Raw genomic sequence first — 70,713 nt, 5'->3', positions numbered from 1 at the left:
CCACGTGGGCAATGCATGGCACAGAGGGAGCAGCTCAAATCTATGTCTGGGGGGACACTGAGCTGCTTCTGTCAAGCTGCAAGATGGCATTAATCCTTTGGAAGGGACAAGTGGCATAAACAAGCCTTGTACCTGTGGATAAACGTTCTGATTTTTAGCCAACACCTTTCTTCGCAAAAATCAAACTCCCATTTGCAGCTCCAGGTCCTTTTCTCATGCAAAGTTCTGGCAGTGCTGCTCCCTGCACTGCTTTCTGCTTCCTGAAGGGCCAGGGAATGGCATGGATAACTGTGCAGCTCCTGCATGTCCTCCAGCAGGATTTCTTACGGGGGTATCTCGCAGCACAGAGCAGTGCGTATCTTCACTTCACTTGCAGATTTAACAATTTATTTTTCTTAACATCCTTCAATCAATTCACTTAGGCAAATTCCTAAGCAGATGTAAGAATACATTTCAGTCGCATTTCAGGGGATACTTATTGCATGTTAAATACCACTAGGCAATTATTTAATGAGGTTTAACAAGTATGTAATAGATAGATTACTTATGACCTAGATGTGAAACCTCAATGAATATGTTTAATCAATTGGCATTCAATTAACATACATTAGGCTTTTCGGTGCTTTATTTTAACTGCCTGGCTAACAGACCACGCTCGCAGATTTGTTAACTCCTTCCTGCCCATAATTTGAGGTCCAATATTACACCTGTAGTAGATAAATACATTTTAATTGTAAACCCACTCTTAATGAGTTTACTGGCCTGCAGTTATCCATTTAGAAGTGGAGGTCTCGTTTGGTGCAGCAGTATACTCAGTTATCTTCTCTGCTTCACAAAGGCACAGGGCTCCCTATGCCCCCAGACAGTTGCACCGTGCCTGTTTCTGATTCAGCCAGGAAACCAGCCAGTGCCTTCCTCTGAATGTCAAGATTTTCACCGGCTAGTAAAAGGTAATATGGGATTAAAGTGGAATATAAATGCGTGCTGCTGATGGATGTCCTGGGCTGGAATTACTCTCTTGAAAAATCACAAACAACCCAGAAACTGCACCGCATCTCCCCAGTGCTGCTGCTTCATTAAAGCCTGGGAGGGGAAGATGGATCTGCAAGAGACTCTGCCCAGCTGCATTTGTTAATTGAAGTGTAACTTTTACTTTTTGTTCTCATCGTCAGTAGAAATGTTTCCTCTCTCTGAAAACTGTCAGAAACACATAAAGCACCATCAAACAGCACTGAAAGCGAGCCGTGCCAGGAGAAGCATCCAGAAAGGAATTAATTTTCAGTGCTGCTCTCAAAGTGCTACAGAGGCTGCGCAGCACCTGGTGTCTCAGGAAGGATGCGGGAATGCCCTCGTCCTACCTGCGAACAGCAAAACCATTGCTTGAAAAGAGACAAGGGATTAAACAAACACAGGGAACACTGAATGGTGTTTTCTGTAAACTTTATCAGTTCTGCTCTGGAGTCCTTCATTTACACCTCATTTCCCTCCAGCTGCTATGCGTTGCACCGCAGTACAGTTCCTAAACCCTGTCCTCTGATCCCTGTCTGATTCCCCACCTGATGTATCTGGCTCCACATCAGCACGTGCTGCTCAAGGAATGATGCAGAATTTTTGGAAGAGGGAAAAGCATTTCACAAAGAAGCCACAGTGGGAGAAGTGAGGAAAAAAACCAAAAAACCAATCTTGGAATGCTGCTCACCAGGCGAAGAACACACAGAGCAGCTATTTTGGTTTGACCCCCCCTTCAGAGAACAGAAGGAGCCCCACCAGTGTTGATGGCAGAGTTGGAGCAGAGGTTAAAATACAGCAGAATCCTAGCACCTGCTCTGTGCACAGAAATGGAGAGTGACCACCTGCCAGCTGAACAGCCGTGTCCAACTTGAATTCCTGCCTTCATTTTCGAGCAGGTTTCCTTTTGAAATTCTCGGGCTTATTTGCCACGTTCACTGATAGGAACTGCTTTCCAGCACCGAACCTCATCGTTCCGGGCAGACTCTGGTGTCAAGAACTGAAGGGCCAAAAGGCAAAGAGATACGTTTTGTTCTTTTCTTCTGCAGAAAGGACACCCTGCAAGATGAAAGTAACTGGATTTTGATCAGCATTTCCCATTTGCACTGGGCTCTTTACGAATTGAAATGTAAAAGGTCAAAGCTCCAAAAGCATTTTTCATTTCTAAAGAGGTTTGTTCACTACTGTAATTTAATAGCCATGCCAAAGCTGATAAGATTTTGGAATCTGTCCATGGCGTGTATTGATGTCACAGGTCAAAAATAAAGGCTTCAATGTAATTTATTTCTCCAAGCACAGTGAAGATAATAACTCAAGCACAGAGCAATATGTTAAAACTAAATTATATTCAATAAAGATGACTTATGCCAGTCTTCTAAAAACTAAATACACTTGGCTCAATTCAAATGTGCTCATCCCTGTGGTATGGAGGCCTCCAAAAGGTTCCTGGGCACTGTGCAGCAGCCAGCATGTGGTTCTGTGGGAGCACTGCGAGCATCCTTCCTCCTGTGTCCCAAACCCAGCTCATGGGAGCATTTTCTTGCACTGATGGCTCCTTGTGTTTTGCTTTCCTCTGCCTGGAATGATGCACAAGAGCAAAAATTCTCTCCTGCTATAAATAGGGTCTGTGTATGTGATGTAAGGGGGAGGAGAGCAGATTCCTCAGTGGCACATGAAGCTGGAGATGAGGAAGGAGCCACTCCCAGATCACCAGGAGAGAGAACTACCAGCAGGATTATAGCAGGGGCAGGCAGGTAGGGCCTTCCCTCCCCCACCCACACAGCAAACTTCAAGGCTGAGCTGGCCTGCTCTTAGCCTTCCAGGCAGTGCCCTGAAGCAGGAGCTGACAGTGACACTCCTCTCATGTGGATATCCAGAGGATGCAGGGAATCCATCCTGGTACTGAAGACAGACCTTAAACTACAAAACTAAAAAAGTTAAACACTGTCAGTGTTGAACTTCCCCTAGCAAACTTCAGAGCCTACCCTGACCCACTTGCTTAGCTTTCACCCTTTCTAGCAAATGTTTCAGCACACTGCTTCTCTTCTCAGCACTTCTTCACATGACAGTTTCCTTACATGCCTTTCATTTGAGGTAAATGAGATTTGATGCATGATACTTGCTTCTGACCACATGCAATGGGTTATTTTAGGAAGGAACTCTCCCCGAGAATATGAAACATCATTAAAACGCCGTGTTTGATTTCAAGCACAGTCCTAGAGGAGACATATCCAGGGAGAGGCAGCAGCCCTATGACCGCAGTGTGCAGGCAAACACCAAGGACATTACACTGGATAAATGCAGAGAAGATATGATGAGCCCTGTGATCCAAAGAACAGAATGTCTGCTGGTGTGCTCCTCAGGAGCTGCCCTCACTTCTACCTACAGAGTGCTGCTGAGAGCAGGAATGCTTCTGCACAAGTTTGCACTGAGTCTGAAATCCTCAGGTTACACGGATGATTCTGGTTTTAATACGATGTCTACACAACTAATAATTTCCAGTAATTTGAAGGTTAGAAGTACTGCTTGTAATCTGGGAGCCAGTTAGCTGGTTGTAATTTATCTAATAGGCATCCACAGAAAGCAGCAGGGATGAGAGTTAGGGTCAGGGCTTCGGTTGTCTCCAGACTGATGAAAATCAGGCACAACTTCCACTAAAAAAATGGGAAATTTCAGACATGAATAGTCGAGCAGTGTGGGAGAACAGGAATCAAGTAGCAATTTGGACTATGAAAATAAAAATGGTGACAGGCTGGTGGCATTTACACCCAGAATGACCACTGGAATGGACTAAATGAGGTTACAAATTAGCAGAGTTTGCATCAAAAAGTTTAGGATTAAATTTAAAACCAAGTAGAATTAACAAACTCAGAGGTGAACAGCTGTAAATAAGCACAGAATCGATGTCAGCTTGAACCAGACAGGTCACACACCTTGCAGGATGCCATCAGCCAGCAATAACTGCTGCCTGCCTACAGGCAGGACAACCTCCAGTCAGGAAGGACATCTAGAATACATGTGAAGCTGGAACAGCCACAGCAGCTTCTCCAAAACATTTCTCAAAGTTGAATTTCATCAGTGTTATTGAAATGGTGAATATTTGCTGGAGCACAGAGGAAAAAGAAAAAAACAAAAAAGATTGCTGTGGAAAAAACAGGGCCAGCAGAGCTCTGCAAGGAAAGAAGAAATGTCTGTGGTCAAAACAGGAAAGAATGTCTGGTAGATTGGGAATGGCTTCTGCAGTGCCACTCTCAGCAAAGTGGGAGAGTTGGTCACAGTAAGACCTGTGCGAGGAGGATTGTCTTTTGATTCAGAAGACCATATGTTTACCCTAAGAACAAATCAAAACAGCACTGATAATAAGCAAAAACAGAACAATAATCAAGACAGCTGGCCCTAGGAGCTCAGGAAAGCATCCACGTTTCACTTCTGAATTGAGAAAAGCATTCAACGTGGTCCAGTGCAAGTATCTGGGATGTCTGGAGGTGCAGTGCAAGACAACCGAAGATGTGTCCTCTGCTTGTGTGCCTGATGCTACAGCAATGATGAAGGCAACAGTGGGTTTTCCCATACCCACTACTTGCCCTCAGCCTCACAGCAATAAAATAACAAACTGGTTTCCTGATGAAAAATATGATCTGCTTTCAAGATAGCAATATGAAAAAAAAAAAAAGATTTAATATTGAAAGCATCATTCTTGCAAGTGACAGCTTAGCCAATACTGAACTGAGGACCAGAAGAATGTGTTTCATGTGGTAAATACTGACAATTACTCAGACTGAAAACAAGACCTGTAGGAGTTTCAAACCCAAGAACAGCTTTGGAAGGTAGGGATGACAATCACTAAACTTCTTTGCATATTCTGTCAGAATGGTACAGGGTGAGGGAGAATGGAGAAAGGAAATAATGTTATGAGTCAGAAGGTGGTCATTGCTTCTACTGCTTTGAAGAGAGATTTGGCTATTGAAACCCTAGAAACCTATTGAACCTACTGAAAACCTACAACTAGGATCAAATAGGGCATTTTTGCTTTTTTCCATTTTCATCTTATCAAATGGATGCAAAAGTCTGGAAATCCATAGCAGATACAGGCAGATATGACACACCTTTAAAAGCAAACGCTCAGGAAGCTTATGATACTAAATGACTGAAAAACTTGGAAATTCATAAAAACTTGGCAATCGTGCTCCCAGAAGCTAACCCAGATGGCCTGACAGAGATGCATCTGCTAAGGAGAAGGTCAGCACGCCTGTCCACAGCTGGGCAGTGGGAGGAACACACCTGGTGTACGCAGGGGGGCACTTGTGGCTTCCTGGCATGGCCAGACCCTGCGGCACAGCCATCCCTCATGCTTTTTCCCCAAGGTAAGGAGGAAGCAGAGTGTTAGACAACATTCCTATTATTAATGCCCTTAAGGCATTTTGGATGACTTCCTAGCTCCCAAGCAGATGATTACAAGGAAAGAAACAAACAAAAAAACCAAGCCATGAGTTTTCCTGGTTTGCCCATCTGTATTCCAAGCCCGTTTGGCTCTCCCCAGTGACCTCACTGCTCTTTTGCTGGACAGCCTTGGAGCAGCCCCAGCTGCAGGTCAGTGGGATCTGTCTATCAACTCAGCCTATTCCTAATGAAAAAAAGAAACAGTGGCACTACTGGGGCAGAGCAATTGTCCATCTGGCCCAGTTTGCTACAGAGAGGTTTAAAGAGGCTAATTGGTGGAGTTGCTTCTATTGGTATGAGGTGAATGGCGGTGGGTGAACACATTCAGTTAAATTTCATAGGTTTCAAGCTGTTTGCTGGAGGGCAAAACACATTTCTGCTACCTATTATGCTCGGCAGCAGGTTCAGGACTATTCAGTGACTTATCTGTCAGATCAATACTAGTGAAGGTTATTAAAAGTTTTTTTGCTTTTTGTTGTTTTTTTGTTTGTTTATTTAAATTGAATTCTGTTGTTTGCTGGTCAACCAGCCCCTGGATGAATGCTTGCATTATATGGCAAGCAAACAGAAAAAGCCAGGACCAACCCCAACAGAGCTCAGGGATGATGAGGAGGATGACTCAATTGGGGATCCATAAGGCTGAGTTTGTCTTAGGCAGCACAAATTCTAACATGGAGTTGGGGTCTCCTACCCCTGTTTCTCTATGTGCAGTTCATTATCCACTGTAGAGCTGTGGAATTAATTAGAAGTTCTTGGTGACCATAGACTATGCTCATAACGAGGAATGGACATTAGCAAGACAAATACAAACACAGTGATGAGTACCTGCAGAGCACCCTCCAGCCCAGAAAACAGCCTGCTTTCACACACGCAGCACGCTCGAGTGCCTCTTCCTTTGATCTCTGCAATATAGAATATAGCAGGCTTGTGGACAGAGAAAGCTTTCAAATCCCCTTTCCATCCCAACAAATTGCAATTTATGTCTGCTCAGCCAGTGCTTCCATAGCCCCCAGAGGACCTCAGGATTTTGTCTTTTGGCGAGCACTGCCGCTGCTTCTCAAAACAAAGCACCAGAAATCCGTGTGGCAGCTGCAGGGAGACCAAAGGGCACGAGCTTCCCCACATCCCCAGTGCTGGGGAGGAAGGGGCTGGGGGAGATGGCACTGGGCACAGCCAAGAGGGCACTGCCAGCAGCTCTGCAAGGCTCTGACCCACAGGGTCCGAGCTCATTTCTGTAGCTGGTGGAACGAGTGGTTTACATATAAATTATCTGATGAATGTAGCCTTGTTTTCTGTTCATGAATCATTCATGGCCTAAGCCCAGTTTTGGCAAATGTGTGTACTTTCTTCACGTACCCTCTGAGTCCTTTGAAGAGTGCTGAGCTGATGGCAGAACCCAGGTTGCCCCTCCGGGTTTCTGCTAACCATGGCCTGTGGTCAGGCAGGTGAATGCCAAGGTCTGATTTGGCCGCCTTCATTGCATGACTGAACTGTTTAAAACCAGGTGCAAATTGATAATGCTACACTAGATGATGTTTTCCTTGGCCTGACACCAGCTCCTGCTGCCAGCTCCGTCAGGTCAACACTGCCACGCACCATTCACCAGCACGACCCAAAGAAGGGTCTGTCCTCACTTCTCACTATAGAGATTTTCCTCTAATTTCAAGTCTAGATTAATTTCTGGTTTATCTAAACTATTTGTCCTCCCCATTCTTCTCACGACCAGTCTTCTCCTAAGCCAGCACGGTGCTCTTTTCCCCTCACAGATGAACGGTGCTTGTGTTCCTCTGACTGTTCCAAAATCCTTCCCCACACCACCTGCAGTCCCCTGAATTTGTTGCTCTCACATCTGGGAGAACTGTGCACACAATTTTATAAAACCAAATTAGTGCTCCTCAGGATTTCCAGCTTTAGCTGGATATATCCACTTGGGCACATGCGATCATTTTATTCTCAGACCACAGCACTGATCATTAATGGTTAACCTGTGACATCCAGGTACACTCGGATTCTTCTCATCCTCCGTCATTTCTAACAAACACCTGAATTTTTTGCTGCTGTCCCATAAATACTTCTCCATACATTACATATTATCACATTTTATCCCATTTCTATCACTTCAGATTTCAAGGTCAGTTGTCAGCTATAGCCCCGTCCCGGCGCACACTGACGATGCTCCCCACGTCGCAGGAGCTATAAATGACACTGGCACACTCCAAGGTCAGCACGGAAATGAAATATGTTCAGTCCCACTCTCGGTCCTGGGGGATGCTCACAGGTAACCTCACTCCAGAGCGATGATTCCCCTTTCAGTGCTGCCTGTCACTGGCTTCCCTTCAGCCAGCGCTGTACCCACTTTACAGCTCTTGTCTAAATTTGCAGTGCTTTCAGTCGCACTGATAATTTCCCATGTGGCACTATATCAAATGATTTCTTTGGTCCAGATAGATGAGATACCCTGCATTTCCTTTGTCTAGAAAAATCATTTATCTTATCAATTTTATCACTAGCAGACACAGCTCGCCCAGCAGAGCTCCACTGCCAGCAGGACAATCGTGACCGCAGCGGGAAATGGGGTTGTGCCCTGCAGCTATGCTGGACCTTTCAGATGGAGCCCTAATTTCAGAGACAAAATCTCCTACAGTGCTGCCCCTGGAAATGACCCAATTTGCCACCGAGGCTGTGAATAGATGGCAACTCTCATTCCCGGCACGGAGCTTGAAGTCAATGCCAGCAATGTATTTTCTTACAGCAGGCAGCTTCAGCCCGGCACACCGAGGAGAGAAACCAAGGCATTTACCTGCTTTATTTCCCCTGCTGTTATATATCTATTTGTTTATTACAGAGGAAAAGGTGCGCGTTTTTTACCCAAAACTGATAAGTTTAGTGCTTTCATTTTATGTTTTGAGCAGTTAAGCCATTCAGTGCTTTAAGGGTAGCACCAGTTCTTTATAACTCAGCGCCGACAACAAGAGTGGAAGATAATGGAGCCTAAAGAGAGAGATTTCTTCACTCTCACATTGTTTCTGAAATATGAAGCGATCAAATGCACTCAGTAGAAGGTTTCTATCAGTAAATCTTCAGTGAAAGTGCCTTTAAAAGTGAGACAGAAAAATTGGGGAAGGGTGAAACAAAGGCTTGCAGTTTCAGTGAAATCTCAAACAAGTTTAGTGATGATTCCTTGCAGGCACTGCAGCAGGTTTCCTCCAACATGTCCTGAAGGAAAGGCCTTCAGCCCCTCCGGACCTCAGCACTCACACGAAGAAGGAATACCCAAGAAGGTTTTTTTTAGCATTTCCCTCCACAGCACTTGCGTGGAATAGGGAAGGGTTACTCTGAGCACACAAGGTGGGATCTGGAAAGCTGCCTCTGCTGTGGCTGTCCCGAGCCCCCATCCAGAACTGCTCTCCGTTTCTCAGGTGCACTGCCTTTCCAAAATCCTGCTGCTGTTCCCAGACCGCTGGGAAGTCCTCATCCCTCCTGGGTGTCTGGTTTTAAATTCCTGCTTGGGCACATTTCCTAAGTGAATAGAAATGTAGGACCTAGCTGCACACACAATCAATAGGATCTTCTGCAAAAACTGCCCATGGGCAATTATGCATGAAAAAGGCAATTACGCTCAGAAACCCAATTTGCATACTGAAACCAGATCATTGCCAAGAATTGCATGTACAATTTTTGCACAGCGTTCAGTAAATTGGGCCCCAAAGACGGAAATCTTTTCTTCTGATATCAGATCGCTTTTTGCTTCTGCAATCAGAAATGGAATAAAGGAGTCACGTTAGAAAGTCCTTAATATCAGAAAGTGAGCGTGGCCATAAGGAGTGAGGCCACAGGGGCTGGGCAGGGGTGAGCAACATGTCTTAGGCTCACCCCACATCTTCTGCCAGCACTTCATGGAGCAGTGACTTCTGCAGTCTAAGATTTCAGTATTCAATAGCCTGGATTATTCACTAATAAATGGGTTATTCTTGCAGATAAAAATTCAAATCGAGGATAAACCAATTCCATTTGCTCACATATGTCCATATCAATCGAGCGTCTGATGTATAAATATGCTGCAGCAAGCAGATTCCCTTCCTTGTCTTTGCACAGTTGCAAACATAAGAGATCAGAGCTGTGTTTGGTGCTGCATGCCCACAAGTGCTCTGCCAGGACCACAAGGGTGCTTGGGCTGGCACCTGGGCTGCTCCCAGGCACTGCTGGCTGTGGCCATCATGAGGAGAGGAGGCAGAAATCTGCAGCTTCTTTGCACCATCACCAAGGCTTGGCCTGTGAGCCCTGGGCTGGGAAACATTCCCCTGCAGCCAGCTCATTCTGATATCCCCGCTTCCTGCTGTCACAGGTATTCAGATTGGAAAAATAAAGCCACCTTTTATGAAGGTACATTTAATGAGCACTTAATGTTCACACAGTAAATCTGCAAGCAGCTGGATGTGTTTTTAAGTTTCCTTGACGTCTTTTATTTGTTTAATACATGGGTCTATAAAAGTCATTTCTCTGAGCCAGCTAATGAGCAGTGGGGGACTCACAGTGATTTAAAACCTGGAATGAGGGATGAAGAATGAGGCAAAGGCTGCAGAGTGCACAGCTCCAGATGTGACAGCAGTGCTTCATGGGGCAGAAGATGGAGCACCAGGTGCGTGGCTGTGGTATTACAAGCAGTACAGGCTCTGTGACACAGAGCTGTGTTTGCCATCAAGCTGAACATGAACTGATGAAACTGCATCCTCTGGGTGCTATCGAGCTCACCCTAACGGGAGCCTGGGCATGGAAGGCTTAAGGAGGGGGGTGGGAAGTGATGGGACTCCTCTGTGGAAGGCCCTGGTGACTGGAAGTTGATTTCTACAGCAGTGGCTGGACTCCAAAACACCACCACTGTGAGTTCTCTGTGAGTAAATGCAGAGTGCACTCGGTGACCCAGTGCCACCTCCTCACCACTCAGCAACAGCCATGAGAAAGCAGTGCCTGCCTGCAGCCCCTGCAATGCACGAAGCAAAGGAAGTGTGGCAGAGCCCCCAGAAGCAGCTGGAGCTGGGGAAGACTTTCTTTGAAACACCTTTCGTCAGAAAGACAAAGATCAAAATTGAAAGTATACATTTTGGTTTGAGAAATTGTTCCAAAAATAGAAATCCTTAGGAAAATAATTTAAAAGAAGGCAATTTTTCTTCCTGTCTTTAAACAAAGCCTTTTAAGCGATATAACAGCAGGCCATTGATTTTTCTTTAAAAGAATTAAAAGGTAGACAAGGAAACTCTTTCATTTCAAGAGAAATGTTTTTTACTTCAAATTCACAAGAAGAAATTTATGAATTGCTTCAGGTTGACAGGAAATGATTTTCTTTTACATTTCCCGATTCGGGTTGTGCGACAGAGAGAAAAATCAGCTCTTCGCATGGCTTTACTCTTGAATATATAGAATTCCTCTGTGAAGATGGAAAGGAAGGTAATCCTGGCAAACTGAGTAATTCAGATGAATAGTGGCTTCAGAGTCAATTACCACTGCGCAGAGCTGCTTCTCACTTCTGCTCATCCGGATTCTCCAGCTCAATTTTTGCTCCCCCCAGAACTTTCCGAAACGTTTTGGGATTTTTTTCAGTCAATCCAGCCTGGGATCCCTCTGATGTGCACATGGATTAACTGCAGCAAAGAACTTAAAGCAAGTCCCGAATCCCAGAACTGCTGTACTGTGTTATAAAACACCCTGCCAACACAGCTGCTTGCTCTGGTCCATATGGCACCTTCACCAGGTGAGTTATGAGAGCCCCAAGCCCAGCTGGTGTGGACTCAGCAATGGGGCAGAAGTTTGCCTTTTCCCACAAGCAGACAGCCAAAATCCTGTCCAGCCCTGAGCCACTGTGGGGACCTGTGGGGTCACAGCAGGTTTCTTCTTGCAGGGAACACCAATTTAAGGGAAAAGACCACTAAATGCATTCGTATAATGACTATCACATGCACTGCAACAGAAGACACAAAAAAGACAGCTAGAGTCTTTTTGGAAGTGCACAGCAATGGGGTGAGAGGTGGTGGACACAAGAGTTGGATATATTAGGGTTGGATTTTTGGAAAAATTTCCTCTCCAAAAGAATGGTGTGGCACTGGAACGGGTGGTGGCCAAGAACGTGGCTGAGTCACCATCCCTGAAGTTGCACAAGAAACATTTAGATGTCGTACTAACAGACATGGCATAGTGGGGAAATATCGATGGTAGATGGACGGTTGCACTAGATGATCTTGGATGTCTTTTCCAACCTAGGTGATTCAATGATCACTGTTCATGACAGATGAGCATTTCACTTTCTTGCACGCCTGTTGGTTTAACCAGCAGAGCTGTCTCTGCTGGCCCAAGCTCCCCCTGGGTAAGCAGAGCCATGAATTTAAAGCACTTTGCTCGCTGCAACTGTCCACCATGCCCATAGAAACACTATATCACCTCCTCCCAGTGTTGCTGCCCATTACATGCCTTCCTGTTTGACCTGGCAACATGCCAGTGTGCTTCCTATTCTCTATTGCTAGAGAGATAATAAATAAGGCCAATTATTCTTATCGGGGTTGCATTAGGAACCACTACTTCCTGCAGTGCAATGTAAATGCCACTTTCCATTCTTATTTTTATGATTCTTAGCCAGTTATGGATCCATGTTGCTGTCCTTATATCAAAGGCAATTTTAATTTATTTCAAGATTAAAATTTTATGAGAGATTGCATCAGATGCTTTTCTAAAATTCAAATAGACTGCACCCACCACATTCCCTTCAGCTAGTAACTGTAACTCTATTTTAATAAGATATTGAATTTGTCTGCATGATTATTATTGTTTTGTATACAAACTCACCCTCAAAGAAGTATTTTTCTCCTCTTTTCTTTCTGACTTAGAAATCCAATGTACAGTAGCTGACTGTCAGTCCTGACTTTCTGATGAGTAGGACAGTATTTACATTTCTCCCTTTCTGCTGGTGCTCCTACAACTTCTCAGAAATAAGTCAAGACAAATACGTGACTCCACCTGGTAGTCCCTTTATCATCTCAGGATGCATAACACTTCAGATAGTTGGTTTCCATGTGCCTTACATTTTTCCAAGAGTTTGATTCAATTGCCTCATCTCATTTTTTTTAATTGCTTTCAGTTCATTTATATATAGAACAGCACCAATATGAACCTGGTTGCACTGGTTAGATGTACATGTCATATTCTACCATGTAACCCTGAACGAGTCTGTTTTGTTCAGTGAAATGGATGTCCCTAGAGCTGTGCAATCTGCAAGGCTGGTTTTCATGCACTGGCAGGGATATCTCCATCTCTATCTATCTCAATCTCCATCTTATCTCTATTTCCATCTTCATCTCCATTCTCAGCTCCATCTTCATCTCCACCCCCACCTCCATCTCAATCTCCATTTCCCCATCTCTCAGAAGGATGCACATCAGGGATCTGGGTCTCACTCCATTGCAGCCTCTCACTGGGTTCACTTCAGCTCTAACATACAGCTCGATGAAAGATGTACACACCTGGTAGTTTCAAGAATTTCCTCTGCAGAAGATCCACCTCTTTCCAAGAGATTGAATATTCACAAGTGGGAAAGGACGTCCATAGCCCAGCCTGTGGCCACCATGTATCCAGTTCCCCGTGGCCTTGATTGCAGCATCATCTTAGTGTACTCTCATCTCAGATGGATGACTTGCTTTTGTCAATAATAAAAATAAGTAGCAGAACGTTCAATGTATTATTGATTGGAAAATAAATATTTCAGTGTTTTTCAATAATTCAACATTTTCTTAAAAAAATAAATAAATAAATAAACAACACCCTAAACTCCATGAACAATGGAGAAAATTTCTCGAGTCCTGAGAGGGCTTTTGGGAAAAGCCATAAAAAGGGTAAAATCTGTGTTAAAAGCAGATATGCCTTTCCCTTTTCTTTTTTTTAGTATTTCCAGGTTCGATGTAATAGCAGAGGGTTTGATGCGCTTAATGATTTGCCTGAGTTGGTTGGGAGGGTAAAATATCTTCCATATCTCAATAATTTATCAGAAATAATGTTACAGTGCAAAGTATACAAAGGGTTGCACCCTGGTGGAGTAAAGCAGAGTATCTACTGCAATACCAAGTTTGCAAGTGACTATTTTTATGCACTACCTCTTTCTGTCCTCAAATAAACTGTCAGCTCCTTCTTCCTGCACAATAGCTTGTGCCAGGTTTACTTTATTTTTACTCCTAGGTAAAAAAAACCAAACAAAAACCAAACAAAAAACCCACTTTCTTCTACTTTCTGTTGCAATGGACTGTAAATGCATACCCTTGGTGATAACGGGATGAACACTAAATGCTTGTACCATGCTTCCCATGTTTCTGTATTCTGAATTTACTGAAAGAGCTGTCATGCAAGCAGTGTACCTACTCAGAACTATAAAGATGCTGGAAATACATTTCCACTTTTGAAAAGTGACTTTGTGAAAATGGCACCACGGAATTTGGTCACTGCTATCTTTTATCATATTTGTCCTGCTTACAGCTCCAGAGGGATAGTTTCCCCGGTGCTTAGTGCTGAATATGGTCATTAGGTTTCCTTGGCTCCAAACCAGTAACCAGTCAAAACATCAGCACTGACTGCGCTTAAATGATGCCCTATTTCTGTATAAAGGTTATGAGGTGGCTACTTCCCATAAAACAAGAAAAAAATACATCACACTGGAGACTGAGTGCTAACAAAATGGCATCACTGAGCAAAGGAGGGGAGATTCACCAGGATCTCTGTCCTCCCCCAGCCTCTTAGCCCTTACCCCTCTTCCCATGCTCTTCTTCCAATGGAATGCTTGAGTAGCTCCAAGCAGAACCTTCATGGCCCAGCTTGGCTCAAGACAATTCATGGAGAGTGCAAGCCAAGAAGCAGTGGCAGCACTGACACCTCCTGTGACCTCTGCTGTTCACACTGCTGGTATGAGCCCACGCTGAGCACTCACACTAACACTCACACTACTAGCTCTAGGCTGCTTTCATTAACTATTACTATGATTTTAAGCTAGAACAAAATTACCTTTGCTCTGCCCAGCCATTCTTAGAAAATGAGAAGCTATTTGATTTTATTCTACATGCAGACTTTCAGTTTATTAACAATTATGTGAGCTAGGGCGGCGTGCACTAGACCTAATTCACAAGAATGGCAAGTTCATTGAGAAAAATGGCCTGGCTGGGGGGTGAATCATCCTTTCTGCTTCAGAGCAGTGAGGCTGGGACAAAACAGGCTACAGACGACGATTCTCTCTTCACTGAGTTCCAGTTCCTAATGGAGATCAAAGATCCCATTAGATAGATTTTATGAAGACACAGTCTGTCATTACAGGGACTTTTGTTCAGCTTTTTCAAAGCTGAACAAAAAACATTTAAAAAACAGGATCTGGCTCTTCCTCTGGCAGGTATGCACCCATCTCAAACATCCCAAGTAAAGACATTACAAGCTCATTTCCAGAATTTGTAGGAGTTCTAATGAGTCCAGCTCTCAGACACAAGAGGAAGGGACGTAGAAATATTTCATTAGTTTAAATTAAAAAACAAACAAATAAGTGGGGAGGGAAAAGCTCTGGAAAAGAGCCACCAAAGCAGTAAGGCTGTGCATGTAATTTAAATAACTGTCTTCTGTGGGACAGAAGTGAGAAGAGGGGCAATGCACTAACTTGGGATTTGGTGTGCTTGGGTGTTTTGGCTGCACACGTGGAGATGGGCTGTGCTCTTCCTGCTGACTTCCAGGGGCAGGGCACACTCCTGACGAACCTGAAGCAGTGTTGGACAGCAGTGGATGTTCATTAGTGCCCAGTACTTGGGGTAATCCTGTTGCCTGACTTGCAGAGCTGTCACATCACCACTGGAATTTGTAACACCATCCAAGCAGTCACGTCTACTGTGTGCAGGTTTGGGTGCCACAATATAAGGACACAAAGATATTAGAGAGCATCCAAAGGAGTGCTATGGAGATGTGGAAGGGTTTCCCTCTGGGTCCCTTCCAACTTGGGATATTCTGATTTTAAGTCATCCTTCTAGCAGCAGTAGTGTGGTTTGTAGTACCTTTAAAGGCCCTCTACCACTCAAACATAGAACCTCTGGAACTTTCCCTCTCCTTTCTTAGCCACCACATAAATACATACAGTTACACTACCACAATGTGAAGTCCCATAATGCTAGAATCCCATAATATTGGATTAATTTATGCCATAAACCTGACCACATAATAAACAGGATTAGTGTTTCCATGAAAAATACATCTCCATCGTTGATGCTGCATTGCAACTCTCTCCACCTCCATCCCGTTTAGTCAGTACTCCCCCCCAAGAAAAAGAAAAGCATTTTTAAGCCCACTTACAACATACAATCTCTGGTCTTCACCAACAGAAGTTTGGTGGTGTTCTGGCCATGTGCTGCCTTCATCTCTTCTTGATAAGTGGAGATGTCTTTCCCTGGAGGTAAAGTCATCACCATTTCCAGCTCCTGCTGCTACGCTCCTTGTAAAGTATGAGAAGAGAGAAAATGAGTACAAGAAGCCTCCAACTTGTTCCCCATGTGCAGCTCTGTTGCTGCAGCCTCAATGAGCTGCACACTTTACTTAATTGGCAACAAATTGGAAGATATGAGCTGATTGCAATAAATATTTTATTAATTTTAAGAAACAAAAGGTTGCATCCCCTCTAGCCCAGTTTGATTGTGCACAGTTGCACATATTAATATGTAATTGCCACATCAATTGGCAATCGTAGGCTCAGAAGGAGCTCATTAGGAAAAATACTTATGCATGTATCCTCAGTAGGTGTCAATCAGCATCGTGCCATTGAGATCAATGGAGCTAGGCTTATTTATAGAGTTTAAGCTCTGAAATTTCACCTGGAAAATAAACCCTACAGTATGATCTCATATTTAAGCTGGGCAGAGGAAGAACTATTCTTTCTCCACAGTTTTTATCTACATAAAAACACTTTTTTTTTCTATATCTATATCTCATCCGTGCTTAGAAACCAGTTATTGACTTTTTGTGCCAAACACCATAACTACAACAAATATCCAAAACCAATAATGGCACAGTTCTCCACTTCCCATGTTTGCCTTCTCGGTTCCAAACCACCAGCACAGTGCAGGGAGCAGCTCAGCCTGGGGGGTGGGAAAACATCTCACGCTTTCTGTCTCCAGTTTTGAGGTTTTTAAGATAAAATCAAATGCAGGCTATGGCAGAAACATGTGTGGCAAAGCAACGACAAGAAGTGGTTGAATTATTCATGGTGAATAAATTAGCGAGGAGCACAGCCCCTTCCCAGAGCAGGAAGCCTCTGTGCAGGTCCATAGCAGCTCCAGTTCACTCAGCAGACTTACTGGGGAAACTGGTGCCAGGATCAGGCCCATGCCTTGCAACAAGGCACTTGGGCTGTCACTTCAGCGATGTTTCATTAGCAAACGTGGTATTCATTTTCCTTCAAGTGTTGCATAGGAAACCACTGATTTCCACAACATTCCTGATGGTAAAAAGTCAAAATAAAAGCACTTCTCTCTCATTTTGATAGGAAAAAAAAAAAAAAAACACCACATCACTGACTTAACTGGCTTGATCCCATTCCTTTTTACTTTTCTGTGTAATTCTGATGTTGTCATATTTCAGAAAGAAAGGAAGCACAGTTATATCCAACGAACACTATTCGTAACATTTTCATTCTTTTGAAAAGGTGAACAATTTTTCTCCTCTTTTTTAAACTTTTTTAATTTGAGGATTTTCTGTTAAACAGAAATCTTTTTTTTTTTTTTTCCGAGCAATTTGCCATGTGGATGAGATGAACAATTTTTCTGTCTGTCTTCTCTTCCAAAGCTGTTTACTCTGACTACTTACTAGTCATTCTGTGGGATATCTGAGCTGTCACTGAAGTCATTTCGGTTTTCCTTCTGCTCCTGGAACAGAGGACAAACTGATTAAACAGAAAAACAACAAACGATGAGCAGCAACTAAAGAAATGTAAATAATTCATAAATACTTGTTTCTGCACATCCTGGCATTGGTTGCATGGTGCAGCCGTTCCCCAGCAGCTATGCAAACAGAAATCTGTTTGTGCAAAGATGCTCAAACCCCTTTCCCGTCACTGTTCCCAAGCAGCAGCCTGGAAGCAGAGCAGAGAGTTGCAATGGGTTGTACTGAAAGGGAGAAGATAAGGCACAGTGACAGATGTTTTCCCATCACAAGGAAGTGTGATCTGTCTGGTTTCGTTAGTATTTTAGAGGATATAAAGGTTCATACTTCTGGGAATGCTCAGGGCTGGTGAGTTGGAGATGTGCCTGTTGAAGAGTTGAAGGTAATGTCACGTGGCTAAATCTGTTAGTTTTCTTAAAAGTTGGGGTTTGGTGGTTTTTCTTCCCAGCTCTGCTGATGGGAGATGCAGAGCTGTTCCTGTGGGACTGGGAGGAGTGCCCAAGATGCCAAGCAAGGGCAACCCAACCCCACTTATCACATCCCCAACACGGCATCTCTGGGCCATTAAGGCAGCAGCACCTCTAATCATCTTGCATATACACATCTCCATCTTAACTTCCAAAAGCCAAGGAATAGTGCCAGACACTCCTCAGCATCTTCTTCACCTTTACAACCGATGTGAGCTCCCAGGACCTCACACCCTACTGCACAGACCCAGCCCAAAGCACGACCTGCTGGTGGTGTGCTCGTGGTCCACCGCAAAATGTCAAAATATACCACCAGAAAACATGTGCAGGGCACTCAACCTTCCATCCAAAGATGTAGGTCAGTAAATAATTAATGAAGAGTAAATTTAGATTTTCCAGTTTGGCATGGGGACTAAGGGTTTCTCCCACCATACTGCATGCAACCTCCGTGTTGCCAGCTCAAAACAATAACGACAGCAGTAGCTAGACATGAGTGGGTAAATGCAGGGTGAGATTCCCAAGTGACAACAGATTCATCCTTCACCTCCAAGAAAGATGAGTTTAGTACTGGGTCCCTAATGACCATTACCTCCCTTGGTTCCACCAGCACAGCCAGTCGCTATCCTCTTCCTCTGGCAAAGTGAGTGATGGTTACTCGTATGAGGAGGAACAAGAGTGGGGAGGGAATGGCTGCAAGACCATCCGTGTGTTCCCACCCCACGGTCTCATTCTCTACAGTGCTCCATGGGAGGACGAAACAAATCCCAAGCACAGGCACACACCTTCTCCAGTCCTTTTCCCAAGTGGGGAGAGTGAGTTTTCCCAGCTGCCATCCCCCTGCTCTGACATCCCTCCTTGTGCTTAACCCAACCTAATTAAGTTGCTTAATTCCATTTTGCGGATACACTGTGGGAGCAGAGCTCTGTTCCAGCAAAGCTAACGAGCCTCAGCGAGAAGTTAAAGCACCCACTAATGAGTTTAAATGAGTTTGAATGAGTTCTCCCTCGGAGCTCTGCGACCACCTGGGAGACACCCAGCAGTGCACAGGGCAGGGCCAGCCCCAGGTCAGGGCCCCTTGTTCCACACCACTGTCCCAGATCAATCAGCCCAAGGACCCATGCACCACTTGAGCTTTTCCCTTTGAAATAAGTCAAGCAACACCATTGTTTGTTTGTTTTGATTTCTTAAATCAGTTATTGAAACTCTTCAGCATGGGGAGAAAGGAAGAAGACATGGGCTGACCCCTCCCATCCTGCCATAAAGCCCCCAGCAGTTCCTTCCCATCGGGATCAGCTCTGCAGAGGTAATGGATGGCTCCATCACCAAGCCCTTCTTCCCACACCAAATACACATCCCTGTAGCAGGCATTAGCACAGTCAGGTGAACTCTTTGCAATCAGTGGCCGTGGGTGAGGAAGTTTCCCTGAGAAAAAGGTGGTGGCAGCAGACTGGGAGGTCTGCTGCCGGGCACAGCAGCAGCTGGAAGCATGGCTTCTCCAGGCCTGTTTTATTCCTGCACTTTTTTGTGTATTTTGCATAATAATGCAATAGAGCTGACAAAAGATTTATTCCTGGCGCCTATAAAATGACACAATACAATGAGTTTTAAACGGAGAGGAGAAAAAAAAAGAAAACATCATGAGAAAAGGTAATTATGCAGGCTCCTCTTAAAGTCTGTAAACGCTATGGACAGAAATTCAATGAGTGCAGAGAAAACTGCAGAAGCATTCATTTTCTTCTTTCTTTTTTTGTAAGCCTTTTAATGTCCAGGCAACAGGGAGGATTTAAAACACCCTGCTTGCGCCTCTGCACGCAGCAGCCACATCACCACACACACCTGCATGTGTACGGCCACCACTGCTCTCCTTTATGTCCTCACACAGCTACTCCCCTTCCTGTTGGGGCACTGCCTCTGAAGCAGAAATAGCCTTGTGTAGATTCATAGACAGCCTTAAACCAGTGGTGATAAACCAAAAAAGTTGAGTGCACGTAGGTCAGTCCCTCCCAGAACACATTCGGCTGTGGAGCACATTTGGACTGAAGAGATGATAGAATCACAGAATTATGGATCTGTCTGAGTTGGAAGGGACCTTTAAAGGCCATCTGGTTCAAACCTCCTGCAACGAATGGGGACACCCACAGCTCCATCAGTGCTCAGAGCCCCGAGCAGCCTGACCTTGGCTGTCTGCAGGGACGGGGCACCCACAGCTGTCCATCAGCCTGTGCCAGTGCCTCACCACCGTTAGCATAAAGAACTTTTTTCTAATACCCAACCCAATAACCCCTGGTTTAGTTTTAAACCATTTCCCCTTGCTTTTTCCAGCACATTTGGTTTTTCAGAGCCTTGTCCAACAACCTCACTCAAACTTTCCCAGCTTCATCCCAAAGCCAACTCGTGTACCACTTCTTACAGAGGGGGCTTCAAAAAGAAAGCAGGCTGCCACGCAGGGTCACACCACACGTGGGACACTGTGCCACGATGCTCGGGGTGCTTTGTGGAGGTTCCAACTTTCTTTTGCAGAAGGACCTTTCCAGGACACGGTGCTCTCTGGGGATGCACTTCACACAATTTAACATCAGCACCTCCCTGAAGGACATGCTGGCAGGCTGCCTATGTGGCATTTGGGGGCTGCAGCACTGAGAGGCTTAGCACAGCTCATCAGTGCTTGGCATCTCCAGCTCTGCTTCCTGGAGGTCTCTCGCTAGGGCCAGGCTGATGTGCAGCATCTCCCACTGCTGCAGGCAGCTCACACAAAGCACGAGCACCATCTGCTGCTGCACTCACCAGGCTCTGAGCAGCGTGCCGGGCTCGGGAAGGGGCTGTCACCATGGTCAGATTTCTTGACTCCTGCACTGAACGCTGTTTGAGAGCTTATTAGAGTCTGCTAATAAGGAAAGCTCACGGAAGAATGGATTTTTCTATTCAGCACTTAATGCATGTGCAAAACACAGTGTTTGCAGCAAGCCTTCCTAATCACACGTGTTGCAATACCACAGTAAAGTCATTTTCCGAGGTATGATGCTATGCATTATGGGCTGCACAGCCCATTAAAAGTCCCATAAAACAAAACGCTGGCACGCATTTTTCTGTGGAAGTAACTTGTTTGAAGAGCAAGCAGCAGTGCTGTCTGGGGCACTGATTTCAGCTCTGTATAAAAGAACCTATAATAAAGCAGCACATGAATTGTATGTCTCGACCCAGCAATGAGAGTTGGCACTCCCTGCTCATCCCTGAGCCTTTCTCCCAAAACATGGACTCATTCCACTCCTGGCCATCACAGCCCATGCCTGCATCCCATGCTGGGACACCCACTGTGGGACACAGGGGAGCCAGGGGGAGGCACTGCTGTTGGTGGCAGTGCTGCTATTCTGCTTCTGAGAGCTTTGTTCCACTTTGATTTTGTGGAATAAACAACCGAGGCACACATCAACTGACCTCATTTTCACAGAGAGACTTTTAAAGCCCCCCTCACCACCACCAGATCAAGAAATGCATCGTTTTCAGTCACAGTTATTTAGCATAGACTTGTTTTGATGCAGGCTGTCACGGAGGAGGTGGAGGCTCAGTCCCAAACTCCTTTGTTTCATTTTCTGCCTTTCTCTTCGCTTTGGCCCCCTGCAAACAGCACGTTTCAGCAGTTCAGAAGCCAACATCGAGCACTGGGCTTCCCTCCCAGCCCCATACATCTCCCCAGCAGGTTTTCACCCAGCATGATCTCACAGCCCTGGGTTGCCTCTACACCCCCTTATGGACCTGGGGAACCGCTGGGGTCCATCATGGGGACAGGGGCCATCCATTCCACAGACCTGTGGCTCACACCTGCGCACTGTGCGGCACTTCACAAGGCATTAAGTTCTCTTCTTATGTGTTCTTAGGAAACAATTACCAGCAGGAGTGATGAATGCACCTCTAATTACACCCTCAGTCTCAACTACTTCTAGCTGTGAACTTCTTTATAAGAAATCAGCATTCAGGGAAAAAAATAAAAATGGTTTCATTCAGGGATGATGAACCAGAATTGAAGGCTTTGTCACCAGGTTTGCTCTGTGGGGATGTCCAGGGTGATGCTGAAAGGGACTGAGACCCCCAAATGCCTGTGTGTGCTCTGGGTGTGGCTGTGGCCCTGCTCTGTGTGTCACTGTCATGCACAGATGGCATTTGGGTCATACAGCAATGGGATTGCTTTCCTTTCCCAAAGTTGCTCCTTGCTCAAGCAGGGACATGTGGCATGTGAGAGAGCTGAGACAAAACAGCACAAACTTCTAAATCAAATTGTCTCAGCTATGCTGGGTTTTCATTGCACCCTTAAGAGAAGAGTGAAAAGCATCTTCCAGATACTATTTTTTCAGCTAAAGAATCATTCAGTGAGGACTTGGGAGCCACATCCCAGGCTCACCCATCCCTCTGGGTCTGTCAGTCAGCTCTGGGCAGCTGCAGCTCAGCACAGTGCTCAGAGCAGCTCGGCAGCACCTGTCCCAGCCACCAGTCCAATGCCAGCATCCCTGCTTTCCTTCCAAACTCCCACAAAGACTTGCACCCATCTCATTTTAACTGCCCCTTGCTCTAGCTTTCATTTCTCTTCTTCCATCTCATCGCTGCTTCTAAATGGGTCGTGCTGCACTCAGGCTGCCTCCCAGAGTGCTCCTATTGGATCAGCTTCACATGGTCTCAAAGGACTCTTTCCTCCTCCCTTCCCAAAGTCTTTGAGATGTATAATACCCTCTTGAAAACATCTCACCATGGATGCAGCACCCAAGGACCTGTTTCTAACAGATTCACACTGCATGAGCATTATCCCTGATAGAATTTTTCATGCATTAGATTGAAGGCAAGCATTGATCAATGAGAGTTAAAATAACACTAAGCTGCACAAATACAGAGCTCTGGTTTGTAATTATTTGCAATACTTGACTATGAGCTGGAAAATAACATTGCTTGTCTCATCAAGTGCATGTGACAAGCCCTGAGCAGGTGCTCCATGGGGCTCTGGACTTCCCTAGAGAGAAAGCACAGCACTGGGTGCTGGAAAACATCCCATTGCTAACCTGGGATCACAGCACAAAGGGAGGCAGCAGTGAACTAACAGGTTACCCCAACCTTTAAGAGACACAGGTGCTCAAAACAAATTTAAAACAGGTTTATACCGCCAGCCTGCTAAATGCCAGCAAATAAACAAGAGATTATTCTCAGCTTTGGTAAAGGGCACAGAGTGAGGCACGGTGGGATGTGAGCAGGGGTCCCTGCACAGGGCTGGGGGTGCACCAGCAAACAGAACGGGGACACCATCGCTCGCACCTCTGCCCAAACCCGCTGGTGGTGGCACTGGGATGGCCAAGCCTCACCCCAGCTGACCTGGCCCCATCCAGGCTGACAGGGTAATCTTAAATTTATTCTCTAAAATATGCAGCACAGTGCCCTTTGTATTATCATCCAGCTTTTTTTTTTTCCCCCCTCTGTGGGTTTATTTTCCTCTTCAGTCAGCTCTAGGCAATCAGATGGATCTCTCCATCTTCCCAGGAAAGCTTCCAGTTCATCAGAAGTCTTTTTTTTGTAATTACCATGAGTCACAGAGTGGTTTCCCTGTGGGACGGCACTGATCCCAGCTCTGTTGGGTGAGCAGCCAGGGTGCTGAGCACACACAGCACAGGGCAGGGGGAAGGCTGCAGGTGAGCAGGGATCACACATGTCCACAGCCAGGAGCACCCAGAAAGATAATAACGTGGAAGGTCATTTTTCAATTAAAAGAAAGTAATAGCAAGTTTAGAAAGATTGCTCCTAGAAATGTCAGGCTCTGATTCTCTGCCCTCCATCCTTAGCTTTTTTTTTTCCCTTGTTTAATTGATGTGGAATGAGGAAAGGACATCTTGTGGGAGCTTTGTACCACCCTCACTGCAGTACGACACGACTGCTAGCACCTCAAAAGGCTCCAGAAAGAGCAAATAGAGCAGAAAGGGGCTCTCTGCTTGCTAAATGATTTATTGCAAGCAGGGAGCACACAGATCTGGAGCTGTAATAGCTCCTAATTATTTTGCAAGGGTAATTCAGATTAGTTTGACTCTTATTTATGGGTGTGACTTCTATTTCTTTGTATTGCAGCTGCTCCTGAATGCCTGAACACAGGATCAATACTGCTTTGCAGTGAGTAGACCTGCACACAGTGCTGCTCCCCATGAGCACTCGTTCAGCAGCCAGGACACTTTGCTTCACCCCTGCCAGCAGGGGAACAGAGAACCAGACCCAGCAAGAAGGAGTTTGCTTTCCTGCACAGCTACAGAACCTGGGGCCTTTTACAATGATGGGGGCCAAGAGAAGAGTGAGGGGATATGGGGCTGCTGGGTGCATCAGCACCGCAGGACAAGGAGGAGTTGAAGGTCTCATCAGGATAATCTCACTGTTATACACACCTTGCAAAACTGTGTGTGCTGCAAACCCTTTCTTTCCATGTAGACACCCCTTCCTGTTTCAATAACCCTGTCCAGTAGGAGAAGCCAGCCAAGCTGCAGGTTCCTGGTGCTCCCCAGATCTCCCCAGCAGCACCACAGCAGGTACACACACTGCTCTGCAAACTGCATCCAGTGGTTTGAGGAGTTCAAGCATTTGAATCACTTTCTGTAGCCACAAATGGGTGAGTTTAGTAAAACAAATTATTGCTGTCTTCAGCAGAGGCTGAGGAAACCGTAAGTGATGGCTCTGGGATAAAAGCCTGAAACCAGCCTGACATTATGGTCAGAGGGGCACATATACATCACGCATTGGTGCAGATGAGCACTGAGAGGACTCCAGGAGGATCAGGGCTGAACTTGATTTTGCAGCAGCCCCTCTATCCAAGGCCTTTTCTACTGGTGAGAACTTGTAAACATGCTCAGTGCTATGCAGAACCCAGGCAAGATCAATGAGCACACACACTAGGGTGTAAGCAGCACGGCACGAGCAGCTCCAGTGCAAGATGAGCTTGTGCTGCTGCTGGTTCTGGCAGCAGGCAAGCAACAAGCCCAAATGCCAGGCAGGACAGTCTGGAAGAACAGAGGGAACAGGTTAAGGCAGGGGTAACCTTTGTAAAAAGAAGAAATTAAAGTGACATGGCATTGCTCTGGTGTACCTACAGGTGACCAGTTTTTACAGCACAGAATATATACAAACTCTGAGACCCAGATTATTAACCCTGCTCTGCCCCAGGGCTCATCTGCAAGAACCAAGCTGTTCTTTTGAAACCTTGGGCAGATGCATCAAATGAGGGGAGGTGAAAGTAGTGCTTTGGTTTGATCTGACTTCGACAGATGAAAATCAGAGCAGGCCCAGCCAGGCCAGAGCACTGAAGTCAGACAGGCAGCCCAGAGAACAGCAGGACCAGAAAGATTGCTGCCAGCCATTCCACAGCCCCGTCCCCCTCCCCAGCCTCGAATCCTGCAATAATGCCCTGTTCTGGTATGTGAGATCCAAGTGAGCGTGGTCTGTTAGCACTGATGATCTTAATGCTCTCATTCCAAGGCCTCAACAATGCACCTTGGAGACGAACAACTTGCTGATAAGAGACGAGCAAGATACAGCAATACTGTAACTTCACATGTTGAAATCTTTCAGAAGTCCACACTCCTGGAGAGGGTGGCAGGAGCTGCCAGAGGCAATTTGGCACTGTAACATGTCTGCACCCCTGTTCCACTGGCTGCAGCTCTTCATCAGGAAACTTTCTCTGAATTCATGAGCAGCTGCAGTAAGGAGCTGCTCGCAGGGATGCATGGCTGAGCCTCAGGTCTGAGGATGCAAACTTCACGCAGGCTCTCTCCTTTCCCATTTAATTGCAGGGCACACACAGCGGAGGCCACTCGCTGTCAAGATGAAAAACCTTTTAGCAAATCTTCCTCAGCATTGCTGCTAAAGCACCTCAGGCATGTTGGGCTGTGGCTATTTCAGAAGGAGCTGCTGTGGCTGCTGCTGGAGTCCTTGGGCATAAAGCAGGGCTGCTGCAAAGGAAGCAGGCCTTCCAGGAAACAGTTCTGAAAGCATCACCTTCATTTTCAAAGCCTGCGTGGTATTTGTCTGTAAAAGTGGCCTGCAAAGGAGCTCAGCTGAGAATTTGCTGCTTTACAAACACAGATGGCTTCGCAGCTCCAAGTAAGTAAGTTGTAAGGGACAGGCGATGAGAAAAAGCCCTGCTTTGTGACTTGTGCCTGCAGGGAGGGGGACGAGGGGGTGGAGGGAAGTTACGGTCCCATTAACCAATCTGCCAAAACCACTTCTATTATAGCTACTTTTGAACCTCTCACCTACTCAACGTGCAGCACTACTGGAGCGTGACTGATGGGAGCTCTTGTCTCACCAGCCTGTCTTGATAATAGACAACCTTGACACCCTACAAGCAATTCTTAAATCTGCTTAGAGTCAAGACTGGTTATTGTTTCTTTTTATTTGTAGGTTATCCATTTAAAAGAAAACAACTGTGAATTTGCTGTGTTCTCCAGCAAAGAAAGCTGTCTATTCCCAAGGCTAGATTTCTGAGAACTTCACTCCAGCTACTGCACAATGATGTTTTCAATAAGAAACAGGCACTTCAAAGCCTGAGACAGAGCCGCTGTTGGAGGTAAAGCCCAGCAGCACGCACTGCTGGGAGGGTTTAATCCCATCCACCTCCTGAGGGAATTGTTTCGTCCATCCCAACAGCATATTAAGAAATCTGCATTGCACGCCCATCTGCACCCTACCTGAAGCTGTCAGTACTATACTCCCATTTATTTAATGCATGTCTAAAGGCTGGCCTCAAGACAGAAGCCATGCACAAAGCCTCAGTTCTCCCTGGGTTGCAGGGATGAGCTGGCACCTACTGCTGCCTAAAAGCAACATAAAAATTTTGCAAATACAATCTCCTATTAGACAAACACCAGTACAAACAAACCAGAAACATGCAAACTGCAAATAAAAAGCTCTGTGTGCAAGCCATTTGTGCCCCTTTCCAGAAAACATGAGGAAACAAATAGATTCACATTCTGCTTCATTCCAACACAGCCATTCCCTTAGCCCTACAAATCATCTGCCAGGCTCACTTACCACGGGGTGCTTTAGCCTGCTGCTTGCTCCTAGCAGAGCTGGGGTGTTTGGGACTTGCACTGTAAAGTATTAATGTTGCTCTCAGATATGCTGATGGGGCTGCAAAGGAAAGCATGCTGGTGAAGGCTAACTGTGCTCTGCTCTGAATTTAAACACAGGAATCGCATGCCTGGGAGATGCACCAGCATAGGAGCTGCAGGCAAACCTTTGAGGTCTTCCACCAAACATGCTGGGCACATTTTTCCACTTGGCCTTGAAAAAGTCAGGCTCGTTCCAAGGCACCCACGTGAAGCTAAGTTGTTGATCAGCATCCAGAGCAGACCTGCCTGATCAAGGCTGCGGAAGAAAAATGGCTTTATTAGAGCCTGTCAATGCACAACCCTGACCCCATGCAGAAGGCACTGCTTCGCTGTCCGCGATAAAGAACCTCTGAGCAAGGATAGCTTCAGCCCCAGCAGTGAGATAAATAGCAGAGCCTGGCTGGGTGCGTCACAAGGACCTGCAGGATCCATCCACGATGCAACCAGGAGCTACATCTCAGAGTAACTCAGGCCACGTATGCCAGGAACAACTCTGATAAGGGAAAACATGTCCACGAAACCCCAGGGTATGCTGTTGCTCAGAGCCCTGCAGAACACAAGCTGCCCTTCCCAGAACAGCTGCTCTTCACCTCCCTATAAATTCCCCTCTTGAGCAGCCTTCCAACAGTCAGATGAAAAAACTACAACCATTTCTGCCATGTTTCTGACTCCTCAGGAAGAGGAAATGATAGAAGCACAAGCCTAGAGAAGAGAGAAGTGCAACTACAGTCTAAGCATGGTCTTGCTCCGGCTTGCCACCATGATGGGTGATGCAAGGCTGTACCACTGCTGGCATGGCTGGTGCCTGAGGCAGTGGGCACCTTGGAGCCATGCTCTTCACAGTGGTGATCTTAGCAGAGCAGTGACAGACAGAAATATAGCTCAGACTGTCCTCTGTGCATCCACTAAACAGAGACACAGGGAAGTTCTGCTCAGCCTCGGGAGCGTCCAGCAAACAAACGACAAGATGTGCTTCTACTGAACCCAAACTCGTCTCAAAACCAGGTCACAGAGACAGCCACATGCTACGTCCTACACAGGAGGAATTGTGCAGCCAGGTACATCAGCACGGCCAGACACAGGCAGCTGCTGCTATCGCCTCTTTCCTGCAAAGCAGACAGACGTGCAGCAGCTCTAGGCCAGACAGCCCTGCTAGCCACGTTAGCGTGGCACGCAGCCCAAGGTAATACACCAAGCCTCTCAATTCAGTCAGACATTGTTTATGTGTGTGTTTATAATCTTGCTATCATAACTCTCCCCCCTGTTAAAAGATGTCTAACAGATGCAACAATAAACTGAAATTCGAGACAAACAGATTGAGGCAGTGCAGGAAATAGCACTGGTGAATCACAAATGCTGAAATGAAATAAATGAATCACTCCTAAATAGTCTAATTAATAAAGGTTAATTTATTTATCATCCTGGCTAGCCTGATATCTCAGAATCCATCCAAATCAATGCAAAAGGAACAAAACACACAAAGGGCAGCAGTAATTGGAAAACCTCGGGAGGTACATCTTCTAGAAGCTTCTTCTACTCTCTATAAAGCATTGTGGGATCATTAGTGCATCAGTGAGGCCAAGGTGCACAGAGATGCTCACTCACATCCTGATTGGCATCAGCATAATTAAAAGGATGCTCACAGATTAACTCGGAGTTAGGGACAGGTCTTTCCTCCTCCTTTTACTGCAGGGCAGAGATGCCCACAGCCCAGCTGCAATGGCACAGCTCCATCGACCAAAGCAGACATGCAAATCCTTACTTAACACTTCAACAGCATAAAGAAAACCTAAGCGCTGTCCTTTCTATTGCATAATTAAGGAATTATTGTGTTAGGCAAACCCAAGGTTTCCACAAAGCACTCTTTGATCCGGGGGCTCCATTAAGCTGTTCTCACTCATTTTGACACCTATGAGTTCTGAGACTGATTTCTAATGTATTTAAAAAATGCTTGGAAGGTCTACAAAGACTGCCCCACTGTGCCGATTTCTGGGTTTCTTAGGCAAGTCCTGAGACCAACTTTTTGATCCCCTTTGGAGCTGAATGCGCTGTCCTATCCTCCAGCTTCCCCAGGAGATGCTTACAGCAGGACTGCAGCCATAACACTGCCATGTTTTGAAGGGGCACCCTGGGTTGCTAAGTCCTCTGCACTGCAGGTGGCTGCTGCACTTCTGAAGTCACAAATGACTGTCATCCAACAGCCAACCTTGGGAGGTGCCAGGAGGGCACGTGTCAGTGTCCAATCTAAGATGGACAAGTATATTTTTCATTGCTTCTCCTCAACAGTTCCCCAGACATGAAGGAATTCTGCCCTCTCTCAGAACACTGAGGACCATTTTATTTTAATCAAAGCACAGGTTCTGGAAGTGAATACAGCTCCCCGCTCTGTCTCAGCAGACCTGAAAGCTTCAATGTGTCACTGGCAAAAACAGCAGAGCAATTCTGGGAGGTTTTAAAGGTCACGGCTTAGACGAACTGTAATTGACTTTCAAGCATTGATCCAGTATTATTAGTGCTTGCTTAGAAATCAAAGCTTATTTGATTTTAAGATATTTTGCTACTCACTTTGGCTGCACTAAGTTTTACTATCACCAAAACAAAAAGCTTTTGAGAAGCTTTTTTTTTTCCAGCAACACTGTTTTCCCCCATTCCTCATGTCCAACCTTTCCATACCCAGATGCTTGTGGGGACTCCACTTAGCCCTGGAGCAGCTTCTCCATCACCACGAGTGCTTTTCCTTGGTACCTTCCAACTCTGGATGACAACCCAGGTGGTGAGCTCTGTGTGGGGGTGTAACCCCAGGCCCAGCAGTCTCATCAGCAGTAGCTGCACAGTGACAGCATGAATCAACATTTGCCAACAGAGCCACTGGAAGTAACACAGCTGATCATGGTCCTCCTTTCTGATTAAAATTAGCTGATGCCCCCAAATCCCTTGGTTTTCATTGCTGGCCTGAGGACCACTCCTGTGTAATCTCCCCAATGCTGCAGGCAGTGGGGAGCGGACCTGATTTCCACATTAGGACCCCCAGCACCCATTTACAGCCACAGAGAGTCCTACCAGGTGGAGAAAGCACAGCAGGAGCTATATATTCAAAGGCAGGGAATATCAATGAATTCAGACAGAGCCTGTCTGCTTTGCAGGGGAACACAGTGGAGAGCAATGAAGCCTCCGACACTGCCGCTAATTGCAGCCTTTGCCCCTGGGAGCTTCAGTCTTTATTAATGCAATTATGATGTAGCCAAAGGCAGAGGATGCTTCCGCTGACCTTGGTAGGGAAATGGAGGCCTTTAGTCACCATGGGGAAATAGCTTCCTCCCCTGGCAAACAGCACATAACCCAGTATGTTCCTGCCCCTGCACATGCACTGCCTTGTCCTCTGACTGGAGTATGCAGATTGCTGCTTCCAGCCACCTCCCACCCAAATCAGAGGCAAAAATCCAACAATTCTCAAGTTAGTCTTCTGTCAAAGGAAAAAAATAAAAGTAGAACTTGTACCAGAAGCATCCCCGTGCATCTTGATTTACAAGAAGTAGGAATAACAGCCCTCAGAGGGTCCTGATTACAACCATTTTCTGAGCTCTGATTTAATTGTAATTTGATGCTTCAGCTCAATTAGCCTAAAGGCAGTCAGAGACCTGCTCTTGAAAGAAATGTCTCCATAAATTGAAACTCCAGCAGCAAGAAACTGCCGTTAACAATAACAACAGGGTGTGGGGGAGCTGCTTCTTAATCATGATCTCTGAAAACACTGTACAGATTTATAAGCAAGGCAAGTTCTAGCTTCAGAGTATTAGCTCGGCCAAAAGAGCTTTTCTTAACATTACCATGTACACTTCGTGAATGAATCTGAAAGGGGATTACCGGCTGTGCTTGCATTTTAAAGTACCAAAAATCTCTTCTGCCTTGGGCATGAGTCCCAGCACTTTATACCTAGTAGCTATAAAATTACATTGATACCACTAAGCTTTGAGTTTCCCCACAAAGAGACTGACATGAGATTGGGCTTCTCTACTTGACTACTCAAGGAAGACGGAGAGTGGAAGAACTATTACTTTACTTAAAAGACAGATCTGGAGCAACCAGGCACCTTAGGCAAGGCTGCTGAAGCAGTCAGCAGTTAGGGGACAGAACCCACCTTTCCTGGTACTGGCAGTGCCCACAGGACAGGCTGTGTGCTAACCCCAGTCTTTGGCTGGGCTCTGCTCACCTTCAACACCTCCCAAGCCTGAATGAGGAAGGGGTAAGTCAAGGAGACCTGCAAAAAGGAGAAGACTGACAAGGTCTTTCTGCAAAGGAGAGGATTGAGCATGAAAAACAGTGCTAGCACAGCTGTTGCTTTATGGCTATCTGCTCACACCCCAGTACCACCCAGCACATTCTAGTACTGAACAGAGAGGAAACTCAGATCTCACAACCTGATTGCGCAGTGTTCCTGGCCTATAGATTTCCCTGACACAGAGTATGCTCCTTAGAAATGTAAGGAGATGCAAAAGGAAGATTCAGGTCAGGTCCAGGTTCTAAAACACAACCCAAGGTTTGGGGAAAGCCCGTGGAAGGGTCTTCCTCGGCTCTAGGAAAGAGTGCTTCCCCTTGCAGAAGTCTCAGCTAATTAAAAAGCAAAACCCAAGCTGTGGGATGCTACATCTCACTTCATCACCACATCACACGAGTGTGGTCTTGTGTCCTGAAGAATTAACCACTTCAGAAAACAGCAAGACTTGACCTCTGTGGTACGCAAAATGAAAATCCTTATCAAAATGAAACTGCGTTGGATATCTTCCTCAAGTTCAAAACTGAAAGCAAAGAAGAGTTGAGCTGAATCAGTCCAGAAATTGCTTTTTGAAGACTGTTTTGGTTCTTAAACCTTCTGACATAGCTTCAGCCAAGGCCTTCTGCTTCACCTCATTTGCAAATTTAACAATGACAATATCATATTACAGATTATCAATGAAAATACTAATTGTAAACCCAGGATGAACACATGCAGAAACCTACTTTACAAAGCTCTCTGTTTTGACAAGAAACAACTTTCTAGCATGGTTTTCCAACCAGTTTACAACCAAAAAGTGATAATTTCTTCTAATGCAATTTCATGAAAATATAAGGGAAAAACAATCAAAAACTTAATAAAATCAGGTTACATTATATCAACTCTTTCTCTTTACACCATAACAGTGGCTGATGCTGATGGTTTAAGAGTGGCTTAAATGTGGTGCTGCTGACCTTGTTTTGTGCCAACTTTCACAATCTGTTCCAGAGTTTTCCTGGAAATTAAACTCACTGCCTGCACCTTTCTGGAGCCTCCTTGTCCCCACTTTAAGGAATTATTTTTGATCTTTGCCAAGAGACATTCTTCATTCTTCTTTAGGTCTCAAAAATAGTAGTGAACAGCTCTGAGACTGCTCCAGCCTACACACCCTACAGCGACTTTTGCTGCACCTAGCTGATTTCAGAACAGTCCACGTTCTTTTTCTTGCATTATTCTGTGTTGGCTGCCAGACAGTTTAATTGAAGCTGAAGAAAATTCATCGTGAAACACTGCAGTGTGCCAGGCATTTCATCCACAGCCTTCCCTCCTCACTGAGGAGGGGACCAACTCTTGTATCTAATACACCCATACTGTAGCTTCTTCTCATCCCATGTCTTTCCTGGTTCTGTAATCATTCTGTGTCTTGGCCTTTTGGTTCTGTCCTGCCAGGCTCACAGACTGTCCTTTTGTATTCTTCCTCAGTAATGTGACCCAGTTTCCATAGCCTCAGCTGTTCCACTTTACAATTGTGGTGACCAAGGGCCACTAATAAAGCCTGTTGAGTTTAGAGAAAGCAAACCAGAGAGATCTGGGCCACAGCCACTGTCCAGCACACGTCATTTCTCTCCCACACTGATAGGAGAAGCTTTTGCCAACAGAAAAACAGGAGACAATTTTCCCTGGAATGCAACTAGTAATTACTTGCACTAATGTCTAAAAACCAGTGCGTGACTCAGCTGTGCCAGATATTCGAGGTACCAAGCAGAGCAGATCTTTTCCTTAGAGAATGAGGGTGCTACATGTGAAGTTAGTGGGTCAGCATTGACTAGGGAGCAAGAGGCTGAAGGCAGGACAGGGAGCACTGACTCCTTGCACAGCACTCTGCTGTCCTCAGGACAAGGTAGGAGGGAAGCAGTGGGAACAAGGAAACCGAGCAGCCCCATAGGCAATCATCCTGCTGTACAGCAGGCTGCCTGGGGGCAAGGTTTGGGGGTGAGCTATAACATTAGAGATGTCATAGGAAGACTGTAAAGGGCCACCGTAAGGAATCGAGCAGGTAGTCATAGCTGTGGGAGGCTGCAGGGATGGTCATCAAGGGCACAGGTTGGCATCAGGGAAGGAGTATACTTGGAGAGTGTTCAAAACCAAAGACAACAGCTTTTCTGGCACTGCAGCGCTGTGAGAGGAATGGACATATAGGCAGAGGTGGTCACAGCAAGTTGGTAGAAACAAGATTAGAGAAACATCTCAGCCGAGGTAAACAGGACAGGACTGCACTGCTGAGGTCAAAGGCAATGATGGGGCAGCAGCTCAGAGCCCATTCCCAAGTTTCTGGCATGCCTGAGCTCACTGAAAAAGTCTTTGTGAGGGGAAGAAGAGATCCGTGGCACTTCTCCAGGTTTTCTGTTGTTCTGGAAGCACAGTAAATGAAGAAATTTGGGTTGGCTTAAAGGCATCCACAAAAACCCCCACACCAAACTTGCAGCCAGCTGGCCAAGCTCCAGACCCACTGCAGGTATCAAGGCCTGCCTGTGCTGTGCTTAGCTGGTAGCACCAGCAGGAGCCATGAGCCTCAGGTACACCACTAGGCAGCAGCACTCAGCCCATACAGGAGGATCAGAAGAGCTAAGGTTGCTTTTTCGTTTGTTTGATTGATTTTTTTTAATTTATTTTAGGCAGAAAAATAGTAAAGCTTGATAGTTTAAACATCAGGACCCAGAAGGAAATCCAAGTCAAAAGCAACAAAGGTATGCTGACCTGAATGATAACCATGGATCGGAGGCAAATCAAGGAGGAAGACCAGGGAGGAGACTGAGGGCTCATTCAGCAATGCTCAGAGCAAGGTGGTGAGGTGCAGCATCTCTGGAAGAGATTGAGAGCCTGACCTCTACATCTGGACAGGACTGGGTAGAGATATGACCAACAAGCCATCAGTACACAAGCAGGAGCTGAACTTTACTTTGCAGAAAGCTATTTCCAGGTAAGGCTTGGGGAGAAGATGTCACTGTCCCCACCATGATGCTGCACTGCAGCATGGTCCTGGGTCACACAGCCTCTGAGTAACCCCGAAGTGAGAATAACAACCCACTGGAAGGCTTTAAGGAGTCAGAGGGAAGGACAGCCACCAGTGAGCAGCCTCCAGATCCAGCTTATGTACTGAAGTCAAGGCAATTTGTGGATGTCTCCCTGCACCCCACTGCTCAGAGCATGTTTGAATAGCAAACAGGCAGCAGTGGGAATTTTGCTCTGTAAATTATTAAGCCTCTCTCAGTCCAGCACTAACTGCTTCAGGATCACTTTGAGGAAAAAAATTCTTCCTCTGACTTCAGAGGACTCTAGATCAAACCCCAATAATACTTTCATTTCTACACGGTGGGGATATGGAACTAAAAATAAAATAAAGCATAAGTTAACATTTGACACCTGGACCTTTTTCTATTCTCTAGAACAACTGTTTTTCAGATGCATGGCACAGATGTTTTCTTGACAAGAAAGGATTCTCATGTAAACATTTTGTTAATTCACTCACTTTCTTTGTAATACACCAAAGAAATCTTCCAAGAACTGCCCACATGTTCCATGACACTGATCAAAAGTATCATTATTAATGAAGAGCATCATTGGGCAGGACACATTCAGAAAGACCTCTCTCCCTAACAAGACTCAGATCAGGAACAGCATCAAAAAAATAAAACATAAAAATGCCCCAAAGAACCCTCCTGTGCAGAAAGCATCAAAACCAGGGAGAAGTCACAGGAAGAGCTTTGGGGCAGAAACATCTCATCTTCTTTAAAGCCTACATGCTCAGCATGACCGTGTGCCCTGTGGTACAGAACTGCTATCACCAGTAACAAGCTGTAAGCTTTGCACTGGGTTTGCAAGGACTCAGGTAATGGGGATGCAGTGTCGATGCACAGAATGAAATGCAGACCTGAAGTCAGGCAGAATCAGTTTCAGGGGTGACATGGAACACAAAAGCAGTGCCTAATAGATGCAGAGGGCACTGCATATATTCTGCTGTAGGCCAACACAGAAAGAGCAAAAGCCTAAAGATGGATTGAAGTGTTAAATAAAAAAAAACCCAAAAACACAATCAAGTGCACAACAGAACAAGAAAAAAAAAAAAAAAACACAAAAAACTGATATGAACATCATATTCCTACCAGGAGAGGGCTCAGGTGGCAACAAGTTGCTGTAACCTCCACATTGCTACCAGAATGAAACCACAGCCAGAGGAGCAGGGCAGAGGTAGCACAGCCCTCAAGGGATAGAGATGACATGTATGTATTATTTCCTTCAAGCTTTAAAAATGGTTGAACTCATCACATACACTAAGAATACATTCTTGGGTTCTTGCATATAAAACATGCTCCTTGCTCGTTAACACTGTGTTGAGCATAGCATTAACAAGAGCGTATATGGGCTCAGCACAAGTCATTTATGCACCGTTTAACGGGATCCGATGGATACTTCTCCTCCTGCCGGATTTTTCTATGGGGAGGAATCTGTTGCTCGCTCCGAGCTCTCCAGCTACCGAAGCCACAGGTTCTGTTGCATCCAGCACCATACATCCCCGCGGTGATCACTCGGTGGCAGTCCCCTATCCCACAGCACCACCTCGTGGGAAGCTGCCGTTTGTGACAAGCAGCCAGCAGCACCACCGACTTGGAATAAACCCACTTCCCAGCATACCATTGCTCTTCCCAAGGCTTCAAGTCCCACTCAGCCCATCTATAAAGTGCCTTGTTGCAATTCTTCCCTCTTTGAAGCCATCTTAACACCGCATGCTCAGCTCCTGGGACACAAGCAGTGGTAAGGAAAGCCCATGTGAGCCCCCATGGCTTGGGGGACACATCCAACCAAAACCACGCATCTTCAGGATATGTAAATAACTTTGGATTAGGAAATATTTTCATCTTCAAAAATATTCTATGTTTGTAGTTCTGTAGCTTGGTGGTTGTGACTGAAGCGGGGCAGCAGTTGCTTGCTAAATTTCCCCTTTATTTATCCCACAGTGGGGCTCTGTGCAGCAAGGGAGGGAGAGCTAGGCAAGGTGGTTGCAGGGCAGGCTGTGTGCACAGGGGCTGTGCCCATCCTTCCCGCTGTCCTGGAGAGCACATTGCAGAGGGTTATCACCTCTGTCTCAGAGCAACAAGAATGCAAAAATAGGCTTTAAGTTGGATGTTTTTTTCCACATAGGTTTATGAAAAAAGCCTGCCTGCAGCTGCAGATGGCTCACTTGGATACGAAGGAAATCAGAGGGAAGATGCTTCTGCCACAGGTCACTGCTTGATGGTCCTCTCCTGGGACACACGGACATCTGATGCTTCCTCCTCCCAGAAATGGAACACTGAGCTCATTTCACCTCTTTCCCTCATGGGCACCCACACCAACTGCTTCCCAGAAACATCTGTTGTCTTTTAGGACAGTGTCACCCTCAACCAGCACTGCTGTGAGAACGCAGGAACATCAGGCAGCTCCCTGCCTTGCATCTGCTGCAATCCCCTGCAGATGGGGGAAGCACTGTGCATGCTGATCCCACAATCAGCATCAGACACAGGTAGTGGGGGCAAGCAACTGCACCTCCCCATTTAGACCCACCCTTATCTTCTCCACCTGATACTCTTAGTTCTGTAGACTCACAGCCACCATAAGCTCACAAGGAAGGGGTTAGCCTGGCAGAAACCAAGGTGCACCTCATCGTTTTGTCCGTGTCCCAGCACAGAAGTTCTCCCAGTCACATCCTGCAGCTGGCTGTGCAGTTTTTCTTCTCAGCCATGAGCACTTGCACACTTTGCCACCCAAGAGCTTCAGACCTGCCTCTATAAGACATCGGTTGTGAACTCAAACCCCTTAAAATATGTTGAGAGCTCACTCAGGAGATTCCTCCAGTGTTTACTCAGCTATTTGTCAACCTATCAGTCCATTAGCTCCCAGTGCTTCCACACCCCAATTCACAACATCTTCAGGCCTTTCTCATGCTTTGTTTTGTGGGAAATGTGACTAAGAGGAAAGACAAAAGGCATGTAGAACTTCAGGGACTCAAGCACAGCATGGTAAAGCTTCAACCCCATTACAAACTGCTGCAACCAGGAGACCAAGATTCCTACACCACAGGACATGGTTTAGAGCAGAGACAAAGTTAGATCCTCTATTTCAGAAGAATTCATTCCCAGCAATTAAACAAAATAGTCTTTCCATTAATGAGAAGCAATCAGGGCTGCTGCTGAGCCAAGCAACCTTGATTCCATTGCAAGTTAATAACTGCACTCTTGTGCACTGGCCAGCTTGTTATGTTGCTCATTTGCCATCTTCAGCACAGACAGAACTGAAGGTACCTCTCACCTCATCCCTCCTGTCATCAGTCCCCTGCGGGAGACATGGACCAGGCACCCCAGCTCCCAGTAAGGCAGAACACCAAAGAACACAGACACACTGTATGTATATAAGCATAGATAATAAGAGAAAGTTATGTTAGTTATGTTCGTGGTGCGGGGAAACTGCTGGGAATCTCAACCCAACACCAACCAGTAATGTAGGCAGAGGGGCAGAAGAACCTCACACACCATCACCTTGTGTGCTCAGTGCCAGCACCACACAGCACATTGGCCACAGTCGCACCAAAACAACACAGCATCCCTACTGAGATGCCACTTCTTGCTGCAGCATTTTCCACACAGCACAGCAAGGGCCAGGCAAACAGGATACAACAATGCAGCTGAGCCAAGCAAGTTGGACTACGCATAAGTGGTTTGGGATCCTATTTCATATTTGTTTTCTGTCTCTCATCCAAAATTATTTTTCACAGCATCCACTAATGAGAAGTTGGCTTGATTTTTACCAACACCGTTTTGTAAATACTTTATAATTCCTAAAATACTGAATCCCATTTTGTCCAAGACCGAGAAAACATGATGCGTGTACAACTTCTATTCCTCAACAGGCATTTCTCTAACAAAATCCGAGCTTCTCTGTTTACCACTGATCTGACACAACACTGCTTAACTCGGGAGAGACAAGCTGTGAGCATGGAACAAAGCAATGCAGCACAGGGACAGCCAGGGCAGCAGCCAGCACCTGCTGACTGATGAACAGAGGGAGAAAGGAGCAGAATTGAGGGGCCCAGCTTGAGCTGCAGAAGATGGGGCCTTCCTCACCCCTGAAGAGAAGCACTTCCAGGTAGGGAGGCTGTTCATAATGAACTCACAGGAATTTGGTTAAGTGGACCACTCTTTTTGGCTGACCTAAATCCCCTTGAGCATGGGGGGCTTGGTCTCTGCACTGCCTCTCCTCTGGATTTGGCAGCCCTCTGCTAATTGGAAGGAGCCTTTAGACAGCACATGAAACAGATATGAAAGGCAAGGAGGGAGCAGTAGATGCTGGGCACAGGGGAGGCAGTGGTGAAAGGCTCCTCTCTTGATCAAAGAGGCCTCCTCGCTGTATTTAAAGTTTAAAATTTATTTGAAATCTTTGGACTGCTTCACACATACAGCCAGCCCTCCTCTTCCTCACCACACAGAGCCCTCATGGGGAGCTGCTGCCAGCCTCCATCCACGGCCTATCCCCTTCTATGCAGGTACCAAGCTCTCCATGGGCCCAGGTAGCAGGAGCGGCTGCACTGAGATGGGCCTGGGATATGTGGATATGTAGAAACACAGCTTCACTGCCAAACCCCATTTGTGCCCAGGTTTCCCTAAAAAGAAGCTCATCTCAAACCAGATTTCTCACCAGCCAAGCTGAAGCCATACAAAGCAGCCAGGATGAGCTACCCAGGGATGTATGTTAAGGCCACAGACCCCAACAATGTTGTGGGGGAACAAAGCCCCCCTAAGCTGTCCCATGAAGGGCCGCACGTTGGGCAGCCAGCTACTAGAGAACATGCTCTTTGTGACACACTCTTCGTGAGTGAGCAAACTCAGCAGCAGGAACTGCTCCAGAGCAACGCTCCCAGCAAGGGCCTGAACCTACAGGGAGCAGCTGTGCTGCGGGTGGGTGGTTTGCTGAGCAGAGCTGCTGCCTGGGTTGAGCTGAGCTTATGTGATGAAACCCAAAGGGAAAGCTGTGTGTTTGCCCTCCTTTATGCTTAATCATCTGTCTCGGTGAAGTTACTGTGATCTGTTTACGGAGCTGCCTAATGCTGTCACTCCTTAGGAGGCCTCGCTCGGCTTGGTGCTGGGGCAGCCCTTTCCCCTCGCTGTGCTGTGCTGTTCCCAAAATGTGAGGACGAAATCACCCAGGCTGGCTGTGGGGTCCCACCTGAAAGCCACTGGTGTGGTTCCTCAACGGCCAAGCCAGCAAAGAAGAAGAATCTATCTTGATTTTTTTTCCCTTGTCTCTTTTGCTTCCCCCACCATCTGTGCCAGGGGAATAGGGGTTGGCACCCACCCTTGCAACCTAGTTCACGCTGCCCTGGCTGCTTTTCATGCTGTCAGCACTGCTGAGTGCTGGGCGTCCAGAAAAAGAAATGAACGAGCAATTTGCATCTTTCGGGTATTAACCTAATACTATCAGCAGAAATACGAGCGCAGCAACATCCACGCGTGTAAATCCTCTAGTGTCGTTGCTAAACGGTTTCAGTACCCCGTTTTTAAGAGACTCCTTCAGCCGGGAGCGTTCCTCAAGCACCGCTAACCGGAGCTGCAAGGCAGCTGCTCTGCTTCCCGTGGTCACCAGGTGGCAATGCAGGGCGAAAAATGGGGCAGGAAGCGCTGATTTGGACGGTTACCGCAGAGCTGTGTCTGTTGGGGTTTGTTGTGGGTTTGGGGGCAGGGAAGAGGCGTGCGGTGCGGGTGGGAGGACATCCCTGGCCCCGACGTTGTCCTTGTCCCCTCCAGCGTAGCAGCTGTCCTGGGGAGGAGCCGGGGAGCCTCCTGCGGGGCACTGAGCAGCACAGTGTCATCTGGATCGTGTATTAAGGGGGGACTAGGTTGGGTCTTGTCTTTTATCCATCCTTGCGTCTTTTTATACCTGTTTGCATGTTGGGAAGATGTTGGTGTTATACCGTTTAAAGCAGCTGCTGCCTTGACCCCGTGGTGCTGCCATCTATAGGGCTGCTCCTGTCACAAGTCCCCATGACCATTCCCAGACCCAAGGCCCCATCTCCAAATCCCAGCAGAGAAACCCCGATGTGCTGTGTTGGTGCTGCATGCTCACAGATTGCTGCTGACCCCAGCAGTGCTGGCTGCTTGGCTTTTCCACCCTTCTGTTGCAGGTAGGCAGCACTTCCCACTCTGCTGACAGTGGATGGAGAGAGCTAGAGTTTGGGATGCAGATGGGGGCTTGGCAGAGGCAGGACTACACCTTCCGAGGAGCACATCAGCCCCTGGGCAGAGATTTTTGCTGGCATTGCTCACACAGTGGCAAATTTGGGAGAAATCAGTGTTATCTCTGCTAGCAGGGAAAGGTGCAAAATGAAGGCAGCCCCGTTGCTATGGCTGCACGGAGCTGGCCCCAGCACAGCGCTGCATGAAGCAGCAAAATGATGTGCACAGCTGGAAAGCAAGTGCTTCCCTGGGTGTGAGCACAGCACCAAGGCATGGTTGTCACAGTGCTGTCCCCTCCATTCCCATGGCCTCGGTCTCCCCATACACTGCCTGGTCCCTTGGCTGCATGTCCCCATGGGTGTCCCTTATTTGTGTCCCCCCCCTAACAGCAAAACCCTTCTGTGAGCACAGCACTGAGGAGAGGGAAGCTCAGCACTTGCATACTTGTCATATATAAATGTAGGTGTTCAATATCACTGTCAAATACTGTTTGTGTAAAAGAGATGCTGAATGTTGGCTAAGCACTTGTAAATATTCTTCTGCCAAGAAATTAGGAGATCATTGATTTATGGGGTTTTCTCTGTTTCGTGTCAATCTGGTAGGAACTGGGCCAGCAGTTGGGACCTGTTACAGTCTCAGAGGTTGCACCTTCTCCTTGCTGCTGCCCCAGTGCTCTTTGCTACGAGCTTTTTAGCATCTTAGCCCCAACGGCACCTGACAGCAGCCTCAGGGGTCTGGAGCAGAGCCAGGAGGGAGTGTGCTGCCATGGGCTGGGAGCAGTGGGGCCCGGTCCAGGAGGATGCTAAGGTGAGTGTGGGTAGATGAGAGAGGCTTCCTTCTCCTGCTCGGGGCTGTGCTGCATCCTGGTGCTGCTGGCTGCCTTCCAGTCCTCCAGGGCCCAGGGGGCTGGTTAAGCTCATTGCTTTTCTTCCTGAGGCTTCAGAAAGCCGCCGGCCTGCATTTAATTCAAATTTATTGAATAATTCTCCTGGGAGCAGTGTGTTGAAGGCCAGCCACTAAACCAGACCCATGATGAGATGGGTTTGGCTCAGCAACCCTTGCCAAGCTCTCCAGTCCTGGCTGCTCACATTGCCTCCAGCCCTAGGGCATGTTTTGAGGTCTGTTAATGTTCTTCCCTCCTCCACCCCAAACCTGGCCTTGCCCTTGAGCAGATTTCCCCCGGGGAATGGTCCTGATCCAGCTGGTTCCAGAGGTGGGGAGGTGGAGGAAGATGTGCAGCCTGGGGCCACATGGGTGAGAGCAGGATGCTCACGTACTGCATGCTGGAGCCATGCATGCCATACTATGGTCAAGTAAGCCTGAGGAGCGCATAGCAGTGCTGGGAAACATGTGCAAGCCTGCCTAGGTGGACAGGGCATGCTTTGTACTCCTAAAAGTGACCCTGAACAAAGTTGAGGGGCCCTGTGCTGGGGCTCCAAGGACAAGGCTGGAACCATACTGCTGCTGTGCTTGCACCCCTGCTGCACTGCAGCTTGGTGAAGGCAGCACATGATATGCCTCGCATTACACAATTAACCGCTGCTCGCTGGAAAAATAACGGTCCTCACTAACGAGCGTGGTGGCACCAGTTGGTCACGGCACAGCATCCCACGCAGGAGGACGGGCAGACATACAGCAGGACTGGGTCGCAGCTCTTAGTGATGCTGGAAGCCGCTGAGCTGGGGACGCAGCCCTTTGCTCACTGCTTTTGCACCAAGGTGCTGGGTGTCCTGCCCCAAGCATGTCAATCTGGGGACAGAAGGGACCACACTGGGGCAGGCGAGTGTCCCCCGGGGGGACTGCTGGGGAGAGCGAGTCCTTCAAACCCGGAGGTAGCACGATGATGGAGCTGTTTTCCCAGCGCCTGCATCAGGGTCGCTCAGCCCGCGGTGCAGAGCCGAATCCGAGCGGAGGAGCGGGCTTTGGTTCCTGCTGCAGGGCTGCATCCAGCCGCCGCGCTCCTGCTGCGCTGCAGCCAGAGCATTTTTCAAACCCAGCTTTTGGCCGCTCGCAGCGGGTTTGGGGCCGGGTTGTTAACGTACGAGAGACGCGTGCTGGTGGGTGGGAGCACTTGCTGCCGTAGGCTTCTCCCTCCCCCCCCCGGCCCCTTGAGAGGCGCTGAGCAAAGCACCGCGGGGCCGTGTGTGTGCCCGATAGCTTGGCAGGAGACACGGGGTGCGAGGGACCGGCACCCGTGCGGTACCGAGGGAGCTTTGCCTCTGAGGATGCCCTGTGCTAGCAGCTGTGCCCCAGTAGCTCCCCCCACCCCGTTCCTGGAGGTTCCCTCTCACCCACGGGGAACTTAAGGGAGCCCTGGGGACCCTGATCCCCCACTGGGACCACTGAGACCAGAACTGTTAAGGCCACCCCGGGGGATCCGTGCTTACAGGGGCTCCCAGGGGACCTGCACTGCCTAGAACGCCTTGGGGGGGGGGACTCTTAGGGGCCTTTCAGCCTGCTACCCTCCACCCTCTGCTATGCCCCGGGTGGGGGCCTCACCCAAAGGAGACCCACATACCTATGGGATACCTATAGGGACCTCGCTCGCAGAGATGCTGGGGTGGTGGGGACCTTAGGACGACGCCCCAGGGATGAGTGCGGCTGGAGATGCTCCGGGGCGGGGGGGACACCTTCGCCAGTGCCGCCCCACGTTCACCCGCGGCGATGCCGAGGCCGCCCGGCCGCGCGGAGGGGTCGCTGTTGCCGCCAGCATCGGCCGAGCCCCCCCCGCTCCCCCCCCCCTCCGCCGCCTTTTGTTCGCCGCCCGCGCGCGTCCCCGCCCGGCAGTGCGGGGCGGGCGGAGCCGGGCGGCAGCCGCAGCCGCAGCCGGGGCCGAGCGCAGCGCAGCGCAGCGCAGCACAGCGGGGACATGGAGGCCGCGCCGGCGGAGCTGTGCCCGCCCGGACCGCCGCCGCCGCTCCCGGAGAAGAAGAAGCTGCAGCGGGCGCCGTCCCCGGCGCGGCCCAAGGAGGTGCCGGGCTGGTCGCTGGCCAGGAGCCGGCGCGGCGGTTCCGCGCACCCCGCGGCGGCCTCGAGGCTATCGGCGGGCGGCGGCTCCGGGCACCCGCGGCGGGCGGGAGGCGGCAAGGAGCCGCGCCCCGAGAAGCGGCCGCGGGCGACGGCGGCGGCGGCCCGGGGCGGCGGCAGGGGGGGGGCGGCGGGCCGCGGAGCGGCGAGAGCGAAGGGGCGGTGCCGCGGGGCGGAGCCGGCGGCCGGGGTGCTGCGGCCGGGACCGGGACCGGGGCCGGGGCCGGGGCCGGGGCCGGGGCGGGGGTGCAGCCTGACGGACAGCAGCTCCGAGGTGTCGGACTGCAGCGCCTCGGAGGAGGCGAAGCTGCTGTCGCTGGAGCTCAGCGGCAGCGACAGCGAATCCCCGGGCAGCGCCCCGCCGCCGCCGCCCTCGGCCGGGGAGGCCTCGCCGCTGCCCGAGGAGCCCTCGGCCGCCTCCATGGCCAGCAGCCGCCTGCAGCTCAGCACCTCGCTCGCCTTCTCCGATCTCACCGAGGAGCTGCTGGACGCCGGCACCGACGGGCTGCTCCGCGAGCTGGAGGACCTGCGCTCCGAGAACGACTATCTCAAGGTGGGCACGGTGCGACATCGCCGGGTGTGGCGTCAGTGGGCGTCCCTGGGCAGGGCAGGGCAGGGCATCCCCGGGTACAGCGAAGCACATCATCCCTGGGTAGGTCTCAGCGTCCCTGAGCAGAGCAAAACATCCCTGGGCAGGGCATGACATCCCTGGTGAGGACACAGCATGCTGGACACAGCGCAGCTCGGTATCTCTGGGCATGGCACAGCATCCCTGGGTATTGCTGAATAGGGAACAGCATCTCTGGGCAACCCACAGCAACCTTGTATACAGTGTAGTTCAGCATCTCTGGGTGTAATACAGCATCTGTGTGATCACGATACTTGCTCCCCAGGCATGGCATTTCTGGGCACAGTAGGCATCCTTGGAGAAGGCACAGCGTTCTTGGGTATCCCATGGCATCCCTAGTCATTGTGTGTCTTAGCATCCCTGGTTATCCTTGGACATCTTTGGGCAGGGCACAGTATTTCTTGAGTATCCTTATGTATAATACAGCATCCCTGGGCATGCTACAGCATAGCCTGGGCACAGCATCACTGGTCATCCCATGACATCCTTGGGGATAGTGCAGCTCAGAATCTCTGGGCATCCCTGGGAAAGGCACAGCATCCCTGGGCACAGCGCAGTTCAGCAGCCCTGGGCACAGAACGGCCCAGCATCTTTGAGCATGGCTGGATATGGCACAGGGTAAACACAGGGCTCAGCTCAGCTCAAGCTGGTGTGGCCCAGCCCAGCCCAGCACTGCTGAGCACAGCCTGGCATGGCTCAGCTGGGCAGCACAGCCAGGAGCCAGGCCTGGTGCATCTGAACCTAGCTTGGCTTGGCACAGCGTGGTATGCCATGGGATGGCCTGGTAGGGCCAAGCTCAGCTCAGCATGGAGAAACACAGAGTAGCCTAGCTTATGGCATGGCACGGCACAGCACAGAGTGGTATGCTGCTGCTGTCCTCTCTGCCTCCTGACACTGGCAGGTCCCCAGGGGGAGATTTTCCAGCTCATTTCCCTCCACCAGTCCCCGTGCTTGCTCTCTGTGGGGGCCCCAAGCTCCCCGGGGCCTTTTTCCAGGCTTACAGCTGGCTGATGGGCACACAATTATGCCAGGGCAGGTTTGAGGACATAGGACACAAAGAGGATAGATGCTGCGACCTGGTGGGCTGCAGGCATTTTGCATCCTCCCCTTTTCCTCAGGGTGCTGCTCAGGTAAGATGTCAATGCCACCATCCAGGCTGCAGCAACACCTTGGGTGGGGGCAAGTGTCATTGTTGTGCTTGGTGGCATCCCTTCAGTGTGGCAGGTGGGAACAGGCCAGGTGTGGCTCAGTGCCAGAGCTTGGGAATGTGCAGGGATTGCTGCAGCGAGGTGAGAGCCAGGTGCTACGCCCTGGAGATGCTTGACCAAGCCCTTTGTCCATTAGCAAAGCCCCAGCTCACAGCTGGTGTCCGAACTCCTGCCAGAATTAGCAGCAAGAGCTTAAGGGCTTTGATTTACGGAGAGCTGGAAAAATACAGATGAGGCCCCTCCGGTTTCCAAGAATGCGTGTGAAAACGCTGCTGCGCTGGCTGGCCGTGCAATTGCTTCCTCCATCTTCACGTGATCACCGTGGCAGGCTGCAGGGCTCGGGGTGTTCTGTGAGGAGCAGCCCTGGCAGGGAGCAGTGTCCAGAAGGGCTGCTGGGACATTGGTGTCCCCATTCCTGCTGCGTGTGGCCAGGCTGCCCTTCTGGGCCACCCCCAGGTGTCCCTCACATTCCCCTTTCAGTCCCAGGAGGGTGGAGAAGCAGCAGTGAGATGTGAAATCTTGCTGAAAGTGCTTTGAGCATCCCACATCCACCTTGCTGGTGGGTTGGGTCAGATCTTATCTCCTGGCTCAGCCTGGCCAGAAACTGCAGCCATGCTCATGTGTGGTGCTCCCAAAAAAGTAGAAGCTGCCGAGCAGTCTGTGCCCAGCAAGGAGCAGAAAAAAGGGCTGGGCTGCAGCAGGATACAGCAGATGGATTTGGGACTTCAGAGCCCAAAAAAGCCAACCCTAAGCCAAGTGTTAGGCTGGGCTGTGAAGCAGGGATGCTGCAGAGGGTCCCCTCCCCTCTGACACTGATCTGCCCGACCTGTCAGAGGCAGCACGTCCTGGTGCTAACTGGATCAGCTGCAGGTGAAATATCACTTGGTTGGAGCTGAATAAAGCTCATTTAAAGGGATGGGGTTTTGGGCGCTGCCAGCAGGGCCATGTGTGGTGCCACTGCGGTGCCACACCTGGGCAGGGCAAGCTGCCAGCTCATGCTGCTCCTTCCTTGGATGCTCTAAGCCAAAGCACATATCTATTTCAGCATGCCTCTCCTGCTGCTCCCTGCAGCAGCGATTTTCCCCAGGCTTAAGAGAAAAAAAAATAATAATAATAATTTGACAAAAGCTTTCAGCAAAACACCAGCAGCACTGGAATGAGCCCCAGGGCCTGATGGTTCCCAGCCCCACGAGGGACTTGGCAGCGCCCGGCCCATCGCCGCTGCCTGGCCAGCAGTGAGCCCCCAGCTGTGTGCAGGGTAATTTATGGGGACAGGTGCAGAGCTGGGAAGCTCTGGGTTTTGTCTTGCTGTGAGGCACGATGAGAAGAGTGGCTGCTGTGCTTTTGGAGTGCTTGAAGAAACCCTTGGTGATATCCAGCCTGGGGTGCCCCATGGTAGACTGGGCTGTGTGCTGGGGTGATTTCTCTTAGAAATCCAGCTGGATTTTAGTTATTTCCCTAGCAAATTATAGCATAGTACCCTCCTCTGTCCAGTGGGGGCTGAGTTCACTGAGAGCTGCAGCACGTGCCCTGTAACCCCAGTGTGGCTGCAGGGTGCTGGTCCTGGCTTGCTGTGGGCTCTCCTGCTGCTCCCAGCTCTGCACAGAGGTGGAGACACATAGCAGCCCCTCCACCCACACCCCTCCTCGCTGCATTCATCCTGCACTGGGGCTCAGTGTGTGTGCACGTGGCTATCCCCAGGGCTCAGTGCTTGCAACTTGGCTGTGCCCCAGAGCTGAGCGCTGCCAAGCCCAGCGGGGTGAGCAGTGCCAGCAGCACGGCAGCCAGCAGTGCTGTCATTTGCATCACCCGGCTTTGCATCCTGCACTACTTTCTGCTTGCAGGGGATGGGGCTCCCGCTGTGCTGCCTTTTGGGGCCATCACCCGAAAGATGTGGTCACTCTGAGGCTCACGGGTTTATCTTGTGCTCCTCCATGGGTGATGCTTGGCTCCTGCAAACATGAGTCAGGCATTGGTTTCTGCACACCCGTCATGTGTCCTGGCTCCCTCCTCACCTCCATGGCACGTCATACTCAGCACCACAGTACAGTGCACAGTACAGTGCTTTTGCAATGCCAGCCCTGGATCTGGGCTGTTTCTCAAGCATTTCCTCTGCTCCTGGCTCTACCCCTGCCTCAGTCTGCATTTTCTGGTGGCGTTTTGCAGAGAGGTGCAGCTGCAGGGTGGTCAGGGTGGGCTGTTCTGCCCGCAGAGGGTGTCAGCACAGCCGCCCTAAGCTGTCCCCAGCCTGCTGGCATCTTGCTGCTCTCCGATCCTAATCCCATTACCTCAGCTTAGCACCGCAGGGCGCCCTGCAGAGAGTGTCCCATGCAGCACCTCAGCTGCCTCACAGTCCTGTTCAGGCCGCTGTTCAAATAGCCTTGGTGGTGAAGCTTTCTGAGCTTTTTGACACAGGCTGATTTCAGCCTCCCTTCTTTTCTCTCCGGCACTCTGTGATGTATGAAGGCAGTGTTTTTATCTCACATGCTCACTTTGCTACACGGGATCTGCTCTAGCAGTCCTCTGTTTGCAGGCGGCCACCTGCTCACCTGCAGTGTGCAAAGCATTTTTTCCACAATAGCTCTCAATCTCATCCCAAACCCTCCCCAGCAGCTCCCAGACCAGCGTGGCTTTCCAAAGCTTTTGCTCGTTTCCCCAGGTCAGTGTGGGGTTTCCAGCAGGGCTGCCTCCCTGGTGAGCATTGCAGCCTTCACAACAGCGTCTCCCGGTGTCATGCATCCTTGTGCTTTGTGCCTGGGGGTTTTAGTGCTGTGGGATGTGCCTCAGTGGGGCAGTTCTGGCGGTTCCCAGAGCACCCTGCTCCCTCCAAGGGTCACCCCCTGGTTCTTGCCTGCTCCAGAGCCCCAGCACGGTGCCGTGCAGCCACCACTGCAGGCAGCTCGGGGATAATCAGGGATTGTCTCGGTGACGTCCCCGATTTGCCATCTCACTGCGAAAGCCAACAGTGAGTGACTGTGGCTGATCCCCGCAGCTGCTGCCCTCGGGCTTTGTTTTTCGGGGGGGTGGGGGGGGAGTAGAAAGGGAAAATGCAGCTGGGGCTTTGTGCTGGAGCTGGGCACAGTGGCTGCCACCCGAATTTGGGGCAGCTCCAGATGCTGTGTGTGCTGCCAGCCCAGCTCTGTGCTCCCCGCTCTGTGGCGGTGGCTGCCTGGTGGCAAACAGTGGGGCAGCCACAGGGCCCAGAGCTGGCAGCCGTGCTCGTGTCCCTGCGTTGCCTCTCCCCCCCCCCATGCCTGCCTTCTTCCTCCTGACACATCTTTTCCAAGGCGACCTACATTTCTCAGCAACTGCTGCCTGGGCTGCTCTCATGGCGAATCCTTTTCCCTCCCCCATCTTCCTCTTTATTTTGGTTTATTTATACGAGAGGCACTGGCAGCAGCCCAGCTCACCAGGAGCCCCAGGGACCTACGCAGTGCCCCTTCCCCCCGGCGTGCAGCTCGGTGGGGCTCATGGGGGATTTCACACCTACATCCCATAGGGGACGTGGGGGTTGTGGTTGGTGGCAAGTTGTCCGTGAGTCACAGTGTGCCCTGGCAGCCAGAAGGGTCAATGTCCCCTGGGGTGCATCAGGCCCAGCACTGCCAGCTGGGAGAGGGACTTGGAGATCCCTATGAGTCCTTTCCAACTTGGGATATTATATTATTTTATGATTCACGTTAGTTGCTTCTGCCTGCTGCCCTGGTATTGTTATCTCAGTGCTGCAGGTAGGCTGTACCTGATACCTGTTTCCTCCCTTTGTGATGTACATAGGGTACACGTGGCCCGGTGTTATCCTCTACCTCTATATGCACCCCACCGTGTGCAGAGCAACGCAAAGATGTTGTTTGTGCCCTGAGAAGAAAGGAGGAGACCCCTCCAGGTGGTAGCACCCATCTGTGGGGTGCACACCACAGGCACATGGGGCAGCTGCGGGCTGTGGGGCCTGACCTCTCCCAACACCCCTCTCCCTGCAGGATGAGATCGAGGAGCTGCGTGCCGAGATGCTGGAGATGAGAGATGTCTACATGGAGGAGGACGTCTACCAGCTGCAGGAGCTACGGCAGCAGCTGGACCAGGCCAGCAAGACGTGCCGCATCCTGCAGTACCGCCTGCGCAAGGCCGAGCGGCGCAGCCTGCGCGTGGCACAGACCGGCCAGGTGGATGGCGAGCTCATCCACAGCCTGGAGCAGGACGTCAAGGTGATGGCTTGGGGTGTGCAGTCCACATCTCCCACCCCGAATGCTGGGGGAAGTGGACAGAGAGTGGGACGGGATCTGTCGCAAAGCGGTTTGGGGTGAGATAGGAAGCGAGTTGCTGGGTTACAGTTTTCCCCTGTAGCTGGGGACTTGAGAGATGCTGCTTCTCTTGGCTACTGTCCCAGGCTGGCATGGGGACGAGGTGATGGCTGCAGGGTGGCCTTGCATTGCTCGCCCCAGCCACCAGTCTGGTGCTGAGTTGTGTTTGCTGATCACTTGTGCTGCTGCCAAAGGGAGTGGTGGCAGCAGGGGATGCCTCCAGTGCTGGTAACAGCTCAGGGAGCAGCTCATATTTTGGAGAGAAGTGATAGAGGAGCCTGAAACCAAGCACTGTGCTGACCCTGAGCAATGCCTCCCACAGGGGCTGCAGCAGGGACTCTCTGTGCTCTGGGGGCTCTTGTGTGGTTTTTCCGTAACCCGATGCAGCAGCTCGCCTTTCCTTCCACAGGGGCCTGCTCCTCTCCCCTCCCAGCCATGCAGCAGCTGCTTTCCAACACAGTGGGGGACAAAAAAGCACAAAAAGCCGTCAGGCATCCATCTCACAGCACTGTGCTGTGCTTGGGGAAAGCAGGGTTTGACCAGTAGAAGTAAAGGCAGGAGTAATGGTGGTGATAAAGGGGACACGTGGCCGGGGGACAGCCTGTCACCCAGCCCGGTGTCTGACCCAAAGGGTCCTGTGGTGATCTCTGTGGGTATTGTTTGGGCTGGTAAGTGCCCGTGAGGTACTGCCCCTGTGCTGTGGTCCCAGAATACCGTACCCAGTCCAGTGACGGTCCCACTGCATCCCCAGGTGGCCAAGGATGTCTCTGTGCGGCTCCACAATGAGCTGGAGGCGGTGGAGAAGAAAAGGATCAGGCTGGAGGAGGAAAACGAGGACCTGCGCCAGCGGCTGATCGAGACAGAGCTGGCCAAGCAGGTGGTACAGAATGAGATGGACAAGCTCCGAGAGGTGAGGGGAACACAGGGGGCACGTGGAGGGGGTGACCCCAAGGCTCAGCCCCTAGCAGGTGTCCTGGCCTGGTGCCGCAGGGCATTCATGTCACTGAAACCCAAACTGTGCTGCAGATGCTCATGAAACCCGAGCGGTGCTGCTCTGTGCAGAGTGAACTGGGGTGTGCGGGCAGCACCGCACCCAGGGCAGGCTGTGCCCTGACTGCCTGTGAGGGGGGGACACGCTCCTGCTCCACAGCTTCATGCTGCTCAGGCTTGTCCTTAGGGGCATGGCTGCATGGCTCCTTTGCTTGTGTCCTGGAAATCCACATGCATGCTTATGCAGGAGTCCAGGGCCGTTAGTCTGGGACAGGCTCCTGGCCAGGAGTGCTGCTGGTCCCCAGGTGGTGAGGGGACATCCCTTCTTGGTGACAGGAAAAGCACTGTAGTGACAGCATGAGCATATAATCCATCACAGCACACATAACCCACTTCCCTACTGCCCAGGATGTGATGGGTCCCCAGGGAGCTGCAGGCACTGTGCCAGAGAGGATGTGGTGTCATCACCCAGCCCTGCTGCCCTCGCTGCCTGTGTAGGAAAGGGGATGGGGACAGAGGGTTGTGAGAATAGAATAGGAGGTGTCCTTTCTGCAGCCGTGTGAGCCCCAGAAGAATGCTGCTGGCTGGCACAGGACAGACTTAGGTGTGCTTGAGGTTGTTTGAGTTCCCTGAGCCTGGCAGGTCTGTGCTGGTGGGATGCTAATGGGGACAAACCTGGCTGTCCCCATAGACGAGTCCTTCAGGGACAGAGCGTGGTGTTCCCGCTGGGCTCTGCAGCAGGCACCACGGGTTTGCATCCACTCTTGGAAAGGGCATTTCCCCAGGCACTGGGGTTACTCACTTATTCCGGAACACTAATTAGGAAAGCAAGCTAACAGGGTGAGTTACCAGCCTCAGCCACCTCCTCCCTTCTGCTGTAGGGTGTGAAACAGTGGCAGAGCTTGTTAGCGGCATGCAAACAGCAGCAGGCTGGGCAGGGCTGGGCTTGCCCGTAGGGACTGCTTATTTCTCAATTGCAAGAGGTTTCCCCTTGGTCGGGTTGCTGTGGGATGGGCAGTGCATCCCCCAGGCTGCATCTCTTTCCCACAGCTCTGTCCTGGACACAGGGACAACGGTGTCCCCTAACCACTATGATGTGGGGTGAGGGCACGCCTGTCCCTAGCACGGCCGGGGCGAGCAGCGCCGACGTGGCACAGCCAGCCCCCGGGTGGGGTTTGAGCAGCTCCAGCACTGGTCTTGGCCTTAATAGGAAAGCTGGAGCCGTGCACCTTGGCACAGGCAGCAGCTTACATTTCACAGCTGCTTTCTTTGGCTGCTGGGGCCTCAGCACCAGCATGGGAACGTGCCTGGGGCAGCCCCAGCTCTGTGAGCCTGGGGGGCTTTGGCCTCATTGCATCACCCAGCAGGGCACAGCAGGGCAGTGTGTGGCTGGGAACAGGTCAACTTGTTGTTTTTATTTTCCTGTATCGGGCTCCCCATATCTCAGCTATCATTGGTAGCCTGGGGATTGTCCCCTGTGCGCCCAGGGACCCCAGAGGAAGGGCCAGCATTTCTCCATTGATAAACTGGGAGCCCTCAGTCACTGCCAGGCGCTCTTCATGCTGGGGTGGTCAGAAGGGCAGGAGGATGATTGCTGGGGGATTTTGGGGTGGGAATCTTGGTGTCCCATTCTGCCCAGATGCCACAGTTCCTAGCAGGGTGACAGCCCGTGGCTGATCCCAGGTCCCAGGTTGTAGCCCCAGCCCTGCGAAAGGCGGCAGGGTTGTGCCTGCTGCTGCGTGTGGGCTGGGGAGAGACAGAGGAGCTCCAGCTCCTGCTCCCACGCCAAGATGCCTTGAAGCCATCCCAGCCTGGGATTCCCCACTCCATCTGGCCCATGACTCAGCCTCTCCACTTACCCTCATGCCCGCAAGGGACTTTTCTGGCCAAACCCCATGACATGACACCAGGCACCCTGGCTCCCCCAGTGCCAGGGGCTCATCCCACCAGTGCTCTGGCCCCCTCCCAAGCTACTGGAGCAGTCAGCATTGCCCCAGGCTGGGGGTCCTGGTTGCTCTGTCTGTCTGCAGCAGGGAGCCATGAGAGTGACATCTCCATCTTCTCTCAACAGAATTCCCTGAAGAAAAGAGGATCTCGCTCCATTGGGAAGACCGAGAAGAAGCCATCGGTGCAGGTAGGGACCATGGTGCCAGTCAGTGGCTGCTGCACCCAGCACGGAAGGAAATCCTGGGCAGGGCAGAGCCATCTCCTCCTTCAGAGCTCATCTGCCTTCCCCAGCCCGTGCACAAGGCAGGGATTGATGCACTGAGCTATAGTCATTATCCTCAGGGGTCCCTTGTCTCCTTTATCAATGGAGTACCAGCGGCAGGCAGTGCCTTAAGCCCCTTCCATGTGTCATTGTTGCCTGTGCTAGCAGCCAAGTGATCCTGAGGGGCCTGGGGTCCTGTGGCAGCAGCTCTAGGCCACTGTCACCATCCCTGCCCTGTGCAGGCTGCTAGGCGGGTGTGAGGAGGGGCTGTGCTGGCAGCAGGGGGATTTTATCTGTCACTCGTGGTTGCACTGAGCTGCTGTGAGACGTTAATGCTGTTACCAGGGCTCAGAGGAGCAGAGCTGCCGTTGTGGTGATAGCTATGTGAGTGTTTTAATACCCAAAAAATCCTCTTTCGAATGCAGGCAGACACAGGATCAATTCTGGGGAGTAGAACTGCTCCCCCAAAGCCTGGGCAGGGAGGGAGCCCCATAAAGCTGTAAGCATCTCATCATGACAACCCCTGGGGTCACTGTACTACTGCTATCACATCCCACCCAACCTGGACACAACATGCAGGAAAACACCCCCCTGCTTCCCATGCTGTCATCCTCACAGAGCCCTCAACTTAGGGACGTGGGGCTGACGGGCAGTGCTGGAAGGACCCAACTGTGGCTCAGTGCTGGAGGTTCAAAGCCAGTCTCAGCTTTCTGGGGTGCCATGGGCTGGCAGCATCCCCCTGTCCCCGTGTGCTTCCTGTACAGCATGGGCTGCTGGCCCCAGGCGCAGCTGCCTGTGACTCATTGCTGGCTTCCTGGGCTCCTTTCCTGCCTCACAGTGCTGGGTGCTTTCAGAAAATGGAGTTGCTGGGGGAGGACAAGCTCAAAACCAAGCTCTGTGCCTTTTGTCCTCAGCCGAAGGGGCAGCTGAGGTGCTGCTGGTTGCTCTGGCTGTGCCACAGGCAGGGGGAAGTGCTCAGCTGCAGTTTTATTTTTCCTGGAAAAACAGGAACTGAGGTCATGTCTGCCTGGCTGGGATAACAGCCCCATGGCGCTGCCCCCTCCATCCCTGTGGCTATTTTGGGGAATAAAGCAGCGCCCAGAACCCATGGCAGTCCTGCTGGGATGAAGGCACCACCATGTTCGGTGGCTCCTGGAGCTTTGTGGGCACCGATGCTGGGGGGCATCAGGGTGCTGGGGGCAGGGGGAGCCAGGGGTGGGTGCCACCTCGTGGGTGATGGCTGCTGGGTGCCACTGGTGGGTCCCCCCTGGGCGGTCACTACTCCATAGTGACCTACACCGGACAGGAAGTCACGAGCTGGACGTCAGGAAATCCTGGTCATCCAGAAGTCTTTCCACAGCTGAGAAGTGGTCTCTCAGAGGAAAGAGCAGAGCTGGTCATTGATAGGCGTAAAATCAGCCTGAACACAGCTCCAAGCAGAGGGGAGGCAGAGGAGCTGGGGCAGGGCCAGGGGCCTGGCTGGGGCTGCGAGGTGCAGGGTGGTGGTGGGGAGGAGTGGCTGGGAGGAAAGGGACTGGGCTGGGGTGAGGCCATGGGAGGCTTCCAGCCCTTTAGAAAAAAACAAACACACATTGTAGCTGCTTCTGTCCTCAAGACTGTTACTGTGTCCCAGCAAGGTGGCTGCTGTGCCACCTCAAAGCGGATGGAGTGGAAGCCTGTTGGTGGCTGGGATTTTCTCCCATGGCATCTGGCGGCTTTTCTCCCCTTCATGGGCGGTGTCAGCACCAGGTCCCCACATCGTCAGCTTGGTGTCCGTTCTGCATGTCCCTCAGAGCCACCGCCTCTCAGCACGTGATCCTAATGCCCATCCCCTCCCTGTCCCCAGGAGGACAGCGCAGACCTGAAGTGCCAGCTGCACTTTGCCAAGGAGGAGTCGGCCCTGATGTGCAAGAAGCTGACCAAGCTGGCCAAGGAGAACGACGGCATGAAAGAGGAGCTTCTGAAGTACAGATCCCTCTACGGGGACCTCGACAGCTCCCTGTCAGTGGAGGAGCTTGCTGACTCACCCCACTCGCGTGAGGCCGAGCTCAAGGTCCACCTCAAGCTGGTGGAGGAAGAAGCCAACATCCTCAGCCGCAGGATTGTGGAGCTGGAGGTGGAGAACCGCGGCCTGCGGGCTGAGATGGACGACATGAAGTGCCAGGGGGACAGGGAGCTGCCGGGGCAGGACCTGCGGTTCCTGGCCTGCAGCTCGGCCTGCGGGGACGCGGGGGACACGGTGGCGGAGCTGCGGCGGCACCTGCAGTTCGTGGAGGAGGAGGCCGACCTGCTGCGCCGCTCACTGCTGGAGCTGGAGGACCAGAACAAGCTCCTGCTGAACGAGCTCAACAAGTACAAGTCGGACCACGAGCTGGATGTGACGCTGTCGGAGGACAGCTGCTCAGTGGTCAGCGAGCCCTCGCAGGAGGAGCTGGCCACGGCTAAGGTGCAGATCAGCGAGCTGAGCGGCAAGGTGAAGAAGCTGCAGTACGAGAACCGGGTGCTCCTCTCCAACCTGCAGCGCTGCGACCTGGCCTCCTGCCAGACCACCCGGCCCATGCTGGAGACCGATGCTGAAGCCGGCGACTCGGCGCAGTGCGTGCCCACTGCTGGCTGGAGGGACGAGCGTGGTACTGAGGCTGAGGTGCAGGACAGGGTGCTGGACGGCGGTTCCAGCACCAAGCTGCTTAAGGTCAAGGACTTGGAGATCCTTCTGGGCATCCGGGACCAAGCAGCACTCATCAGCAAAGCCATCGACATCTTGATTTCAGATGCCAATGGCTTTACCTCCAGCCTGAAGGTGTGCCTGGACAACGAGTGCGTGGGGGGGCTGCTGGCTGAGGCCCTGGATAACAGCAGTGAGAGCCCCAGCGACGCCAAGCTGATGAATGTGCTCCTCATGAGGCTGGGTGTGCTGCAGCAGGACCTGGGCTGCTTCATGCGGAAGGTGGACCTCCTAGCCAGCGGCCTCAAGGAGCATGCCGGCTCCCCCTTCCTCTTCTCCAGCAGCCACGAGGCCACCAAAGAGGGGCTGCAGAAGGAGCATGGCTCCGACTTGCAGGTACGGGGCTCCTTCCCATGCCCCATGGCCGCCCCACAGCACTTGTTGCTTTATTTGCCACTTTTTTGCCTTTTTCTTCCTGCTTTAACAGAACAAACCCCAACCTGTAACATATCCCTCCTCGTGCCTCTCCAGAGCAATCCCCAAACTAATGCTCGCCTCGCTGCATGCCGTGGCACCTGGGACAAGATAGGACTCTGCTCCAACAGAGTGTGTGTGGCAGGAGGTGGTGGCAGGAGTCTGGGTGGCTGCAGTGCTGTCCCACCCCAGTGCTGTTGCCCAGGCAGGACTGGTGGCCCAGCTGCTCCTCTCTGCTTCCTGCAGAGCCAAGTGTCCCCTCCTCTGATGCTCTCTGCTTGTTGGGATGGGCAGCATCACAAGATCCCCCTGAATTGCACGCACCCGGCTTGGAAAAAGCCTCGTGGCATGCACTGAGATAATCACAAGACAGGGTAATTTGCAGAGCAAAGAAGGCAAGGCAAATTTGGGTCTGATGGAGAGCACATCCATGGCAAGCATCTCGTGCCCTCCTCGCTAGGACAGCCAGGGATGAGGACATGGCTGGGGACATAGGTCCTGTCACGGGCACAGGCCCCTTTCTGGAGCACACTCACTTGTTCAGAGTCCTATTTTTCTGCATGCTGCTGGACTGCAGTCCCACCAGCCCCAGGTCCCGGTCCCCCCTAGTCACTGCATGGCACCGTAACTGGTGTTTGCACATTTTTTCCCTCTTTCTCTCTTTTTTTCCCTTCCCTTTCCCAAACAATCCAGGCCACGTGTCTCATCCTGTGTTTCCTTTTGGTTTCCGCATTGTCTCCTGCCATGGTGATGAAGTTCCTTCTCCTCATCGTCCTTTTTGTTGTCTTGTAGTTCTTTACTGTTTCGGAAACCCATTGTTTTGTTTTCTGGCTTTCTTTTCTTCCCGCTCTTTTGGTTTGTTCTCATTAACTTGCCCACGCATGCAGCAGCCTGATTTTAGGGATGCCGACCCTTACCGCATCACCCACCCCAAGGACGCGGACCCCGCACATTCCCGGAGCTACAAAACCTGCCGGCCCGACGAGAACGACTCCTATGCCACCGAGGTACGAAGCCACCCGTCCCTTGGTGGACAGGGAGCCACGTCCCCTCAGTGGGGCTGGAGGGTTGAGGATGCCCCAGGAGGAGCTTGGTGCCCCGGTGGGAGTGATGTGGGGTCGGGAGCTACGCAGGGATGTTAAGTCCTGCCTGCTGGGCACCCACCATCCACTCCCTGCCCTTGCAGATGAAGGAGCTGCAGCTGGTGCTGTCAGAGGCCAATGAGAGCCTGCGGGGGTTGCAGGAGCAGCTCTCTCAGGAGAGGCAGTTGCGGAAGGACGAGGTGGACAACTTCTCACAGAAGATCTGCCAGGTGAGCAGGGTGCTGGCCCTGGGAGATGGGATCCCCATGAGCACGGCTGTGCCATCCTCTGGCTGTTTGAGGACACCCGTAACAGTCCTCGAGGAATGTGGGGGCTGAGCCTGCCCATCCTTTGCACGTGGGTATACAGCCATACAGGACTTCCCCCTATTGCCTTTACGACCCCGCTGTCCCAGGGAAGCTGCAGCTCCCCATGGACTGAGTCAGGGTCATGAAATTTGGGGTCTGGTGCTGGGAAGAGGCACAGCAGCCTGGATGGATGCTGATGGCTCAGCGCATCACTTTGCAGCTGAAGGAGGACCACCAGAAAGCCCTGCTGCGGCGTGAGTTCGAACTGCAGAGCCTCAACCTGCAGAGACGGCTGGAGCAAAAGTTCTGGAGCCAGGAGAAGAACCTGCTGGTGCAGGAGTCGCAGCAGTTCAGGCAGAGCTTCCTTCTGCTCTTCATGAAGCTCAAGTGGTTCCTCAAGTGTTGGCGCCAGGGCAAGCTAGTGCACAGCGAGGGCGATGACTTCCTGGAGGTACACAGCGGGGGCAGTGGGGCACTCAGCTGTCCCCAGTCCCTGGCTGGGGTCCTCAGCAACCTGCCCACGGCATCTCCTGCAGGTGAACAGCGTGAAGGAGCTGTACATGCTGCTGGAAGAGGAGGAGCTCGCCCCGCAGCAGCAGGCAGACAACAGGACCTGCTCTGGGGACACCTGGACTCCCAACACGGTGAGTAGAGTGGGCAGGATCAGTCCCCACTGAGTGTCACTGCTGGGTGGCAAGGGGGTCCCATGTCCTGGTGGCATCCCACGTCTGTAACGTGGAGGTGGCATTGTGCAGAGCTGGGGCACTGAGGTGGCACCCCTTGCTCACCTCTGGTCCCTGCAGCCCAACGAGTGCATCAAGACACTGGCGGACATGAAGGTCACCCTGAAGGAGCTGTGCACAGAGCTGCGGGAGGAGCGGCGTGGCGCGGGCGAGCTGCAGCAGCAGTTCACCAAGGCCAAGGCTGCCTGGGAGATGGAGCGTGCCGAGCTCAAGTGCCACATCGCTCAGGTGGGAGCCTGGGGTGGGGGGGAACGTGGGGCCTGGGGGCTGCCTGCACAGTCAGCCAAAGCTTGGCTGCTGGGAGAAAGCATGGCATGGCAGGAATCACAATGAGCAGCCACTCCAGCAGGCGAGTTTCTATAGCAACGGGGCTGGCATGAAAATTACAGTGCGAGCAGAGGATGCGCTTTATTCCTCTGATGGGCTTGTTTAGGCTGGGTAGGATGGTACCAGGGCCCAACGTGCTCTGGTCATGCACCATGCTTATTACCCTATGTTGGTGCAGCACCAGAGCCCTCCTCTCCTGTCCCATCAGTCCGCAGCCCCAGTCCACCCGGCACTCCCAGTGATGAGAGTTTGCATATCCCTTATGCCATTCTGGCAGCAGCCTGTGGCTCTGCATCTGCTCAGCAGAGTGATGCCAGCACTTCTTGGGCTGTGTTTCTCTATCATCTCCGTCTCTAGTCCCCAGCTTCCCTCTCTCCTCCCCAGGAGTGAACAGAGCCTTTGTGGTGGCAGCACCCCTGCTCCAGATGCCATCCTGGCCACCAGCAGCAGCATCCCTGGGGTGTGCTCTGCCAGCCCCACGAGGCTGCCACCCTCTCAGGGTGTCAGGATTGTAATGGGGGTGTCCAGCCCCTGTCCCATTGGGTGACCGTCTGACATGTGGCTGCCAACACTGTGTCCCTGCAGCTAGAGGCAAAAGTGGGCAAAGGCATCACAGAACGGGCGCTACCAGACTGGAAGGTGGCACTGAAGAGGGAGCGTGAGGAGCATCAGCATCTCCTGGCTGAATCCTACAGCGCCGTCATGGACCTGACCAAGCAGCTGCAGATCAGTGAAAAGAACTGGAAACAGGAGAAGGTGGAGCTGCTGGCCCGCTTCAAGGAAGAGCAGCAGCAGGCAGAGCAGCAAGCGAAGGACCTGCAGAACAAACTCAACCAGGTATGGTGTCCCCATGCATGTGTCGCTCAGCATCTGCCCCTGCTTGCTGTGCACGTGTTGAGTGACAGGCGTGTTCTCCAGTTGCAGAAAGGAGCCAACCCGTGGGCTTTGAAGCACTCTGAAATGGAGAAGCATGGCAGCAACTGGAAAGAGGTGGGCAAGAGAGGGCTACATGTGTTGTGACTTCCTTTTGGGCTCAGGTCTTTGCTATAAGTAAGATTGAGGTTGTGTGTACCCCACAACAGCATTCTCAATGTCTCATGTCTCAAGTGGTTGCAAGGGGGACACCAGGAATTAAGTAGCTGGTGACAGCAAAGAGCATGGCTCATCTTGCTGTGCCAATCCCCAAGGGCTTCAGAAAGTTGTTAAGAGAATTGCTGTGGGTAGAGTGAGCCCTGTGTAGCTTTGGGAGTGAGGTGCAGGACCTGGTCATGTTGGGGAGGTGGTGGGAAGGATCCAGCACGTCTGTGTGCTGTGGTCCTGTGCCTAAATCCAGCAGAGCGTGCTTCTGTGTCCTCCTAGGCTCTCAATGAAAAAATCACAGACAAAGAGATGATCTCTGAAGAAGACGCCAAGGGAACCAACTTAAAAAGGTGAGCATGGTGGTGGCTGTCATCCCTGGGGTGTGAGGAGATCAGTGGCTCTCACAGCTGGATCGGCCTCCAGCTCTGTCTGGACACAGCCATGCTCCAGGACTGTCATCCTGGAAGCAGTGAGCAGGGCTGGGTGCCCAGCAGGGTCCCATTGGGGCAGTGCCTCCAGCACCCCACATCATCACCCTGTCCCGCTGCCTGGGTGGATGACTGCTGAGCCGTGTCCTCTCTTCTCCCACAGGACCAAGTCCGTTTCCTCCATGTCAGAGTTTGAAAGCTTGCTCGACTGTTCTCCCTACCTTCCTGGAAAGACTGTGCCTGGGCTAGGTGACCATTCCCGAGGCAAAAAGTCATCTGCAGCCCCCCAGCTGCTGCCCAATGGGATCCGGGACAGCACCGGCCTTCCTCCCCCAAACTGTACCTATGTGAATATTGAGCAACCTGCCTCCGACAGCCTGGCCAAGGAGAAGCTGGGCATCTCCTCCTGGGACTATTCACGGGCCAGAAGCCTCTCGGGCCACGACCCAGCCCAGAAACAGATGCAGAGGAGCTACACAGCGCCTGACAAGACAGGGATCCGCATCTACTACAGCCCTCCTGTGGTGCGGCGCCTGGAGGCAGCTGTGGTGCACAACAAGGAGGGGAAGATCATGATCGAGCCCGGCTTCTTGTTCACCATGGCCAAGCCCAAGGAGCCAGAGGAGTCGGCCAGGGCGGAAAGCACATACAGCCAGTGGCTGTGCAACTTCTCCAAGCAGCAGCGAGAGCTGCTCGATGGCAGCACGGGGGAGAGCACAGTGCCACCGGTGCCACGCTTCCCTCCCTCACTGCACGACCTGGAGATCTCCGGCAACATGAGCGATGACATGAAGGAGATCACCAACTGCGTGCGACAGGCCATCCGCTCCAGCTCACTGGAGAGGAAAGTGAAGAGCACCTCAAGCCAGACCGTGGGGCTGGCCCACGTGGGGACGCAGACCACGCAGACGGTGAGCGTGGGCCTGCAGACGGACCTGCCACGTGGCAGCCTGCACGGCAAGAGCTGGTCCCCCCGCAGCTCCTCGCTCGTCTCAGTGCGTGGCAAACAGATCTCCTCCTCCCTGGACAAGGTGCACGCCAGGATCGAGCGGCCCTGCTGCTCACCCAAGTACGGCTCACCGAAGCTGCAGCGGAGGTCTTCCTCCAAGCTGGACGCCTCCAAGGACAGGAGCCTCTGGAACCTGCACCAGGGCAAGCAGAACGGCTCCGCCTGGGCCCGCTCCACCACCACCCGTGACAGCCCCGTCCTCAGCAACATCAACGATGGCCTGTCCAGCCTCTTCAGCGTGGTGGAGCACGCGGGCAGCACCGAGTCCATCTGGAAGCCGGGCTGCTCTGAGGCCGGCAGGGCCAAGGCTGAGGCCCCCAAGTACGGCCTGGTGCAGGAGTTCTTCAGGAACGTCTGTGGGCGGGCACAGAGCCCCACGGCCCCCCCAGAGAAGAAGGATGCAGGAGGTGGGGAGGAGGGCTCCAAGAAGGCCGAGCATCCCAGCCTGGCCTCCTACCACCCCACTGACAACACCTCCCGCGTCCTGAGCAAGAAAGTCCTCAAGCAAAGCAGCTGTGAGGACCCCAAGCTGATGTCCCCTGGCCAAGGGAGCAAAGAGGCATTCCCCCGGGACCCTGACTTCATCTCAGCCATGGCCAACGAGGTAACAAGATGGGGGGGGAGCCCCACAAGCCTGGCTGTCCGGTGGGGATGGCTCCAGCCCTCTCTAACTGCCCTTCAATCTTTCTTTGCAGGACATGGCGTGCGACTGCAGCTCACAGTCCCTCACCTCCTGCTTTGCCCGGCCGTCCCGCTCCGCCGCCCGCCACTCGCCCTCCAAGTGCAGGCTGCACCCCATAGACATCCCCAGGGCGGAGGAGAAGCCGGGGCCGCTGAGTGAGTGAGGACAGCGAGACGGGGCGTGCAGCCTGGCCTGCTTCCCACTCTCCTTCCCCGAGAGCACCCACGGGGCCGCTCTCGGGGGTGCATCTGTCTCCTAACCGTCCCCTCCCTCGTGGGGATGCTTAAGAAGCAGATGGCGAAGGGCGCCGGGCATCGGCGGCTGCCGGCAGCAGTGGGACGTCCCGCTGGGGTGACCGCGGCACAGGCACGACGGGAAGCACTGGGGGCCCTGCGGTGGCCCCATGAAGGGGACAGCTGCCACGCGAGGCGGTGGCCGTGATGCTGCCGGTCCAAGGGAGGGGTGAAGCGCGGCGGGGGGTGGAGTTGATGAGTGGATCCACCCCGCGGCCGTTGCTGGGTGCATCCCTGCCAGCTCTGCTTGCAGGGTGGTTGCATCAGCCGTGTGCTGGAGGGAGGCGGGGGGGGGGGGGGGGGGGGGTCCCGGGCTGGGCGGTGCACGGAGGCGTTCCCATCCAGCTCATGGGACAGGCTGCTGGGTGCACGCGTGTGGGCCCCCCTTGCTGAGCCCCCACCTCCCTGCCCGGGGCCGCTTGTAGTGATTTGTTCTTCCAAGTGCTGAATTTACCTATTCCTCCCTCTTTTTTCTTTTTCTTTTTTTTTTTTTTTCTCTTTTGGCTCTACCCAGTTCCGAACAGCCTGCAATGTAAAACCAAGTGCATTTAAAAACAAACTACAAAAAAAGAACCAAACGTACTGAAATGAGCTAAATTGGAGATGTACCAATTGGATTAAGAGATTGTGGGCTGGGAGGCTGCACTGCGGCCCGCAGCTTCCACCGCCCGGAGGTTGGGTCATCACCATGGGGAAAAGCCTTATCCAGGGAGGGAGGAGAGCAGCATCCCGGCAGCGTCAGTGCCGGCTGAGAAGGGCAATTTCTGAGGTGGCGACTTGACCTATTTTTGAGCTGCGTGCCAGGGGCCGAGCAGGGATTTGCACAGATGGAGCTGCCTGCAGGTGCCTGTGCCTGCTGGAGCTCCACGCGTTGAGCACTGCTCTGTGCACTGCTCTGAGCCTGTGTACACTGCCCCGAGGGCTCTGTGCGTGGCTCCAGGGGCTCTGCACATGGTGCCAGGGCTGTGTGCAATGCCCTAGAGCTCCGTGCCTTGCTCTGAGGGGGTATGTACACTGTTTTGGGGGCTCTGTACACAGCTCCAGAGGCCTGTGCGTTGTTCAGGGGCTGGGTATGGTGCCCTGGGAGCTCTGTGCATTACCCTCGGGGCTCTCTGCGCTGCTCCAGAGCCTGTGGGCGTTGTTCTGATGTTGTGTACATCGCTCCAGGGGCTCTGCACGCTGCTGTCATCTCGCAGCCACGCTCAGAAACTGCTCCTGCTGCCCCCTCCCGTCCAGCCACACACTGCCCGCAGCATGACGGCTGCATCACTGCCACGTCGCAGCCTCCGTCAGCATCTCCACGATGGCTGCTCACTGCCTGTGTCTCCGGACACACCAGCATCAGCCAGGGCCAGGTGGCCCAGCACCGATGGCCTTTCACTCCAGGGGCACTTGGCCGGCCCCACGAGGTCCTTGTCACTGAGCCGTGGGGCGGAGCTGCCCCCAGCACCAGCAGCCAAGGCCGGGCAGCATCCCTGCCTGCCGCCCTCACGTCCCGGCACTGCTGCCGGCACTCTCCTGCTGTACATAGATCCTTTCGGGGTGGTTTTTAGCATTTTCCTTGAAAAATAGGTTTGGGGTTTTGTTTTGTTCTGTTTTTTAAAGACTCTACTTTTGGAATGTGTTGGGTTTTGGTTTTTTTTTAATTTTATTTTCTTCTCATTTTTACAACTGCCTTTTAATTATTGTAATATTAGTCAGTTCTGTCTTGCTCTGTAAATAGCAGTGCTGGGTGTTACCCACGAGGATGGGAACGGGCACAGGACGGGCAGGGGCTTTGGGAAGGCAGCACTGTAGAGAGGCAGGAGCTGCTTAGGCCAAGCCTGGGGAGATGGGGATAATCAATTTGCTGTGGAGGTGCCAGGTTTGGCCTCAGCCCCTGCAGCCTCTGCCCCCATCCTCTCCACGGTCCCTGTCCCTGCCCCAAGGTCACATGAAGGGCTCTCTCTGCCCTGATGATGGCACCTGCCCGCCCTCTGCTGTGCCTGCTTGTTATGTGATGAATAAAGGCCCTGCAAACCCTTTCCTGCACCCTTGGTGCTGCTTCCCTGGGCTGCAGGGGGCAGCGAGGGGTGGGAGGTCCTGTCCCCATTATCCCCACCAGCTGCCCACACCTAGTGTCCCATCCACTCCCATCTCCATGTGCTGACTGTGGCAGTGCCACACGGCTCCCTGCCATCACCCGTGTCCCTCGTGGGCTCTCACCCCACACAGACACCTCTTGGCTCCGTGTTGTTCCTGTGTTGCTGGTGTTTCTCATGGCTCCCTGCCCCACCCTGCCTAGCTGTCACTCCAACCTCTGCACAGACCCCACGTCGCTGCCCCAGCTTCCTGCCCTACATCACCTGCAGGTCCCAGCTCACTACATGAAACATCCCCTTCCTGAGCTCCTCCACCACCTCCTGCGTCACGCTCCTCCACCATCCTTTGTATTCCATCCCTTCTGTCACTGCTCCTCACTCCCCCATGTCCCATCCTTTCTTCTTCTTCTCCTTTATCCTCAGTCACATCCCTTTCATGTGCACTTCCACTGGCCATCACATTCCACACCTCTTTATTCTGCTCCTACATCATCCACGTATCTCTTCTGCTTTCCATCCTACCTCACTTCCTCTGCACTTCCATTTTCTGACATACCCCCCCTCCTTTCAGTGCCCCTGTTGCCCACTGTCCCCCACCCCTTCCTGCCCTGCTCCTCCATCACCCATCATGTGCCATTTCTCCCAACTGCTTCTCCATCACCCACAACCTTCTATTCATCCTTCATTCCATCATTCTTCATTTCTCTGTTCTCCCATCACCTGACACGTCCCGTTCCTCTTGTGCTCTGCCATCACCTCTGTGTCTCATCCCTCCCTGCCATGTTCCTCCATCACCCACCACATCCTATTCATCTTTTCTGTGCTCCTCCATCACTCACCACATCACCATTCTTCCTGTGCTCCTCTGTCACCCACCACGTCCCCTCACTCCTTCCTGTCACCTCTGCTTCCCATTCTTCTCTGCCATGTTCTTCCATTGCCTATATCCCCTCTCTTCTGTGTTTCTCCACTTCCCATTTGTCCTCCCCGTGTTCCTCCACCTCCCACCACATCCCATTTCTTGTTATCCTCGTTGACGTCCCACCATCCCATCTCTTCTTCCTCCACCCTGTCCTATCTGCCCTAATCCTCCATCACCTCCGGTCTTTTCCTTTCTTATTCCTCATGTCAGCATCTCACCATCCCTTCTCATCTTCCATGAGCTCCCACCATCATCACAACCTGCTTTATTTAACTTCCCCTCCCTGTCTTTATCCATCACTTCTACCTTCCCCATTCTCCTTATCCTCCTCCACTTCCCCATCTCCCCATCTCACCTCTCACCATTGCCCTGTTCCTCCAGCTGTCAGCATCTCCTGATCCTGCCTCCTCTTCCTTCATGCCCATATTTCCAACCCCCCCCTCCATTTCCCACCATCTTCCCACATTTTCCTCCATCTCCCACCAATCTTTGTCTTTCTCTAGCTCTTAAACACCTCCCCATCTCTCCTGTTACCCACTACTACTAGCTGCAGATGTCCCTGTTCATTGCAGGGCAGTTGGACTAGATGACCTTCAAAGGTCCCTTCCAACTCAAAAGATTCTGTGATATTCTGTGATCTCTCACCATCTCCTCATACCTCTTCTTCATCATTATTCCCTTCCCTCCTTGTCCTCCATCACCCACCATCTCACCTCTCATCTTCCTCTACTGCCTGTTTTTCTATGCTTCTTCATTCTGCTCCAGCTCCTGCTGTCCTCAATCCCTTTCCATGTCCCAACACCTCCTGTTCTTCCTCATCCTCTGCTTCATGCCTGTCAGTTCTCCTCATCCTCCTGCGACCTCTCATTGTTTTTTTGTCATCCTTCACTTTTCATCTTCTCCTGTACGTCATTGTCCTCCTGCTTTCCACCATCTCCTATCCCTTTTCTTTCCTCCATCTCTCACCTGTTCTTCTTCGACCTCAGTCTCTGTCCCTCCTGTCCACCTCCACCTTCCATCCTTCCCCATCCCTTTTCATACTCTTTCAGCTCTGTTTATTGCCCTGTCACCTTTTCTCCTGCTATCTCACCATCCCTTGTCATTGTTCCACTTTCTCCTTGTACTCCTCCATCTCCCTGTCCCTTCTCATTATCCAAACATCCCACCTACCTCACTGATTTCCCCTCCACCTCTTCCTGACCTCCAGTCATCCTCATCTACCTCACACTTCCCTCCTTTGCCATCCTTTCATTCTCTTTCACCTCTCAATTCCATCCTGCCTTCCATCTTCTCCCAGCCTCCCCTCCTGCCATTCTTCCTCTCCTCCATCCTTCCTGCACTCTTACTCCCAGCAGGAAGGGCAGAACCCTTGCTGCTGGGGATGGGATGTGGGGCTAGGTTGGATGGAGAACCAGCCTCTCACCCCATCCTCATTACTCAAGACATTTTCATAGCAGAGGTGATAGCCACAGCTTGCAGGTTGGAAGATTCCTGCTGGACATCAGGAAACACTTCTCCCTGGAGCTGGTACAGCTGGAGCTGGTCACTGGGGAAGTGGGAGGATCTCTGCCCTTGGAAGATGACAAAACTCAGCTGAAGTCAGTGGGGTTCTGACTTGTTAGCAATAACCTTTTGGAACAATGGAGCTCGGTCAGAGTGTCCTGGCATCCATTGAAGCACACCCACCTGTAGGAGATTTCTCCAAACACTAGAGGATTTCCAGGAGTGTTGAGAATGGCCAAACATGGCATTGAGTGCAGTGCTTGCAATACTCAAGCAGGTACTCAAGCAGCATCACCCCATGCTGTTTGAGCAGGACCGTCACAGACTGCTCAAACAGGATCACTCCATGCTGCTGGAGCAGGACCACCCTGTGCTGCTCCAGCATGACTCTTCCACTGCTCCAGAGGATCACTTCTTGTTGTTTGAGCAAGACTATGCCAGGCTGCTCAAGCAGGACCAGCCCATGTAGCTTGAGCGGGACCACTCCACGTTGCTCAAGCAGGACCATCCCAAATTGCTTGAGTACCGTGAGCCAAGCCAAAATGGCTTCCTCAAGAACTGCCAGATCCCAGGCCAGTGAGATATCCCTGAGATGACCTCTCAGCCCCTAGAGCCAGGAACCCTTGCATCACCTTTGTTTTCCTTCCCTTGGATTGGGCCATGCAGGGATCTTTGACTGCAGCAGGGCACAAACTGCTGGCACTGCCTAGGGAAGGACAGGTCTCTTCTCCATCCCGTGGGAGCCCCAGACCCTGAGGGACCTTCCTGGAGGACCCCCTCATAGCATCTTACATTGCTCACGCACAAGGGCCTGCTGGCTTGCTTGATGCAGACTGCCTTGCAATGCTGGAGGCTCCCAACCATCTCATGGAGGTGATGTGTCCCACTGCAATACAGACAGCCAGAGTCTGGATGGGACAGGGGTGACATTTGTAAAGCGTTCCCATCCAAATGCCTTCCTGGCTGGTGATCTTGGGAGGGGGTGGAAAGGATTTCCTACCTGTGTTAGAACCTAGCTGAACTTACGTGTCTCCCCAAGCTGGATTTCTTATTCCAAACGTTCCAACTGTTGTACATTGTACTGGGATTTTTACATTGAATTATTGTAGAAAACAAAAATCTAAACCAAGTCTGTTTAAAAATAAACAATAAAAAATCTCTAAGAAAAAAAAAAAAGAAAAAGCTGAAATAAAAACTGCCTTTTAAGTCTTTGCCTCATGAGTGTGTCACAGCCATCACCGTCAGTGGTGGCTTTCCTATTCCAAGTGCCTCTTGGCCACTGCCTCTGGGGATGTCAACCACGGTGAAGATACAGCTCCTGAGGTTTTGTAATGTCCTGGGTGATGAATGAAGGGTTCCCATGCAGCTGTGTTGACCTGGAGCCCAGCTCTGCTCCCAGCCCTCCCCTGCGTCCATCTCCATGCAGGAACAAATGCTCTTTGCAGGGAGATGTTATGACTGCAGGGTGGTGGAAGCAAATGTGGGACCTGGCCAGGTTGGTGGGACAGTGCCACATACAAGCCACAAAATGAGCACAGATGAAACCTGCATCTCGAGCCAAGGACCAGGGAAGCAGAACCAGACGTGGTGGCTCAGCCATGACTGTGAGCTTCACAGCAGCTTTCCTCAATGGTGTCTCCAGCTCTCAGATGCAGACAGAGCTGACAGGGACTGCAGGGAAGTCTGTATTCCCCTGGTCCCTCTCCAGCATCCTCTGCATGCAGACTTTTCTCCTGCCACCACTACGTGCCCTGTCCCACCTTCCCCACAAAACAGCAGGGGCTTCCCTGAGCTCAGCCTGAGGGGACAGGAGTAGGCACATTCTGTGTGGTGAGATGTGGCCAAGTGAGAAAAAAGAAAAGAAAGAAGCAGGCCTGCTTGCTGGGTGCTGTCACCAGCCCTTGCTGTCCCACAGAGCACAGGTGCAGTTCTGCCAACCCGCATGGGCTGCTGTGCCCTGTGCTCACACGGATGCCCTCTCTCCAGCACAAGTGATGCACTGGGATGCAGGGCTGGCCACCAGCTCTGGCTCACCCCTGTGCAGCCAGCTAGTGGCCTTAATGCTGGGAGCTGCAGGAGCTTCCCAGTGCAGCTCAGCTTCAGGCTGCTCCAGGCTTAGGGCAAAAGTAGAGGGTGCCAGGGGGCAGTGCAGGGATGTGAGTGCTCGGACGCCATGGCTGGAACGTGCTGCACCATGAACTCACGTCTGGAGGCTGCATCACTGACCCCACGGCCACACGTTGCTGTCACAGCAGACCCTGCACTGCTGCCACCTCAGACCCTGTGTCAGTGCCACCGCGGTGCCTGCATGGCTGGCACTGCAGGCCTGCAGGGCTGGAGCTCGGCAGCAGAGGGCACGTCGCTGCCATGGGAGTTCTGGGACACCGATGAAGCCCCGTGGGGAAAGCAGCTCCTAAATGTCAACCTCTCTAACGCGCTGCTGACCGAAGCAGTCACTCCCAAGCCTGGTTTACCCCCCTCTGTGTGCCCAGCGACCACCAAATCTCTCTCCTACTCGGCTCCATCTTCCAGATGGAAAATAGCAGCAACCAGCAGAGCCCAGATAAACAAACAGACCGTTGTGAGAGGGAAGAGCATCTTTACAAGGTTAATTGGCCCCATCTAGGAGACAGAAAGGCATTTTCTTGTGGCTCAATCACTCTGAAAGCTCAGGCAAACAGCAGTAATGTGTCTCCCGGGTTTGATTTAGAACCGTGGTTGCATTATAAGCTCATCTACATGCAAAATGATTATGAATATATTGTGCACGCTCCGCAGAAGGCAAAATCATCAGGCTCTGATATTCATCAGCTTCTCTCTGGAGCTTGAAATTCAGCCATCTGTCTCCCTGTGACAGCAGAGGGATGGGATGGCTCGGGCCTGGTTCTGCTCAACCTGACCCAATTTAGCTCCCCATGCCATCAGGAGGAGGGGACATTGCAGCCCAGGGGCTGCAGAGCTGCCCATGCCATGCCCGGAGCTGCAGCGATCTGGAGCAGCTCCATTTGCAAACAAAGGTGCTGGTAACTCCCAGCAGGACCCAAGGGCTGTGATCACAGTGCTGATTAACGTTTCCTCCTGCAGCCAACGCAGAGGAGTTTGATCTGCAGAGAGATGGTGTCCCAGTGTTGAACCCACTCTGCAGAACCCTATGTGCCCCGGGTACGTGTTTTTATTCCTTTACTGGAAGTGGAAGTGAAGGGCCTGAAGCGAAGCTGATTGCCCAAGGTTTCCTGGTGAGCCAGGAGCTGAGCTCCAAGCACATCCTGCAGCACTCTGCCCCACCAAGCTGCAGTTCCAGGGCAGGAGCCCAGCTGGGTGCAGGCTGCCCCAGGCTGAGGGAGCTGGAGCAGCAAAGGTGGCTGTGCAGCAGGAGCCCTTACCACTGCAGAGAGGCCGGGGATTTTCCATATTTCAGCTGCTGATCATCCAAATGAAAGCTGATAAGGGCCATGCCTATGCCAAGGTTGGGTCTGACCATGGGTGTTTGCATGGCAAAGCAGGTCTGGGAGGACACTCTCAGTTTTCCTCCTTGCAGGTGCCTTGTGAGAGGTGAATTAATTGCACCCCATCAGGCAGTGTCCTGGGCACAGCAGTGTCCTGGGCACACCTGGGCATGAGAACACCTCTGGCCTCGACAGCCCACACCAGCACTGCTGAATGGGGCTCCAGATGTGCTGCCCGTGGCTCCCAAAACATCCATGCCACAGCACCCAGGCTGCAGGGGTTCATTCATTTCTTCTTCCAAAACATGTTTTTGCTGTAGGGAATGTGGAGGTAACGATAGTGCTGGCTGGTGAGGGACACACCACTCAGGCTCTGGCTGTGCCTGTGCCATGTCTGCCCACAGAGAGAGCCTGGGCGGGGGCACCAGTGGGTTTGTCTCTGGTAGCAACACGATGCTCCCAGGGAGTGCATTGAACATGGAAAATACCAAGGATCCCAGAATAGACTGGACCTAATTGCTGACAGGAATACATGCCAAGTGCGAGCTCCTGGGTTTTTATCTTCTGGGTGTTCCTGGGCCCCAGCACTAAGGATCACAGAAGTCGCCCGTAGCGAGCGGCTCCACCGACACGGTGGAGTTTCACTTGCAGGGATGATGTCCATTGGTGCTCAAGAGATCCTCAGTGTTTCAGCATCCTCCCCGAGCAACGCGAGCACGGCGTCCTGGCAGCGCTCCCCTGTGCCTGGAAAGGGGAGGGGGACACAGCTCATGGGGACACTGCTGATGGGGCAGATGTCACTGATGGGGCAGCACAGCTGGCATGGG

The 70,713-nt window shown here is 51.5% G+C and overlaps 1 protein-coding gene across 2 annotated transcripts; it reads left to right on the top strand.

Moving 5' to 3' along the window:
* The first annotated feature begins 43,778 nt into the window (after positions 1 to 43,778).
* On the top strand, positions 43,779 to 62,026 carry MTCL2 (microtubule crosslinking factor 2). 2 transcript variants are annotated; one of them, XM_065754383.1, is made up of 15 exons: positions 43,779 to 44,066; positions 49,324 to 49,548; positions 50,396 to 50,554; positions 52,706 to 52,768; positions 54,690 to 55,904; positions 56,870 to 56,989; positions 57,169 to 57,294; positions 57,593 to 57,823; positions 57,909 to 58,016; positions 58,176 to 58,343; positions 59,028 to 59,279; positions 59,361 to 59,432; positions 59,802 to 59,872; positions 60,114 to 61,563; positions 61,655 to 62,026. In XM_065754383.1, exons 1-15 carry the CDS (start codon positions 43,935 to 43,937, stop codon positions 61,802 to 61,804), a joined length of 4,542 nt encoding a protein of 1,513 aa, XP_065610455.1. In that variant the 5' UTR covers positions 43,779 to 43,934; the 3' UTR covers positions 61,805 to 62,026. The 2 variants fall into 2 exon arrangements, with proteins under 2 accessions (XP_065610455.1, XP_065610456.1); XM_065754384.1 differs by having other exon boundaries at positions 43,863 to 44,066; positions 56,873 to 56,989.
* Positions 62,027 to 70,713: the final 8,687 nt, after the last annotated feature.

Source organism: Cyrtonyx montezumae, unplaced genomic scaffold (assembly GCF_038088225.1).
Source record: "Cyrtonyx montezumae isolate F1298 unplaced genomic scaffold, pur_monq_1.0 scaffold_9, whole genome shotgun sequence".
NCBI lineage: Eukaryota > Metazoa > Chordata > Aves > Galliformes > Odontophoridae > Cyrtonyx > Cyrtonyx montezumae.
The sequence above is the reverse complement of the archived record's forward strand: the minus strand, read 5'-3'. Positions and strand labels throughout refer to the sequence as shown.

Bases quoted from the DNA above. Each gene is read 5' to 3' on its own strand.
- MTCL2 (XM_065754383.1), top strand. From the start codon at position 43,935: ATGGCCAGCAGCCGCCTGCAGCTCAGCACCTCGCTCGCCTTCTCCGAT. The intron at 44,067-49,323 runs GTGGGCACGGTG...CTCTCCCTGCAG, and splicing joins CCGAGAACGACTATCTCAAG to GATGAGATCGAGGAGCTGCG. The intron at 59,280-59,360 runs GTATGGTGTCCC...CGTGTTCTCCAG, and splicing joins TGCAGAACAAACTCAACCAG to TTGCAGAAAGGAGCCAACCC.